The sequence below is a fragment of the Hevea brasiliensis genome, chromosome 1 (assembly GCF_030052815.1).
Source record: "Hevea brasiliensis isolate MT/VB/25A 57/8 chromosome 1, ASM3005281v1, whole genome shotgun sequence".
Lineage (NCBI taxonomy): Eukaryota > Viridiplantae > Streptophyta > Magnoliopsida > Malpighiales > Euphorbiaceae > Hevea > Hevea brasiliensis.
The window spans coordinates 95,831,254-95,901,056 of NC_079493.1; the positions used below are offsets into that span (position 1 = coordinate 95,831,254).

At 31.6% G+C, this 69,803-nt stretch overlaps 1 protein-coding gene, 1 non-coding gene and 3 pseudogenes across 2 annotated transcripts; 4 read left to right on the forward strand and 1 right to left on the reverse strand.

Annotated features, from left to right (window-relative positions):
* Positions 1 to 650: 650 nt before the first annotated feature.
* On the forward strand, positions 651 to 1,877 carry LOC131179154 (inactive chitinase-like protein 1; annotated as a pseudogene).
* A 30,345-nt stretch (positions 1,878 to 32,222) lies between these two features.
* On the forward strand, positions 32,223 to 33,509 carry LOC131179337 (endochitinase-like). The gene is made up of 3 exons (XM_058146032.1): positions 32,223 to 32,605; positions 32,809 to 32,959; positions 33,110 to 33,509. The coding sequence occupies exons 1-3, from the start codon at positions 32,254 to 32,256 to the stop codon at positions 33,507 to 33,509; spliced, it is 903 nt and encodes a 300-aa protein (XP_058002015.1). The 5' UTR covers positions 32,223 to 32,253.
* Positions 33,510 to 36,078: 2,569 nt separating this feature from the next.
* On the forward strand, positions 36,079 to 37,291 carry LOC131179338 (inactive chitinase-like protein 1; annotated as a pseudogene).
* A 2,380-nt stretch (positions 37,292 to 39,671) lies between these two features.
* Positions 39,672 to 43,083, forward strand: LOC110653028 (inactive chitinase-like protein 1; annotated as a pseudogene).
* Positions 43,084 to 55,185: 12,102 nt separating this feature from the next.
* LOC131169728 (small nucleolar RNA R71) lies at positions 55,186 to 55,292 on the reverse strand. The gene has a single exon (XR_009140627.1). It is a non-coding gene; the product is annotated as a small nucleolar RNA R71 (small nucleolar RNA).
* Positions 55,293 to 69,803: the final 14,511 nt, after the last annotated feature.

Genomic DNA, 69,803 nt, shown 5'->3' on the forward strand with positions numbered 1-69,803 from the left:
GTGATTAATTAAAGTAATTTTAAGTTACTTAAAGTCATTTAAGTTACATATTTTGTGATGCTTTGTAGCTTTTTCCCAACAAAGAGCATTTATAATTTCACCAACTTCTTCAACACATAGTTATGCACTCTTTTGAAAATGAGAAAAATATACATCATTTTCATTTTTCTATATTTAATACCAATACAGATTGTGGAGGAAACAGAGAAAACAGATTCTTCTTTATCTGATGAATCAATTTATGACAAGGAAAGCACATGGTGGACTTATAAAACATCACACGTTTTGAGCATTGCTCACTTATAGTTTATTTCATTATATAGCAGAACAAGGCAACGTCAAAAGGATGCGGATCTCTCACTGCCCATCTTCCAATTTTATAACCTTCACTCCATCATCCAGAGAAATATAATTATATCATATATGGAAATGAGGGCTTTGGCCTTCACGTTTTCTTAATTGTCTGCTGTTGGCGTTCCCCTTGCTTTGAACTTCAGCTGAATTAATAATTTAAAATATATTTTTTTATTAAAATAATCATATTAGAAATATTTTTATCAATTAACTAAACCATAAAATCACAGCTCTCTTCCTATATATACCCATCTTCTAATCATACAACCTTCACTCCATCATCCAGAATATAATTATTATATCACCAGAAAAATATTACAGATATGAGTCCTTTGGCCCACACAATTTCTTGTCTGCTCTTGATGTCCCTTTCGCTTGGAACTTCAGGAGACGTTGGTAGTATCATCTCAAAATCAACGTTTGAGGAGTTTCTTAAACATAGAAATGACGGTGCTTGCCCTGCCAATGGATTCTATACCTATGAGGCTTTTATCACAGCAGCCAACGATTTTCCTGCCTTCGGCAGCACCGGAGATGTTGATACGCGTAAAAGGGAGATTGCTCATTCTTTGGCCAGACATCTCATGAAACTACAGGTTATTGCTTTTTTTACCTTTTTATTTTATTTTTTAATTCTGAGGCTTGGTTTTGACTAAAACTCATAATTTTAAAAGTCGAACTTAAAATCTCACTGCTTTGAGGATGATTAAATATTATTGAGGTAAAATTTATTAATTTAATCAATTAACTTCAATTAATTTAAAGATTAATCACCTTAATTAGTATAGTGATGCATTGTAGGAGAGTGACCAACTGCACCCGATGGACCATATGCTTGGGGATATTGTTTTAAGGAGGAAATAAATAAACAGGATTACTGTTCTCCAAGTACCGATTATCCTTGTGCTCCTGGCAAGCAGTATTACGGTAGAGGTCCCATCCAGCTTATATGGTACGTTTTCTTTGGCAACACAAATTTGATGTTAAACACATAAATTTTATTATTATAATAAAAAAATTAAATTATTTATTTGCTTAAGTAATTTAGTCCATGTTTGACGTAAAATTCGTTATAATATTATATATATTATAAGCGATACAGGAATTATAATTATGGTCAGTGTGGGCGTGCCTTAGGATTAGATCTATTGAATAATCCAGACCTCGTGGCGACAGATGCAGCCATTTCCTTCAAGACAGCAATTTGGTTATGGATGACACCACAACCTCCAAAGCCCTCCTGCCACGATGTCATTACAGGACAATGGTCACCGTCCAACGATGATATTTCAGCCGGCAGACTTCCAGGTTATGGTGTAGTAACAAATATTATCAATGGTGGCCTTGAATGTGGTATTGGCCAAGATACTAGGGTTGAAGAGATACTGTGATATATTTGGAATTGGCTATGGTGACAATCTTGACTGCTACATTCAAAAGCCATTTGGAAATGGGCTTAGGGACTTGGTAGATGCAATATAATTAATTTACATGTTACACTATTTCCTTTGATGGATGCAAAGGAAGGAATAAATAAACATCTGCTTTTGACTTTTTTAATTTTATTAGATAATATGGATTATTACATCGCAACATCCGTATATGGAATGAAAAACTTATATATATAGATTATATAAAATACTAATTTATTCAGTTTTTAAATAATCCTATAAATTTGTCCATTCTCAATAATTCGTGAAAATTATGGGTGGTGCAACTTTTCACTTTTCAAATAAAATAAATACGATTAATTATTAAAAAAATGTAAAATTATTTTTTAATGCTATTATTTTAAATATATTTATTTTTAATATAAGTAGTAGCTATTTTATGTAATTGTGATTGAATAAATTAAGTTTGTTTAATTGTACATGAAATAACTTTTAAAATAATGCAAGTTTATACTAATTAACATATTCTGTAATTATTTTTCATGTCCGACGTTGGTTCATTAATTTCTTCGAAATTATTATTAATTAGTTTATTTTTAAAATTTAAAAAGAAAATAATATTTAGTTTGAAAATTTATTTAATTGAAAATAAAAGTCAATATTCTATACTAATTTGTATTCGGGATTTATTAATATAATGGATATTTTATGTTAATTTGTTATTACTCGTTTACTGTGAAAATCACTTGCAACTTTTTGTTTTATTCAATTGTGTTGTTGTATTTTAATATTAATTAATTATTTTTAACTAAAATTTATTATTTAACTATTTATGAAAGCAACTTCAAGTTATTAATTAAAGTAACTTTAAGTTACTTAAAGTCATTTATGTTTCTTGTTAAATTATATATGAATAGATAAGTTTTCTTTTATTAAAAAAAACTAAGCAACAAAATAAAAAGAAAGTGTTTGAAAGAGTTTAAAATAAGAAAAAAAAAATGTGTTTCTTGATGGAGCTTCATATTCAACCATTAGTATAGATTTGATTTGAATTACATGATAAAATTGTTAAGTTGTTTTTACCTTGGAGAGGAGAAGTTAATATAAAAAATTTGTTGCATCGATTTATGAGCCTTGCTTATCAATAAAGCCTTGAATCTCCGCAAAAAAGCAAGATATTCATGTCTCAACTTGATAATAATACTAGTTTGTTCTTTATATTTTAATTTTTTTTAAATTTATTATAGTTTCACCAACAAATTTTTTTCCAAGTTTGCAAGAAAATTAAGAATAATTACCAAAAAAACCTTCTACCTTTTAAATTTTTACAATTCTACGTCATATTATGAAATTTGCCAATTTAATTCTTAACTTTTCAACCCTTACCAATTCTATCCCGCCATTAAGAAAATTTTTATCTTAGTAATAGAGATGCTATGTAAGATGCCAAGTGAGTATGACCTAGTTATAGTTAATATATGAGAGAAAGACATATCTTTGAATGAAAGGAAAAAAATATATATTTAATTCAATGTATGTACCTTATATTAATATATATTTGACAAGTTGCATTTAAGTAGTCTTCTAGTGTTGACTGTTGACAGATGAAACAAAAATATAGAATTAAAATAATTGAAGTGATTAGGAACATGTAATTTTTAGTAAGAACATATTATTACATTATTCTAATATGAAAAGTATATCATATATTGAAGTTGCATTCTCACGTTCTACTTATATGTCATCTTTGTTATTGAAATAACTGTTTTCTTAATAGTGGAGTAGAATTGACCAAAGTTAAAAAATTAGGGTTTAATTGATAATTTTCATAATATTAGATAGAATTGCAAAATTTTAAAAATACAGAATTTTTTAGCAGTTATTCCAATTAATTAATTATTTTTAACTTAAATTTATTTATTTAACTATTTATGAAAGTAAATTCAAGTGATTAATTAAAGTAATTTTAAATTACTTAAAGTCATTTAAGTTACATATTTTGTGATGCTTTGTAGTTTTTCCCCAACAAAAAGCATTTACAATTTCACTAACTTCTTCAACACATAGTTATGCACTCTTTTGAAAGTGAGAAAAATATACATCATTTTCAGTTTTCTATATTTAATACCAATACAGATTGTGGAGGAAACGGAGAAAACAGATTCTTCTTCATCTGATGAATCAATTTATGACGAGGAAAGCAGATGGTGGACTTATAAACCATCACACGGTTTGAGCATTGCTCACTTAAAGTTTATTTCATTATATAGCAGAACAAGGCAGCGTCCAAAGTATGTGGATCTCTCACTACCTATCTTCCAATTATATAACCTTCACTCCATCATCCAGAAATATAATTATATCATATATAGAAATAAGGGCTTTGGCCTTCATGTTTTCTTAATTGTTTGCTCTTGACGTCCCCCTTGCTTGGAACTTCAGCTGAATTAATAATTTAAATTTTTTTTTAAATAATCATATTAGAAATATTTTTATCAATTAACTAAACCATAAAATCACAGCTCTCTTCCTATATATACCCATCTTCTAATCATATAACCTTCACTCCATCATCCAGAAATATAATTATTATATCACCAAAAAAAAAATTAGAGATATGAGGCCTTTGGCCTACATAATTTCTTGTCTCCTCTTGACGTCCCTTTGGCTTGGAACTTCATGAGACGTTGGTTCATCTCAAAATCAACGTTTGAGGAGTTTCTTAAACATAGAAATGATGGTGCTTGCCCTGCCAATGGATTCTATACCTATGAGGCTTTTATCACATCAGCCAACGATTTTCCTGCCTTTGGCAGCATCGGAGATGTTGATGCACCTAAAAGGGAGATTGCTGCATTCTTTGGCCAAACATCTCATGAAACTACAGGTTATTGCTTTTTTTACCTTTTTATTTTATTTTTTCATTCTGAGGCTTGGTTTTGACTAAAACTCATAATTTTAAAAGTTGAACTTAAAATCTCATTGCTCTGAGGATTATTAAATATTATTGAGCCAAAATTTATTAATTTATTTTGTCCAATGATTTCAAGGTTTTTCCGGGAGAGGCTTTAACAAGTCAATATCAATTAGTGATCTTGGATGTCAAGTTTAGGAACAATTCAAGTAAGGTTAGAAGAAATATTATAGCTCGAACAAAGTGGTGGGAGTTCAAAGGAGTAAAGCAAGTGAAGTTCAAAAATGAGCTTATCGAGTCTGAAGCATGAAAGCTGGATATGGAAGTCGATGGTATATGGATACAGATGCTATCAAAGATTAGAGAAGTAGCTAGAAAAGTACTTGGAGAGTTTAGAAGACATGGATCACTCACAAAAGAGAGATTGTAGTAGAATGAGAAAGTACAAAAGGCAACAAATAGAAAGAGAGAATGGTATAAGAAATTATCTAAGTGTAATAATAATAAGGTTTATGAACAGTACAAGATAACAAATAAAGAGGAAAAAAAAAAGACGGTTAGTCAAGTAAGAGCGCAGGTCTTTGAAAAGTTATATGAGAAACTTAGAACTAAATAAGGGGAGAAAAATATTTATATATTAGCAAGGAGGAGAAAAAAGAAAAGAAATGTCAAGATCTCAATCAAGTTAGGTGTATTAAAAGGGGCCAGAGATGCAACAATTTGGAGATGATAGAAACTATCCTCTTCACTCCTTTGATTTCATGATATGGGCTACTGTTTTAAGGGAAGAAAATGGTGAGCTAAACTAAAATGAAAAAGGGTTGTTGTTAGGAGGGAGACTTCACCAGCGATAGAGAAGAATTTGGTCAGAAATTGAATAAAATTCTGGTTAAAATTGAATGGAAATTGTAAGTATGCTTTAGAATCACAAATTGCTTATATAATACTCCTTTCATCGAGTGCTTGGTATTTTAATCCATGCATTATTCCTTTCATTTAATATTAATAGATGCAATACATCTATATATGGTTAAGAAAAATATATCAACTTGAAATCCCCATTGTAGCTGCAAGTCACTACTATATACATATGAAATCTAATAGAATTCATCCATGATGTGGATGATCTTTTCCCATTCCACTCCAAGTAGAAATTCAACTAACCATCTCATATGCGATTTCTATCTAATAAACTCCAAGTATTGATGTAATGAGCAAAATTGAAATGATTTTTTTTTTCATATGGAAACTGAATAATAGATAAGGTTGCACGCTATGGTAAAGTTACAAATTTTGAAAATAGAGGATATGGACTTAACACTGCTAGTGGTTGCCAAATCTGTGGGAATTAAAGTTGTTATTTTTTTTTTGATATACTTCCAACTTAATTGATCATCTTCTAATATTTCACTTAAATATTTAATTAAAGCATTATAACATCTACAACCTAATTGCTAAGCTCAAGTCTGAACCTTTTTAACACATTTGATTAACTAAGAAATTAAAGTCTGATTTTCCTAGCTACAAATGAGATAAGATAATGTAACATACACAACTCTATGGATTATACCAAAACAATTGAAGCTCGCTAGCATTGAAAAGACCAAGTAGAAAATTGGAGAGATTCAATCACATCACCTTATGAAAAAAAAAAAAAAAAACACATAAAAAGAAAGATCATAAATCTAATATTTTCATATGCATGTGGTGTCCATATCAAGAAATAACTCAAGCTACAACAATGACCCAACATCAAATTGGATTTTAAATCACCAAAAAATATGTAGGGAAATTAGAGATACTTAACATGGTTGACACAAACTTATAAAAGGGGCTGCTAGCACGTGAGTCATGCTTATTGGTAACGAAGCAGTTGCTTGGAACTTGCACCATGGAGTAAATGTCTTGATGACCAATTTGGTAGCAATCACACCGGGCATCTTTTCTAGAGTTATTAAAATCAAACCCTCCACAAATCTATCCTTTAAACCCTTGATTTTTATCATTATTTAATTACTGGTAGAAGTGTTAATTAAAGGAGGGTTGAATCAACTGAGGAAGGGACTTTTAGAGTGTGATCATTATTGAAAAGATAGGAAATGACTTCAAAAGTGGCTAGAGATGCTACGATTTGGAGATGATAGAAACTATCCTCTTCACTCCTTTGATTTCATGATATGGGCTACTGTTTTAAGGGAAGAAAATGGTGAGCTAAACTGAAATGAAAAAGGGTTGTTGTTAGGAGGGAGACTTCACCAGCGATAGAGAAGAATTTGGTTAGAAATTGAATAAAATTCTGGTTAAAATTGAATGGAAATTATAAGTATGCTTTAAAATCACAAATTGCTTATATAATGGAAATTATAAGTATGCTTTAGAATCAAAAATTGCTTACATAATACTCTTTTCTTCGAGTGCTAGGTATTTTAATCCATGCATTATTCCTTTCATTTAATATTAATAGATGCAACACATCTATATATGGTTAAGAAAAATATATCAACTTGAAATCCCCATTGTAGCTGCAAGTCACTACTATATACATATGAAATCTAATAGAATTCATCCAAGATGTGGATGATCTTTTCCCATTCCATTCGTAGTAGAAATTCAACTAACCATCTCATATGCGATCTCCATCCAATAAACTCCTAGTATTGATGTAATGAGCAAAATTGAAATGATTTTTTTTTTATATGGAAACTGAATAATAGATAAGGTTGTACGCTATGCTAAAGTTATAAATTTTGAAACTAGAGGATATGGACTTAACACTGCTAGTGGTTGCCAAATCTGTGGGAATCAAAGCTATAATTTTTTTTTTTCATACTTCCAACTTAATTGATCATCTTCTAATATTTCACTTAAATATTTAATTAAAGCATTATAACATCTACAACCTAATTGCTAAGCTCAAGTCTGAACCTTTTTAACACATTTGATTAACTGAGAAATTAAAGTCTGATTTTCCTAACTACAAATGAGATAAGATAATGTAACATACACAACTCTATGGATTATACCAAAACAATTGAAACTCGCTAGCATTGAAAAGACCAAGAAGAAAATTGGAGAGATTCAATCATATCACCTTATGAAAAATTAAAAAAAAAACACATAAAAATAAAGATCATAAATCTAATATTTACATATGCATGTGGTGTCTATATCAAGAAATAACTCAAGCTTCAACAATGACCCAACATCAAATTGGATTTTAAATCACCAAAAAATATGTAGGGAAATTAGAGAGACTTAAAATGGTTGACACAAACTAATAAAAGGGGCTGCTAGCACGTGAGTCATGCTTATTGGTAACGAAGTAGTTGCTTAGAACTTGCACCATGGAGTAAACATCTTGATGACCAATTTGGTAGCAATCACACCGGGCATCTTTTCTAGAGTTATTAAAATCCAACCCTCCACAAATCTATCCTTTAAACCCTCAATTTTTATTATTATTTAATTACTGGTAGAAGTGTTAATTAAAGGAGGGTTGAATCAACTGAGGAAGGGACTTTTGGAGTGTGATCATTATTGAAAAGATAGGAAATGACTTCGAAAGTGGCTAGAGATGCTACAATTTGGAGATGATAGAGACTATCCTCTTCACTCCTTTGATTTCATGATATGGGCTACTGTTTTAAGGGAAGAAAATGGTGAGCTAAACTGAAATGAAAAAGGGTTGTTGTTAGGAAAGAGACTTCACCAGCAATAGAGAAGAATTTGGTTAGAAATTGAATAAAATTCTACAACTCAACTCAACTCAACTCAACTCAACTAAGCCTTTATCCCAAAAATTTGGGGTCGGCTATATGGATTTGCTTTTTCCACTCTGAACGATTTTGGGTTAAATCCTCAGAAATGTTTAATGCTTCTAAGTCATGTTGTACTACTCTCCTCCAAGTTAATTTAGGTCTACCCCTTTTTTTCTTTCTATCCTCTAACCTAATGTGCTCTACTTGTCTAACTGGAGCCTCCGTATGTCTACGCTTCACATGACCAAACCACCTCAATCTTCCTTCTCTCAACTTATCTTCAATTGGCACCACTCCTACATTTTCTCTAATACTCTCATTACGGACTTTATCTAGTCTAGTATGGCCACTCATCCACCTTAACATTCTCATCTCTGCAACTCTTATCTTAGATGCATACGACTCTTTCAGTGCCCAACACTCACTACCATATAACATAGCCAGTCGTATGGTCATGCAGTAAAATTTTCCTTTTAATTTATTGGGAATCTTACGATCACATAAAACTCCCGTGGCACGTCTCCACTTCAACCATCCGGCTTTAATCCTATGACTAACATCCTCCTCACATCCCCCATCTACTTGAAGGACTGAGCCTACATATTTAAAGTGATTACTTTGGGACAGTACCACTCCATTCAAACTAACTCCTTCCTTATCACCAGTTTGGCCTTCACTGAACTTGCAATGCATGTATTCTGTCTTCGTTCTACTTAACTTAAAACCCTTTGACTCTAGAGTACTTCTCCAAAGTTCTAGCTTCCTATTGACTCCTTCTCGTGTCTCATCTATCAGAACAATATCATCCGCAAACATCATGCACCAAGGAATACTCTCTTGTATATATTTTGTCAGTTCATCTAAAACTAATGTAAAAAGGTAAGGGCTTATGGCTGATCCTTGGTGTAATCCAATTGAGATCGGAAAATCACTTGTGTCCCCTCCCACTGTGCGCACAATAGTAGTTGCTCCTTCATACATATCTTTCAATACTTGTATGTACCTAATAGATACCCTCTTTTGTTCTAACACATTCCATAAGACCTCTCTTGGAACACTATCATAAGCCTTCTCCAAATCAATAAAAACCATGTGTAGATCTTTCTTCACATCTCTATATTTCTCCATCAAGCTTCTAATGAGAAATATCGCTTCTATAGTTGAACGACCGAGCATGAAACCAAATTGATTGAGAGAGATAGAAGTATCATGACGTAGTCGATGCTCCACAACTCTCTCCCACAACTTCATAGTATGGCTCATGAGTTTAATTCCCCTATAGTTTGAGCAACTCTGTATGTCTCCCTTATTTTTAAAAATAGGTACTAAAATACTCTTCCTCCATTCATCAGGCATTTTCTTTGAGTTTAGAATCTTATTAAATAATTTAGTTAACCATGCCACTCCCATATCTCCCAAATACTTCCACACTTCAATTGGTATTTCATCGGGTCCACAGGCTTTACCCACTTTCATTCTCTTAAGTGCTTCCTTTACTTCTAAAGATCGAATCCTTCTGGTATAATTTACATTCTTTTCTATTGTTCTATAATCTATATTCACGCTATTACCATTTTGACTATTATTAAAGAGATCATTAAAATAATTTCTCCATCTTTCTTTAATGTCCTCATCTTTTACCAACACTTTTCCTTCTTTATCCTTAATGCACCTAACTTGATTGAGATCTTGACATTTCCTTTCTCTACTCCTTGCTAATCTATAAATATCTTTCTCCCCTTCTTTAGTTCCAAGTTTCTTATATAACTTTTCAAAGGCCTGTGCTCTTGCTTGACTAACTGCCTTTTTTGCTTCTTTCTTTGCTATCTTGTACTGTTCATATGCCTCATTATTATCACATTTAGGTAATTTCTTATACCATTCCCTTTTTCTCTTCACTGCCTTTTGTACTTCCTCATTCCACCACCATCTCTCTTTTGAGGGTGGTCCATGTCCTTTAGACTCTCTAAGTACTTTTCTAGCTACTTCTCTAATCTTTGATGCCATCTGTATTCACATATCATTGGCCTCCATATCTAGCTTCCATACTTCGGACTCGAGAAGCTCATTTTTGAACTTCACTTGCTTTACTCCTTTGAACTCCCACCACTTTGTTCGAGCTACACTATTTCTTCTAACCTTACTTGAATTGTTCCTAAACTTGACATCCAAGACCACCAACCTATGTTGACTTGTTAAAGCCTCTCCTGGAATGACCTTGCAATCCTTGCATAGAGCTCTATTTGTCTTCCTGGTTAAGAGGAAGTCGATTTGGCTTCTATGTTGCCCACTTTTGAAAGTCACTAAATGTGACTCTCTTTTTATAAAGTAGGTATTTGCTAGTATTAGGTCGTATGCCATAGCAAAATCCAGGATGCTTTTTCCCTCCTCATTTCGACTGCCAAAACCAAAACCTCCATGAACATTCTCATAACCTTGCCTATCACTTCCTACATGTCCATTCAAATCTCCACCAATGAAAACATTCTCTTCATTCGGTATGCTTTGCATTAAATCATCTATATCTTCCCAAAACCTTTGTTTACTCTCACTGTCTAGTCCTATTTGTGGGGCATAAGCACTAACTATATTTATTGTTTCTCCTTCTAGTACTAGCTTTACTAGTATAATTCTATCTCCTACTCTTTTCACAGCTACTACTGCGTCTTTCAATGTTCTGTCTATGATTATACCCACTCCGTTCTTATTTCTCTCCTTTCCGGTAAACCACAGTTTGTACCCTGAATTACCCACTTCCTTACTTTTCTCTCCTACCCATTTAGTCTCATGAATGCAAGCAATATTCACCCTTCTCCTTTCCAAGGTATCCACAAGCTCCATCAATTTTCCTGTAAGTGATCCAACATTCCAAGTACCAACCCTGATCCTCCTCCTATCCTGCTCCTTCCTAATTGGTCTCCTTCTATGATATCTTCTATTGTTTTCTATATCTATCTTGTGTTCTGTTCCACTATTTGTTCTACTATCTGTCCTATGGACTAACTTCTTTACCCACACCCGTCCATGATGTGGGAACCCTTGCTCACTTAACACCACACCCGGGCGCCGGCATGGCGCGTCGCTTTCGGTGAACGCCCTACACCCTTGCATATTTATCACTACACCAGGGCTCCGATGTAGCGCGTCGTTAGTAGAGGACGCCCCAACGTTTATATCATTTGAATCCATATCATAGGGTGTGACGAAATTTTTACGCTGGTTGTCACCTACCGCAACCCTCCTCCTTTATCCGGGCTTGGGACCGGCTAAGCGCAAACTACTTAGGCGGAGTTAAATTGAATAAAATTCTGGTTAAAATTAAATGGAAACTATAAGTATGCTTTAGAATCACAAATTGCTTATATAATGGAAATTATAAGTATGCTTTAGAATCACAAATTGCTTATATAAAACTCTTTTCATCGAGTGCTTGGTATTTTAATCCATGCATTATTCCTTTCATTTAATATTAATAGATGCAACACATCTATATATGGTTAAGAAAAATATATCAACTTGAAATCCCCATTGTAGCTGCAAGTCACTACTATATACATATGAAATCTAATAGAATTCATCTAAGATGTGGATGATCTTTTCCCATTCCATTCCAAGTAGAAATTTAACTAACCATCTCATATGCGATCTCCATCTAATAAACTCCAAGTATTGATGTAATGAGCAAAATTGAAATGATATTTTTTTTTTATATGGAAACTGAATAATAGATAAGGTTGTACGCTATGCTAAAGTTATAAATTTTGAAACTAGAGGATATGGACTTAACTTAACACTGCTAGTGGCTGCCAAATCTGTGGGAATCAAAGCTATAATTTTTTTTTTCATACTTCCAACTTAATTGATCATCTTCTAATATTTCACTTAAATATTTAATTAAAGCATTATAACATCTACAACCTAATTGCTAAGCTCAAGTCTGAACCTTTTTAACACATTTGATTAACTAAGAAATTAAAGTCTGATTTTCCTAGCCACAAATGAGATAAGATAATGTAACATACACAACTCTATGGATTATACCAAAACAATTGAAACTCGCTAGCATTGAAAAGACCAAGAAGAAAATTAGAGAGATTCAATCATATCACCTTATGAAAAATTAAAAAAAAAAAAAACACATAAAAATAAAGATCATAAATCTAATATTTACATATGCATGTGGTGTCCATATCAAGAAATAACTCAAGCTTCAACAATGATCCAACATCAAATTGGATTTTAAATCACCAAAAAATATGTAGGGAAATTAGAGATACTTAACATGGTTGACGCAAACTTATAAAAGGGGCTGCTAGCACGTGAGTCATGCTTATTGGTAACGAAGTAGTTGCTTGGAACTTGCACCATGGAGTAAACATCTTGATGACCAATTTGGTAGCAATCACACCGGGCATCTTTTCTAGAGTTATTAAAATCCAACCCTCCACAAATCTATCCTTTAAACCCTTGATTTTTATCATTATTTAATTACTGGTAGAAGTGTTAATTAAAGGAGGGTTGAATCAACTAAGGAAGGGACTTTTGGAGTGTGATCATTATTGAAAAGATAGGAAATGACGTGGAAAGTGGCCAGCGATGCCACGATTTGGAGATGATAGAAACTATCCTTTTCGCTCCTTTGATTTCATGATATGGGCTACTGGTTTAAGGGAAGAAAATGGTGAGCTAAACTGAAATGAAAAAGGGTTGTTGTTAGGAGGGAGACTTCACCAGCGATAGAGAAGAATTTGGTCAGAAATTGAATAAAATTCTGGTTAAAATTGAATGGAAATTATAAGTATGCTTTAGAATCACAAGTTGCTTATATAATACCCTTTTCATCGAGTACTTGGTATTTTAATCTATACATTATTCCTTTCATTTAATATTAATAGATTCAATACATCTATATATGGTTAAGAAAAATATATCAACTTGAAATCCCCAATGTAGCTGCAAGTCACTACTATATACATATGAAATCTAATAGAATTCATCCATGATGTGGATGATCTTTTCCCATTCCATTCCAAGTAGAAATTCAACTAACCATCTCATATGCAATCTCCATCCAATAAACTCTAAGTATTGATGTAATGAGCAAAATTGAAATGATTTTTTTTTGTTTTTATGGAAACTGAATAATAGATAAGGTTGCATGCCATGCTAAAGTTAGAAATTTTGAAACTAGAGGATATGGACTTAGCTTAACACTGCTAGTTGTTGCCAAATCTGTGGGAATCAAAGCTGTAATTTTTTTTGTCATACTTCCAACTTAATTGATCATCTTCTAATATTTCACTTAAATATTTAATTAAAGCATTATAACATCTACAACCTAATTACTAAGCTCAAGTCTGAACATTTTTAACACATTTGATTTACTAAGAAATTAAAGTTTGATTTTCCTAGCCAGAAATGAGATAAGATAATGTAACATACACAACTCTATGGATTATACCAAAACAATTGAAACTCGCTAGCATTGAAAAAACCAAGAAGAAAATTGGAGAGATTCACTCGTATTGCCTTATAAAAAAAAAAACACATAGAAAGAAAGATCATAAATCTAATATTTACATATCCATGTGGTATCCATATCAAGAAATAACTCAAGCTTCAACAATGACCCAACATCAAATTGGATTTTAAATCACCAAAAAATATGTAGGGAAATTAGAGATACTTACTATGGTTGACACAAACTTATAAAAGGGGTTGCTAGCACGTGAGTCATGCTTATTGGTAACGAAGCAGTTGCTTGGAACTTGCACCATGGAGTAAATGTCTTGATGACCATTTTGGTAGCAATCACACAGGGCATCTTTTCTAGAGTTATTAAAATCAAACCCTCCATAAATCTATCCTTTAAACCCTTGATTTTTATCATTATTTAATTACTGGTAGAAGTGTTTATTACAGGAGGGTTGAATCAACTGAGGAAGGGACTTTTGGAGTGTGATCATTATTGAAAACAAAAACACAGGGGAGCAAAGGCAGTCACATGGTTGCCTCCATTCCGCATTCATATCACATTTTTTTTTAGGTGAAAGTAATAGCAATGTGTCTAGATAATGGAAAGAGAAGGGCGAGATGAGTGTCTTCTCTCTCTCTCTCTCTCTCTCTCTCTCTCTCTCTCTCTCTCTCTCTCTCTCTCTATTTTTTTCCTCCTTGTGTCCTTGTTTGTTTAAAAGAAAACATTGCTCCTCCTTCTATTCTAGAATTTTCCCCATAGTTTTAGTACTTTCTTTCATTTTGAATTTTTTTTCAACCAATTAGTAAATTGCAGAACAATCCTTCCTTATCTCTTTTCTTTCTATTTTTTCTCATTTTCTTCTCGCTTGTTACTTTAAGATAATTCTATAAATTATTATTCTTCTTCTTCTTTTAATATTGGAGCCAAGGTGTTACAGGAGGCCCCTTGTAAACCTCTTGAGACTATGACTGCCATGATGACCAACACTATTTCTCTAGAAGAACAAATTGCCAAAATGGACAAACTTTTAGAGATGCTTGTGGACTTTGTTAAAGAGAATGACAATCATATTTTTTATTTAGTGAACAAGATGGATGGGTTAACTAAGAAGGGAGTCGCTAAAGAGCCTTAACCACAAGGTCATTAAGGGGCTACAAAGAGTTCTACTACTGTTGTTATAAATAGCTCACAACTTACTGCTAATGGTTTTACCCCTTCAAACCAACTGAAAGGACTTATCAAAGAGGCCATCAAAGACCAAGTTAATGGTATCACTTAGCCATCCTACTCATATTTTAAGCTTTACAGTCTAAGGATTGACCTCATGAAGATGCCTGCTAACTATCAACCTCTAAAGTTGATGGTAAAGGCAACTCGAGGAAACATATGGCCCACTTTGTGGAAACTTACAACAATGTTGGTAATGAAGGGGATCTCATGGTCAAGCAATTTTTTTGGTCGCTAAAAGGAAATGCTTTTGATTGGTATATCGACTTTGAACCACGCACTATTTATAGTTGGGAGCAGTTAGAACATAAAACCTCAATCATTTATATAGCACTCGCTGAATTGTCAGCATGATTGAATGCACAAACACTCATTAATGGCCAAAAGAACCTATGATTGATTACATTCATGCACTAAAGAAGGTATCAAAATGGAAACGGATATTAGAAATGGATTCTAACCGTTTCTACATAAAAACGGATTAAAAGCAAATTAGCAATGAGATATGATCAAAAACTTTTGTAAGTAAATTGAAACGGATTAGAAATGGAATTTAGAAATGAAAAATATTTCGTTTGTAGATAGGGCGGGAAAAAATGGCACAAGGAATGGAAACAGATTAGAAATGCCTTTGAAACAAAAATAAGAAACAAACACATATTCGTTAGAAACTTTGAAATGGAAGATTCTCCATTTCTAATTGCCCAGATTTGATTTCAGAATTTAGAAGTGGAAAAGATTTCCATTTCTATATTTGAAATGAAAGGATATCCATTTCCAAATTAGAGGGTGACATAGAATTGGTAATAACGAAGGATAAAACCGAATGTCATGTCCGTTTCAAAATATAGAAAATGACTTTTCATCTGTTTCAAAATATTGAAATAGAGTTTTTGTCCATTTCTATTTGAAGTAAAGGTCCCCTTCATTACAAATGGAATTTTGTCAGTTTTTATTTTTGAAACGAATTGTTGTCTATTTCTATATAGAAGTGGTGTTTATTATTGAAGATGGATAGAAATGGAATAGTTGTCTATTGCAAAATTTTGAAATGGAAGTGATTTTCATTTCCAAATAGCTTGGGTCTACCTACTTTAGAAATAAAATGTCTGTCTGTTTCTAAATTTGAAATGGACTTAAGTATTCATTTCCATTTTGCGATTATGTTCTTCTCCCTTTTTCTATTTTTAATCCCTAATTTATTCTCTCTCTCCCATCCTAATTCAGTTTACCTCTTCCACCTCCCTCAATTACTCTTGCTTTGTCTCTTTCTCTCTCCCCTACTCATAAACAATTTGAAAGTCCATTTCTCTATGCTCGCCTTTATTTATTTTAAGATTAGTCATGGTATCAGCATTGAGTAGTTGAGGAGAATGGGGTGGTTTTGAAGTCACAGGTAGCTTTAGCTCTCGTTAAGTAGACTAGAGTGATTTCCTTTAATTAGGTAAATATTGAACATTGTTTTTTCATTTTATTCATTAAATAACTTAGAACTTCAATATTCTATGTGATGCAATCATCGATTGAGGCAGAAAGAACCAATACTAGTTTTTTTTTTTTTTTTTTTTTTGTTGATTGGATCTCTGCAATTGCTAATTTACTGTTGTTCTCTAGTTTTTGAGCTTACTGTTTTCTGGCTTAAAATGTACTCGGTTTGATTGTATTTAGGCTAGGTTTTTGCACTTAACATGATTAGCCATAGGTTTGGGTTTTGTGGGATGGTATATTGACCATGATTTTAGGTTGGCTAATTATGTTAAGTTTTTTCATGGCATTTATTAATAAAATTCATTTGATTTTCATGGTTTTATTTTTTTTTTGGTTTCACAAAAACATTTGGGAAGAAAAAACTAGGGAAAAGGAACTATAAATTATTTTTTATCATGCTATATACATTGGTTGATATGGTGATGTTACTCATTACTACAACAAGAGTTATCATTACTAGAGCTATGATCCTATCCTCCTATAAGCATTATTAATGCATTATTGATGTTATAGCCAAAACAGATGCATTACTAATGGAGATTAGTACCTTAGCTTAATAGCACCTAGAAAAAAACTTAAAGAAGGAAGTACCATATATTTGGAAGGGTAGCTGCTATTAGGTGGAGTGAAGGACACAAATCTGCTAGTATCTTTTGCCAATAAAGGTTTTGTGGGGAAAATAAATAACCGCCAGTAAACTTGGCACAAACATTACATAAAAAATGTTTGCTTAAATAATTAGTACCTCCATGCACATTTAAAACTTTATATTCCAAAATTTAAAAGGAATATACAACTTGATCTCCTAAAATCAAACTCAGTGTTATGTATCATCTTTAGCCATTCTCCACTTGCAACAGACTAAGTTTCATTTGGGAAAGGTACCTTGAGAATTTTTATAATTCATAATAACTGCTTAACTCAAGAAAAGCTCATCTCAACTAACTGAGGTTCCATAATTCTTGCTGTTCTTAAGAACACAAGCCTCTATATGGTTGTATATAAGTTATCAAATTTTTATTGTAATTTCATCAACTAACTCTATTGTAGTGCATTGTTTATTAGTTTAATAAATGAAGTAATTTTACTAGGAGCATTATTTACAGCTTGTGGAGCAGTCCTCTCATCCATAGGAGGACTTCAATGAGCCTTCTATTGTAGATGAGGCGACATTATATTATCAGGTTTTTGTGGGTGAGAAGAAATGGCAAGTTTGTGGAGTTAGATCACAGGCATCCATTTTCTATCCCTAATCATTTGGTGCATCATCTTCTGCTACATCTCACATGCCAGCACTAGATATTTATGAGGAGCTATGTCAAATATGACAGGCAGTTATCATATGAGTGCCCACCATGTCAGTTGTATGGCATGAGACTCATTATTCAAACTCATTACCATCTCATACTAATCTATGAAAACAGACACAAATGACAATCGTTCTAAATAAATCATGTCCTATGATGTATCCTAGATTGTGAACCAAAATTTGTAATATTTGTGTAAGAATGTTCTATCACTCATATTCTTAACAACTTAAGAATAGAACATCTAACATGATATTAAAAGACCTTTTCAATTAAACATAAACAATTTATATTAATAGAGAATATTTGCCTTTATTAAAGAATAAACATTTACAAGATATAAATAAATGATATGCTCTAGAGCATATTACTAACATGTATTTCATCAAATACAAATATCCATGCATTGATTTATCATCTGTGAAGGTAATGAAGTAGAAAAAACCATTTCTTGCTATTTCTTTAAATGGGCCACATACATCATTATGTACTAGTTCCAAAATTTCTTCAGCTTTTAATCCTTGTCCAATAAAGGTGATCTTGTCATTTTACCCTAAAGCCATGATTCATAAATTGGAGTAGGTTTAGAACCTAATGTGGATAAAATCCTCATCTTTTCTAATTTTGTAATCCTATCTTCTATAATATGACCTAATCTTAAGTACCAAAGTTGTCTTAGACTTGATTTAGTTTCAATAATTGCATTAAACTCAATTTGATTGCTTAAATTTGTTTTGTTTTCATTATCTAAATAATAAATACTATCTTGCAAATAATCCATGCCAATAATTTTATTTCTAAAATAAATATTACAAACATCATCTATGAAATGAAATTCATATCCATTACTAGTCAAACTAGATACAGAAATGATGTTTTAAAAAGCATCAGGTACATATAATATATGATCCAAAAACAAAACATGTTCTTTTAGATACAATGATTTAGACCCTATGGCTAATACTGCAACAGTTGCTCCATTGCCAATTTGGAGTCTAACATCTGGTGCTTTCAAGCTTTCACTGCTTACTAGTTCCTGCATATTAAAACATATGTGAGAACTTGCACCAATATCTAAAACCCAAGATATAGATAAACTATGAGTGTCATCGAAATCTAAATAATAAGATATGGACATACCTTCTGAAGGCTTATTCTTTTTTCTTTTCAGAGATGCCAAATACACTGTGCAATTTCTTTTCCAATACCCGTCCTTTTGATAATGGAAATATTTTCCTTTGTCAGCAATAGCTTTAGCTTTCTTTTTCCTTTGGATTGCTTTTTAGTGATTCTGCCAGAAGGATAGGGACAGAAGTTTTCTTCTTTTTGTTGCTTTTCTTCTTCTTGAATTTTTCAAAAGAAGAAGCAACTAAAGCAACTTCTTTCCTTTTATTGCCAGGCATATTACCCTGTACAATAACTAACAAATTTAGCAGGGCAGCCAAGGTGCATTCTTACTTAGTCATATGAAAATTCGTGATAAAAGATCCAAAAGACTCTCGAAGGGATTGCAAGATCAAATCTATTTGCAATGTGAAGTCCATAGTAAAATCAAGTGCCTCAAGCTGCTCAATAAGCCTGATCATCTTCTGCACATGACCTCTCACATCCATCCCTTTACTCATTTTCATCCTAAATAGCTACTTAGATATCTCATATCTAGCATTCCTGCTAGGTTCACCATATAACTCTTATGAGGAATCCAGGAATTTAGATGCATATTGCATTTTCTCATGTTGCTTCTATAACTCATTGGTCATAGAAGCCAGCATGTAGCACCTGGCTCGCATGTCATGCTCCTTCCACCAATCTAAAGTGTCATGTTCCTCTGATGTAGCCCCTTCTAGTCAAGGACCAGGAGCTTTAGAATCTAGAATGTACCAAGAACTTTAGACTCTAGAACGTATCCTATATGCTCTAAATTTAAGACAATCTTTAGATTTCTCAACCAATCCGAGAAATTAGGCCCAGTTAGCCTATTATTATCAAGTATACTAATAAGAACAATGGATGGTTGTATTGTCATTTTATCATATTAAACTACAGAAAATAACAAAATTTCCAATTAGTATATTGTATCGTGTAACTAACCAAAATGATCATGGTTATTTAATCAAATTGGTTCTCTTACTAATTTGGTGAATGCTACACTTCTAAAGTAGGAAACAAAAATCCCAATCAGGATGAATTTCTAGTAAGTGATTGAATTCTTACAAATTGTTAATTATCCTCAAGTATATCTATTCTTGGATTCATAATAATTTATAAGTGAGTAACACTTTACTCTTCACATCTCATGTGAGGCTCAATCATAAATTTGCCTCCTAATGCTCAAAACCTCAGCTACATCCATTCTTGGTTTATCTTGCATTAGTTAAGCCCACTAAGTCAGTAAGCATGCAAATTTGAACCTTAATGATCTTAGGTACATCCATTCTTGACCATTAAAATATTTAAATACTCACAACATATCATATTTCAATAATTATTTTAAGAAAATCTGTTAAACCAAATACATCATTCCTATGTTACCATAGCCAACAATGAAAATGTTTAAAATTTCTCAAATAATTGCCTTAGTTGAGAGCCATGATACAATTTTCAAAATTACACCACTACTAACTTAATCATTGAATTGGAAGATATCTTGGCCAACTTAGTTACTATTTGGTCTCACTTTGCACATTATCTGGTTTCTATGCATATCTCATATACATTCATGAACATATATATCTCTTACATACATTCATCAACAATAATGCAAAAGGCATGATCATAGACTATTGTATGGGAATCCAATCCTAGCCGCAGGGATTATATTGAAAGCATCCTAGGTTACCATCTATCTATTTGAAGCTTGATTACAAATCTTTAACTCTTGAAGTCTTGTTTGTCTTGAACTCCTTTTCTTCTTGTAAATTCCATCAATGTCATACATTTAATATCCTTGACATACCAAGGTGAAATTACAAAAGAAAAAGCCCAATTAAATAAATTACAACCTTTATGCATGAAAATAAAATTAATTATTACATTCCCATAAGAATAAATAAGAAAACAATCACATTGGTTTCCTAAGTCCATGATCATCCTTCATGCATTTTACACATCCAACTCTTGAATATGAAATTTAATTCTAAATTTCTAATATTTAAAATTAAATTAATTAAATTAATTTTTTATGAATCCTATTCATAAACATGTTATATTTATGTTGGGACCTAAATTGAACACTTTAACCATCGAGAATAACAAGAAAAACCATAAAAACAATTTTAATCAAACATTTTCACAAAATGGCCGAATAGGGGTTAATCAAAATTTGATGATTTTTCTTGAATTTTTCTCTCTTCAACTTGCATCAAATGCACCTTTCTTGAGTCTCAAACATCATATAACATGAATTAAAGTTCCTAATGACAAATTAGGGTGACTTTGATACCAATTGAAAGAAAAATGCACCAAAGGATGCAAAAATAGCAAGTTAAAATTTTTAATCCCTAGGGTTTACAAACTTTTTATTCTATTGTAAAACCACATATTTCAGTCACAACATATTGTAACTCAATTGCTAACATGCCTAATTGACATTAGGAAATAAATGCCCTAAATTATCAAAATCAAGTTTAGGAAATTTTACCCCAAAGGTGCAGAATCAAATTCCAACACCTAATCCGAGTAGTGTAGATTACCAAGTATTGATTCTCTAGCTTGTCCACACAAACAAGATGACCAAAGCTTCCATTCAACACAAAAACTTCCTTTTTATGCTTCCTCTTGATTTGGTCAAGCTTTGCACAAAGGTGAAGTTTAGAGTTTTTAGGTTTTCTCTTTATGGAAGAATAGAGGAACTCTTTCACTACTTTTAATTCAAGAGTAATAACTTCTAATATCTCTTGAATCAAGCATGAAATGAAGAAGAAAGTTTGGCTTAGGAGTGAGAAATGGTTTAGCCAACATATGGAAGAAGAATAATAATTCTTTTTCCTTTTGTTTCTCTTAAATATTTTAATTTTCCTAATTATAATTAACTTCACAAGTGTCCATATTTAATTCCATAAAATAGCGTGCTTTCTAATCTTTATTAGTCCACTTGTCAAGTTAAGATAATTACAAACACAAACAAGATGACCAAAGGTTCCATTCAACACAAAAACTTCCTTTTTATGCTTCCTCTTGATTTGGTCAAGCTTTGCACAAAGGTGAAGTTTAGAGTTTTTTGGTTTTCTCTTTATGGAAGTATAGAGGAACTCTTTCACTACTTTTAATTCAAGAGTAATAACTTCTAATATCTCTTGAATCAAGCATGAAATGAAGAAGAAAGTTTGGCTTAGGAGTGAGAAATGGTTTAGCCAACATATGGAAGAAGAATAATAATTCTTTTTCCTTTTGTTTCTCTTAAATATTTTAATTTTCTTAATTATAATTAACTTCACAAGTGTCAATATTTAATTCCATAAAATAGCGTGCTTTCTAATCTTTATTAGTCCACTTGTCAAGTTAAGATAATTACAAAATTAAAATTTTAATTAATTAGTGTGTGGAAAAATACTAATTAATCTACACTTTCTCTCTCCTCTGACTAGTCAAAATTAAGTCAAATTAACCATAATTAATTTCTTACCTTATAAAAAATTAATCAACCTTATATTTAAACACTTAAAATATTAACTTGATTACTTTCATAAATGAATTTAGTTTCAAGTCATGCTATGGACTTCGCAATCTTATTGCAAACTAAAATATTAATTTGATTAATTAAATAAATCATTTAATTAATTAATGAAATTAATTTTGATTTGGTCTTATTTTTCTTATGCGTATGACTTATTAGGTTCATTACTAATTGGTAATGAAAATAATATTAACTCTTTAATATTATTGGAACTATTCCATACTTAAAGTGAAATTCCCTTTTCATTTTTAGTTCTCATAAATCATGGTTGACACCTAGCATAGTGTACCATGACTATCCAATTTGTTATGAATTAATTCTTAATTCATAAACCTTGATCATACATACCATGTACTAAAATCTCTTCGTTACAAAATCTTGATCCTAACTAGAGTCATGGTTTATGTTAAACTCTTAATGCTTAGAATCATATATACTTATTTTAATTTTAATTCTTGATTAATAAAACTTTTCAGTTAGAAACTTTTTTCTAAATAAGTCTATCTGTCATGATCAGGAACTTGACTTATCAAAAATAATTTAAATGGACATAAGATTTTATCCCTATTTACTTAGGGTGACAGATCCTATCTTAACTAAATACTTATCTCCTTATATAATTAGTCAGAGTTAACACACACTCGTACACCCATACCTAGTATGAGTATGCAAGTGGTGTCAAACTCAAACACCTATATACAAGATAATCGTGTTATCTCAGGTCAAGAGATTAATGCACTTTATGATTTATATGATAATGTATTGACAAGAATAAACTTTATGTACATATCATATTTATGTCACTGGTTCAACCTACTTATCCTATAAGTGCTCACTATGTTTGTCATATGGCATAAGACTTACCATTCCATCTCATTAGTATCCCATACTAATTCATGAAAATAAATAAATGTGACAATATATCCGGATAAATTATGCCCAATGAGGTATCATTGACTGTAAATCAAAATTTCTAATATTTGCACTACAACGTTTCGTTACTCATATTCTTAGCACCTTAAGAATGGAACGTCTAACAAGTTGTTAAAGGGCTTTTCAATTAAGTTTAAATAATTTAAATTAAAAGAAAAATTACATACCATTGAAAGAGAATAAATGTTTACAAAAGACAAATTTCATTATATGTCATAAGGCATACTACTAACACCTATAGCGATTTTGCTTTTTTTATATTGTAAGGGCAATTTCTTAAACACACTCTGAGCATAATGCACGTAGAAATGAATATAGATAGCTTTAGCATTTTCAAGTGCATGCAACTAAAAGAATTTTAAAAGGTAGCTATAGTTATGATAGCTTAAAACAGCCCATTACCCATTCCCAATAAAAGCTTTGAATTGAAGGTTTTTTTTTTTTTTTTTCAGGAATTGAATGCTGTATTATTAATGAATTAATTACAATTTTATATTTTCAATTTTTCATTATTTTATAAACACATATTTTTTTTATATAGTTTAAAAGAATATAATTACTATAATTAAAATAATAAATTTATTTTTTCCTAATATATCTTTTATTTATATTATTTCATTAAAAAATAAATAATTCATGATATTAAATTATTATTGAAGTTAATTAATTTACTTTTCAATGCATATTAAGTAGATGTATATTAGTAAAGCAATAAATGAGCTACTATTAAAATATAAAATATCTTACAACTTGAGATAGATGAGAAAGTAATGAGCCTATGTTTATGTGATGGAGAGAGTATTAAATATGGTAGCGTGCAATGGCCATTGTCCATGAATAAATGCTTTGATTTGAATGCTTTATTATTAATGAACTAGCTATGCTAGGTACAAATTTAATATAAATTAACTTTTCCATATTTAATTTAAATTTTAATATTTTATTTTTTTATCAAAATTATTTCTAATATTTTTATATAATTTGATTATTAAAATGTATACTATATAACTATAATACTTTCACTTTTATACATTATTTTTAATCTTTATATGTCTAATTTAGATTTTCAATAAAATTATATTCAAAAAAATTATATATTTTTTTATCACTTATATAATTTATTTTCTATGAAAAATTAAATTAGTTAATATATATATATTTACACCCTGTATGGTAAAGAGCCCAACAGAAAAATGCACCCAACTAGCATATCATTAAAATTGTATCACTCCATACTAGTGGTGTCTATATATATATATATATATATATATATATATATATATAATAAGGGGTGAGTTTGAACTTAATTATCAAAGGAGCGAATTGAAAATTTTTTAGCACAAAATGCGGTGAAAATGGATTGAAAAGATAAGACACTGTAGCGTGTAAATTTTTTTATTTAAAATTTATTAAATAAAATAATAAAAAAAAAATGAAAGCCAAAAGCTACCATGGGTAACATCAGGCTTTATTTTTTTACTATTTTTTTATTTTATAATTTTAAATAAAAAGTAAACATAATTTTAATAAATAACATTATAATAATTAATATTTTAGATGATAATATTTTTATTAGGAAAAAATATGTTTATTTAATAATAAATTTAATTTTAAATTAAATAAAAAATTACACTATAAAATATTATTAATTTTATATTAATACTTATTTTAAAAATTAATAAATTACTGATTATAATTAAACATTATTATTATTTTCAAATAAAAATAATTATACTGTATTATTTTCATTGAAATCAAATAATTATTATTTTGAAAGTTATAATTAGATTTACTTTGGTTATATTATTTATTAACATTTATGTGGTGTTAAATTTGTAATAAAATAAAAAAAATATACGTATTAAAAATATAATAGAAAAAAGAAAAAAATTTAAGATGTGGAAAGAAGTAATAAAAACTCAGCAATTATGAAAAAAAAAAAAAAAAAACATGTAGAAAGAGGCAAAATTGTAGAAACATCTCCCCAAAGTAAATTGTGTTTCTACTATTTGTAAGGAGATTTAGTTTTAATGTATTTATATTAATATGTTATTCTATTGTTTTATTTTTTTTTTATGAATAGGAAGTTTGTTAAAATTAATAAAAATATTAAAATTATTGAATAAATTAAATAAAATTAAATGAGCTAAAATTGAAAATATATAGTAAAAATATTTGAATAATTTGTCAATTGATAAATTCAATTATTTTTAATTAAATATAATTACTAAAATTGAAAATAATATTAAAAGTTTATGATTAAATTGATAAAATTAAAAGGCTTAATTAAAAATTAGGGAGGTCAACAAGTAGAGCGCACGCAAAAATTACCTTACCCAAATGTGATTAGTATTTTTACTATCCAAACTCCTCTAATACCCAATTATAATTTTCCTTCAATCACATGAATCAGTCTCAAATTTGATTATTATTACTGAAAAATATCCAAACTCATTTAATTTTATATATTTTAATTAACAATCTATATAAAAATAATATTTTATTAAAATTTATATTTTAAAAATTTAATAATTTTTCAAAATATTTAAATTTTATTTGTTTAAAATATAATATATAAAAATTTATAAATATTATTATAAAAAATATATTTTATATTTAATTAATTATTTATATAAATAGATTTGGATAATGGATGCTAAATAGGTAAAACCTAAATCCGATATGGGTATTATTCCTTAAATTTGAATACATCTCAAACCCAATTATATACTATCCAATCTCGTCTCATTATGGTTCAATTGGATCGAGTACCTACAAATACTAGACTTGTTGCCATTGAAATTGATAATTGATATAAAGGTTTGATTTTTTTTTTTTTATGTTTTAGCCTAAAATTAATTGAGCACATAATTAAAAAAAAATTAATATTAACCAAGTGCACCCATTAATTGAGACAAATAAAATTTTCAAACTTAATTTGTAACAACTCAAAAAAAAAAAAATCGAAACCAAAGAGCGCGCCCTTAAAACTCTCCCTCCTGTCACTCTCCTTCCCTCTCCCTTTTTCTTCCAGCGGGCAAGCCTCCAGCCACCATGGCCGGCCGGCGAGGCGTCCACCCCGGCGACCCTCCAGCAACGGCCAGAACCACCAGAAACGGCGGCAAGAGAGGGAGAAGAGAGAGAAAATGCGCACACAGTGGGCAGCGGCTTTCCGGCGTGATTCCAGCTTCATCCGACATCCGATCGAGAAGATTCAGGTGGCGTTGGAAAGCTTGTTCCGAGAGCTTTCTTTTGATACCAATTTTGCAGCAAATGGAGGTCGGATGAGTGAGATATGGAGGAGAGAAGTTTCGGGTTTTTCAAGCTTTTTCGTCAGATCTAGGACGATCCGACCATTGGATCGACGATCCGAGACCACCTATGGACTAAGGAAGAGGGGAGGAACATGATGATATGATCAGATCCGGAAAATATAGCCGGCAACCAGCGACCGGCCACCGTGCGCGGTGGTTTCGGCGGTGGCTCCGGTGGGCTTTGGAGATGATTTAACTTCCAGAAGCTTCCTCATAAATTTTTGAAATTTTTGAGACACAGATAAATTTCGGGTAAGATTATTTTCATTATTTCTCTGTCTGTGGAGCATAAATGCAGTGTTTCTTAAACAGGAAAAATTGGAGAAAAATTCTAAGAAAAATATATGATGAAAGTAAAATTATTTGGAGATATTCTATGGTGTTTATTAAATTTTTGAGTGATTGTAGAATATTTTTGAAAAATATAGATAGATTTTAGTTAGACTTTTAGCATATGGGTATATAAGATTATTTGAAATTATGATATTTAAATTTTATATGATTGGTTGAAGCTTGAGGATGGAGGTTTAAATATGTGAATATTGAATTGGGTTGAATTAAGAATACATTAGCTGTTGGAAACTTATGAAATTGAGTAATATTCTTGAATAAAATATTCATGGGTGATTAAAAAATTACAATTCATTTTGCAATAGTCTTATAATATTATTAAGGAATTTTAGAATTTTTAGAGCTTGTTTGAGTGGATTTTTACAAAATATCAATTATAGGGACTAAAACGTAATTTTTAAGATTTTGAGAATTGCTTGGTTTGGAGGGCCCAGGAGGGGCCATATAATAATGATGAGATATGAATTGAATTTAGCAGTGTTATTTGAGCCTTTTTGCAGGTTGGGTAGGTCCCAGGTATAGGGGAAACTCTGCCGGATTTCCTGCATGAATTAGGCTGTCTGTTGCCTCTTTAGAGTTTTATCTTAACTTAGTACTAATAAATTTATAATTTAATTATTAGGTGATCGAGATCAGCCATTTTTCTGCATCCAGCAGCCACAATAGTCATCGGTGTACTGTGAGTAAAATATTAATTTTAATTGTAATTTTGATAGTATTATATGTTCAAGTATGCCCATGCATCACTTATATGTATATATCTATATAGTTAAATTCTAGGCACGTTTTATGTTGCATTCACAACTGTTAAAGTGCCATGGATGTTGTTGTGGTAATTTGGAGCAGTGTGCGTGCGTTGGCATGCGTTTGATGTGGTGTTGGCTATGGATAGGACGGGTAGACACGGCTTGAGATCTTCGCTGGGACCCGGTCCTTCGGGGTAAACACGGCTTGAGTTCTTCGTTGAGACCCCGATTTGGTTTATTAAGTGAAAGTCCAACTTGAGTTCTTCGCTGGCACAGGTTGGATTTAAGAGAGCTGTATAGGGGATCAGCTTCCATATATTTATGATTTCACATTACTGGGTGTGTGAGTGCTCCAAATTACTTTTTTGCTGTTATGATGTGAAAATATTGCTAATGTTGCATTTCACTCTACATGGTGCATTAGCTTTAGATAGTTATAGAGATTATGGTTAAAATTGATATTTTACTCTCTGAGTCGCTCACTCCTGTTCAATATTTTTCCAGGCCACAGGAGGATATTTTTGAGGTTAACCTGTTTTTCTCCCTCGCAGGTCATTTATTAATGTTTGTATAATTCTGTTAACTTTTAGAATTTTCGCATGTGTCAGAAATATTCATTTGATTTGGGTTTGTAATATAATTACTATGTTGGACCTGTAAACTTATTATTATATGTATGTTTGATGGACTGGATAAGGGAGCTGAGCTTCCATTTATTTTTATGACATTTGAGTATGTGGATGGTGAGCTGAGCTCCCCAATTGATTATATATATTGTGTTTGCAGGTCGGGTGAGTCAAAAACTCCCCGTTGAAAGGTTTACTTTATAGCCGGACTCTGTCCGGTTGAATTCTTGAAATTGGGCCCAAATGGGCCTTAGAGTTGGGTTAAGGAATAGTTAGGCTTACTACGGGCCTCGGGGGTTTTAGGTTGGCCCAGGTCCTAGTGCCGGTCCGGCCCATAGGTTGGGTCGTGACATGATTCGATCATCGAATTGGTGAATAAGGTTGAAGATTAAGAGGGTAAGATTAAACTGGAATTGAACTTTAGTTTAACAGGTATATTATGAAATAAATATTAATTATTTATAAATTTAATAATAATATTTAATTACAATTAGTAATTTATTTTTTAAATAATTATTAAAACAAAATTAATAACTGTAATTTATTAATTTTTTTGAAATAATTATTAAAATAAAATTAATAACATTTTATATTGTAATTTTTTATTTAATTTATTTTTAAATTAAAAAATAATTTTTTATAATAAAAATATTATGATCTAAAATAATTACTATAATGTTATTTATTAAAATAATATTTACTTTTTATTTAAAATTTATTCAATAAAATAACTAAAAAACAAAACTAAAGCCAGACGCTGGTAGCGTCTCCTTAAAAAGAGTGAGATATCTATGTCTCATCCTGATCAATCTCGTTAATTTGTTTCGTATGTTAGATTTTGTAACTCAAAATCCCAGTTGGATTTGAAGAGATATCTTTTTCTAATTTAAGTGGGAGAAATATTTCTCAATAGGTAGATAATCTTTTCTTATATTATTTAGAACTATTATTTTTAATGTTAACATAAATTGAGTGGAATTCATAATTAGATCAGGAGTAGCTAACCTTATAAATAGGAGTATTGTAGATAATTTAATTTGGTTTTGCCCATGGAGAGGGGCTTTCGCTTATTGCAGAGAGTGGCTTTGTCAATTATCGAGGATTTGACTTTACTCATTGATGAGGGCCACCTACCCATAATGAAAAAAGAACGTTGAATTTAAGAGGAATGATTTTTTTTTTTCTATTTGTAAGAGGTTTTTGCCCATGTAGTTGAAGACACTCTTTTAGTGTAACAGTTAAAATAATAAATATATTGAATTATATAAAGAGGATATTTAGATAACTAACTAATATATTTACTATGAGCAATTTAATGTGAGGATTTTCTTGGGTATAATTGAGGTGATGGATAATATAAATTTAAACTTATAATGGATGATTTAGTTATTGATAGTAAAAGATGGCATTCCCGTGTACGTAATTCTATGTGGAGAGGGTGAATCATATGTAAATATTGTTTTTATGTGTTCATTTATTTGTAGTTTTATGCTTCTTCGATACACAACAATCAACAAATTGTTTTTTTTTTCTAATTTTTTATTCAATTGTTCATTGCAAGAAAATGTGACCTTAGTATAAAAAAGAATACATTTGAATAATACATATGTAATTAGAAAGAGATTAAGGCTTTCAGGTGTTAGAGATCTGGGGAATCTAAAATGTTTGAGATTCATAGAGTCCAATTATTTTTTAGGAGAATCTTTTCTTGATGAGTGATACAATACACACTAAAAATATCTGAATGCTTAATTCAATCAACCCAACATCTGAATGACCATAACCTAAACCATGGTTCAAACACATGAAAGATTATTAAGTAATTTGATTATAAAAGTGAGAGGGATGAAAGGAAAATGAAAAAGGGATAAAATGATAATTTTATTTTTGAAAGAGGTCAGAAGTGTAATTGTATCTTTTTTTTTTTCAATATGAAAAACCTTAGAGGAACTTTTCTAAAACAAATTAAAATTAAGTAATTTTATTATAGTAAATTAACATTTAGGGATGAAAATGAAATAACCTCTAAAATTTTGAGAAAATTGGTACAATTTACTCTGAGGCCCGTAGCAACTTTGCTATGTTTATATTGTAAGGCCAAATTTTTAATTTTTATCCAAATTTTTTTTTAATTTTTTGAAGAAAACATTTTTTTCAAAAAAAAAAAAAAAACTTTTCTGAGAAATACTTCCGGGGAATAATATTTAAAAAATCTTACAAAATAAAATATTTCAAAATTTTCCTTTTTTTAAAATATTTTTTTGACAAAATTTCAGAATAATTTTTTTAATGAATAAAAATATTTAAATAGTAATTGTAAACATCATTGACATTAAATTCAGAACGATCAGTTGGACAAAATTAAATTTCAAAACAATTCAGATTTGAAATATTATCATATTAGAAAGTAATTTGAAGCGACCCAATTTATTTGATCTGTAGAATCAGTAAATTATAGGTATTTTTAATTAATTATGTCATAAATTGATTTTAAAATTTTACTAAAATATTAGAGAATTTTTTTAAATTAAATTAAATTAATTAAGAAAAAAATTTGAATAAAAATTCATTTAATTATAAGAATTTATAATTATTAAAAAGATTAAATATATATAAATATACACACAATATCGTGCATACCACGAAGATTTTACTAGTTTTTTTTATAAATTAATAAATAAGTATTTATGGATTAATAAAAAAAAAATGTGATGGTTAACAGGGCGACTGCCTCCAAACAAAAGAAATTTTCTTAAATGTCCTATTATAGCTGTTACCATGTGGATTCATGTTGCTCCCTATAATTCAGCCAAATTTGTTCTTTTTTTAATATTCAATTTCAATTGTTTTGTATAACTAAACATAATTGTTGATTATGTAATTTTGATAATATATAATATTATAATATTTAAAAATAAATAAATAAATGCAAGAACACTTCTGGTGGCATGCCATGATCTGTAAGGGCTAAATACATAATTCGTCAGTTAACCAACATATTTAAGCAACATATTTAAGAATTAAGAGGCTCAAGCACTCTTCATGCTTTAAATGAAAACCATAATAAAAAGTGATTTATTTGAAATAATTAAAAGAAAATATTAAAATGTTATTAGAATGTTATTAGAATGTTGATGATGAACCTTAATTCATATGCTATAATTGCTTAAGTACATTAATAACAAAATATAAATGAATCATAAAAATTCTTTTATACACATTAATTGAATTTAATTTAAATAGAATTAATAATTAATTATTGAATTGAATTTAAAAATAAATTTATTTAATTAAATATTAGTTTAATTGAATCGAAATTAAAATAAAGTTATAATTAATAACTAAATTCAAATTGAAATATAATTAATGTTAAAAATATTTAACTTTCTTTAAATGGATTAAATTTGGTTAATTAATGGACAATTTTCTTATACAATACAAATATCATAATTTTTTTTTACCGAGGCAATAAAATTAAAAATAATGATATTATTTTCTAAAAGTAAAAAAGTATTCTTTTCATGAAAATTATTTTTTAAAATAATAATAATTTTATGATCATAATAGAAATACTTTTATCAATTCACTAAACAATAAAATCACAGCTCTCTATATATACCCATCTTCTAATTACAAAACCTTCACTCCATTATCCAGAAATATAATCATTATATATAACAAAAAAATACAGACATGAGGACTTTGGCCTTCACAGTTTCTTGTCTGCTGTTGGCGTCCCTTTTGCTTGGAACTTTAGCTGAGCAATGTAGAAGCCAAGCTGATGGTGCCTGCCCAGGAGGCTGCCAACGCCAATGTGGCGGTGGAGTTGGCTTCGGAGACATTGGTAGTATCATCTCAAAATCAACGTTTGAGGAGTTTCTCAAACATAGAAATGATGGTGCTTGCCCTGCCAATGGATTCTATACCTATGAGGCTTTTATCACAGCAGCCAACGATTTTCCTGCGTTCGGCAGCACCGGAGATGTTGATACGCGTAAAAGGGAGATTGCTGCATTCTTTGGCCTGACATCTCACGAAACTACAGGTTATTGCTTTTTTTACTTTTTATTTTATTTTTTCATTCTGAGGCTTTGTTTTGACTAAAACTCATAATTTTAAAAGTTGAACTTCAAGTCTCATTGCTTTGAGATGATTAAATATTATTGAGGTAAAATTTATTAATTTAATCAATTAACTTCAATTAATTTAAAGATTAATCACCTTAATTAGTATAGTGATGCATTGTAGGAGGGTGGCCAACTGCACCCGATGGACCATATGCTTGGGGATATTGTTTTAAGGAGGAAATAAATAAACAGGATTACTGTTCTCCAAGTACCGATTATCCTTGTGCTCCTGGCAAGCAGTATTACGGTAGAGGCCCCATCCAACTTACATGGTACGTTTTCTTTGGCAACACAAATTTGATGTTAAACACATAAATTTTATTATTATAATAAAAAAATTAAATTATTTATTTGCTTATCTAATTTAGTCCATGTGTGACGTAAAATTCGTTATAATATTATATATATTATGAACGATACAGGAATTATAATTATGGTCAGTGTGGGAGTGCCTTAGGATTAGACCTATTGAATAATCCGGACCTCGTGGCGACAGATGCAGTCATTTCCTTCAAGACAGCAATTTGGTTCTGGATGACACCACAGCCTCCAAAGCCCTCTTGCCACGACATCATTACAGGACAATGGTCACCGTCCAACGATGATATTTTAGCCGGCAGACTTCCAAGTTATGGTGTAGTAACAAATATTATCAATGGTGGCCTTGAATTTGGTATTGGCCAAGATACTAGGTTTGAAGATTGCATCGGATTCTACAAGAGATACTGTGAGATACTTGGAATTGGCTGTGGCGACAATCTTGGTTGCTGCATTCAAAAGCCATTTGGAATTGGGCTTAGGGACTTGGTAGATACAATATAATTAAATTACATGTTACACTATTTCCTTTGATGGATGCAAAGGAATAAATAAATAATTAACTAAATAACTAAATAAACATCTGCTTTTGACTTTTGTAATTTTATTAGATAATATGGATTATTACATCGCAACATCCGTATATGGAATGAAAAACTTATATATATAGATTATATAAAATACTAATTTATTCATTTTTTAAATAATTCTATAAATTTGTCCATTTTCAATAATTCGTGAAAATTATGGTGGTGCAACTTTTCACTTTTCAAATAAAATAAATACAATTAATTATTAAAAAAATGTAAAATTATTTTTTAATGCTATTATTTTAAAAATATTTATTTTTAATATAAGCAATAGCTATTTTATGTAATTGTGATTGAATAAATTAAGTTTGTTTAATTATACATGAAATAACTTTTAAAATAATACAAGTTTATACTAATTAACATATTCTGTAATTATTTTTCATGTCCGACGTTGGTTCATTAATTTCTTCGAAATTATTATTAATTAGTTTATTTTTAAATTTTAAAAAGAAAATAATATTTAGTTTGAAAATTTATTTAATTGAAAATAAAAGTCAATATTCTATACTAATTTGTATTCGGGATTTATTAATATAATGGATATTTTATGTTAATTTGTTATTACTCGTTTACTGTGAATATCACTTGCAACTTTTTGCTTTATTCAATTGTGTTGTTGTATTTTAAAATTAATTAATTATTTTTAACTAAAATTTATTATTTAACTATTTATGAAAGTAACCTCAAGTTATTAATTAAAGTAACTTTAAGTTACTTAAAGTCATTTATGTTTCTTGTTAAATTATATATAAAGAGGTTATGAAAAAATTATATATAAATAGATAAGTTTTCTTTTATTAAAAAAAACTAAGCAACAAAATAAAAAGAAAGTGTTTGAAAGAGTTTAAAATAAGAAAAAAAAATGTGTTTCTTGATGGAGCTTCATATTCAATCATTAATATAGAGTTGATTTGAATTACATGATAAAGTTGTCAAGTTGTTTTTACCTTGGAGAGGACAAGTTAATATAAAAAATTTGTTGCATCAATTTATGAGCATTGCTTATCAATAAAGCCTTGAATATATTTATGTCTCAACTTGATAATAATATTAGTTTGTTCTTTATATTTTAATTTTTATAAAATTTATTATAGTTTCACCAACAAAATTTTTTTCCAAGTTTTTATTCACTTGTACAGTGCAAGAAAATTAGGAATAATTACCAAAAAAACTTATACTTTTTAAATTTTAATAATTCTACCTCATACTATGAAAATTACCGATTTAATTCTGAACTTTTCAACTCTTACCAATTCTATCCTGCCACTAAGAAAACTTTTATCTCAGTAATAGAGACGATATGTAAGATGCCATGTGAGTATGACCCAATTATAGTTAATATAGAAGAGAAAGACATATCTTTGAATGAAAGGAAAAAAATATATTTAATTCAATAAAGTACCTTATATTAATATATATTTAACAAGTTGCTGTTAAATAGTCCTCTAGTGTTGACAGATGAAATAAAAATATAAGATTAGGATATTTGAAGTGATTAGAAACATGCATTTTTTGGTAAGAACATATTATTTCATTATTCTAATGCAAAAAGTATTGCATATTTTGAAGTTGCATTCTCACGTGGTGCTTATATGCCATCTTTATTAGTGAAATAACAGTTTTCTTAACGGTAAAATAGAATGGGTAAGAGTTAAAAAATTTAGAATTTAATTGATAATTTTTATAATATTGGATAGAATTATAAAATTTTAAAAATACAAAATTTTTTAGCAGTTATTCCAATTAATTAATTATTTCTAACTTAAATTTATTTATTTAACTATTTGTGAAAGTAACTTCAAGTGATTAATTAAAGTAATTTTAAGTTACTTAAAGTCATTTAAGTTACATATTTTGTGATGCGTTGTAGCTTTTTCCCAACAAAGAGCATTTATAATTTCACCAACTTCTTCAACACATAGTTATGCACTCTTTTGAAAATGAGAAAAATATACATCATTTTCATTTTTCTATATTTAATACCAATACAGATTGTGGAGGAAACAGAGAAAACAGATTCTTCTTTATCTGATGAATCAATTTATAACAAGGAAAGCACATGGTGGACTTATAAAACATCACACGTTTTGAGCATTGCTCACTTATAGTTTATTTCATTATATAGCAGAACAAGGCAACGTCAAAAGGATGCGGATCTCTTACTGCCCATCTTCCAATTTTATAACCTTCACTCCATCATCCAGAGAAATATAATTATATCATATATAGAAATGAGGGCTTTGGCCTTCACGTTTTATTAATTTTCTGCTGTTGGCGTCCCCTTTGCTTGGAACTTAGGCTGAATTAATAATTTAAAATATATTTTTTTATTAAAATAATCATATTAGAAATATTTTTATCAATTAACTAAACCATAAAATCACAGCTCTCTACCTATATATACCCATCTTCTAATCAGACAACCTTCACTCCATCATCCAGAAATATAATTATTACATCACCAAAAAAAAATTACAGATATGAGTCCTTTGGCCTACACAATTTCGTGTCTGCTCTTGATGTCCCTTTCGCTTGGAACTTCAGGAGACGTTGGTAGTATCATCTCAAAATCAACGTTTGAGGAGTTTCTCAAACATAGAAATGATGGTGCTTGCCCTGCCAATGGATTCTATACCTATGAGGCTTTTATCACAGCAGCCAACGATTTTCCTGCCTTCGGCAGCACCGGAGATGTTGATACGCGTAAAAGGGAGATTGCTGCATTCTTTGGCCAGACATCTCATGAAACTACAGGTTATTGCTTTTTAACCTTTTTATTTTATTTTTTCATTCTGAGGCTTGGTTTTGACTAAAACTCATAATTTTAAAAGTTGAACTTAAAGTCTCATTGCTTTGAGATGATTAAATATTATTGAGGTAAAATTTATTAATTTAATCAATTAACTTCAATTAATTTAAAGATTAATCACCTTAATTAGTACATTGATGCATTGTAGGAGGGTGGCCAACTGCACCCGATGGACCATATGCTTGGGGATATTGTTTTATGGAGGAAATAAATAAACAGGATTATTGTTCTCCAAGTACCGATTATCCTTGTGCTCCTGGCAAGCAGTATTACGGTAGAGGCCCCATCCAACTTACATGGTACGTTTTCTTTGGCAACACAAATTTGATGTTAAACACATAAATTTTATTATTATAATAAAAAAATTAAATTATTTTGCTTATCTAATTTAGTCCATGTCTGACGTAAAATTCATTATAATATTATATATATTATGAACGATACAGGAATTATAATTATGGTCAGTGTGGGGGTGCCTTAGGATTAGACCTATTGAATAATCCAGACCTCGTGGCGACAGATGCAGTCATTTCCTTCAAGACAGCAATTTGGTTCTGGATGACACCATAGCCTCCAAAGCCCTCTTGCCACGACGTCATTACAGGACAATGGTCACCGTCCAACGATGATATTTTAGCCGGCAGACTTCTAGGTTAACAAATATTATCAATGGTGGCCTTGAATGTGGTATTGGCCAAGATACTAGGGTTGAAGATCGCATCGGATTCTACAAGAGATACTGTGATATACTTGGAATTGGCTATGGCGACAATCTTGACTGCTACATTCAAAAGCCATTTGGAAATGGGCTTAGGGACTTGGTAGATGCAATATAATTAATTTACATGTTACACTATTTCCTTTGATGGATGCAAAGGAAGGAATAAATAAACATCTGCTTTTGACTTTTTTAATTTTATTAGATAGTATGGATTATTACATCGCAACATCCGTATATGGAATGAAAAACTTGTATATATAGATTATATAAAATACTAATTTATTCATTTTTTTAAATAATTCTATAAATTTGTCCATTCTCAATAATTCGTGAAAATTATGGGTGGTGCAACTTTTCACTTTTCAAATAAAATAAATACAATTAATTATTAAAAAATGTAAAATTATTTTTTAATGCTATTATTTTAAAAATATTTATTTTTAATGTAAGTAATAGCTATTTTATGTAATTGTGATTGAATAAATTAAGTTTGCTTAATTATACATGAAATAACTTTTAAAATAATACAATTTTATACTAATTAACATATTCTGTAATTATTTTTCATGTCCGACGTTGGTTCATTAATTTCTTCGAAATTATTATTAATTAGTTTATTTTTAAATTTTAAAAAGAAAATAATATTTAGTTTGAAAATTTATTTAATTGAAAATAAAAGTCAATATTCTATACTTACACAATTTGTATTCGTGATTTATTAATATAATGGATATTTTATGTTAATTTGTTATTACTCATTTACTATGAATATCACTTGCAAATTTTTTTTTTCAATTGTACCTTCTAAATTTTTATAATTCTACCTCATATTATGAAATTTACTAATTTAATTCTGAACTTTTCAACCCTTACCAATTCTATCCCGATATTAAGAAAATTTTTATCTTAGTAATGGAGATGCTATGTAAAATGCCAAGTGAGTATGACCTAGTTATAGTTAATATAGAAGAGAAAGACATATATTTGAATGAAAGGAAAAAAAAATATATTTAATTCAAAGTGCTTACCTTATATTAATATATATTTGATAAGTTGCACTTAAATAGTCTTCTAGTGTTGACAGATGAAACAAAAATATAGGATTAAAATACTTGAAGTGATTAAGAACATGTATTTTTAATTTTGGGTAAGAACATATTATTTCATTATTCTAATATGAAAAGTATAGCATATATTGAAGTTGCATTCTCACGTGCTACTTATATGCCATCTTTATTATTGAAATAACAGTTTTCTTAATGGTGGAGTAGAATTGACTAGAGTTAAAAAATTAGAGTTTAATTGATAATTTTCATAATATTAGGTAGAACTGCAAAATTTTAAAAATACAGAATTTTTTATCAGTTATTCCAATTAATTAATTAATTGGCACTGAAAAAGTCGTATGCGTCTAAGATAAGAGTTGCAGAGATGAGAATGTTAAGGTGGATGAGTGTCCATACTAGATTAGATAAAGTCCGTAATGGGAATATTAGAGAAAAGGTAGGAATGGTGCCAATTGAAGATAAGTTGAGAGAAGGGAGATTGAGGTGGTTTAGTCATGTGAAGCGTAGACATACGGAGGCTCCAGTTAGACAAGTAGAGCACATTAGGTTAGAGGATAGAAAGAAAAAAAGGGGTAGACCTAAATTGACTTGGAGGAGAGTGATATAACATGACCTAGAAGTATTACACATTTCTGAGGATTTAACCCAAAATTGTTTAGAGTGGAGAAAGCGAATCCATATAGCTGACCCCAAATTTTTTGAATAAAGGCTTAGTTGAGTTGAGTTGAGTTGTATTCCAATTAATTAATTATTTTTAACTTAAATTTATTTATTTAAATATTTATGAAAGTAACTTCAAGTGATTAATTAAAGTAATTTTAAATTGCTTAAAGTCATTTAAGTTACATATTTTGTGATGCTTTGTAGCTTTTTCCCAACAAAGAGCATTTATAATTTCACTAACTTCTTCAACACAAAGTTATGCACTCTTTTGAAAGTGAGAAAAATATACATAATTTTTAGTTTTCTCTATTTAATACCAATACAGATTGTGGAGGAAACGGAGAAAACAGATTCTTCTTCATCTGATGAATCAATTTATGACGAGGAAAGCAGATGGTGGACTTATAAACCATCACACGTTTTGAGCATTGCTCACTTAAAGTTTATTCATTATATAGCAGAACAAGGCAGCGTCCAAAGTATGGGGATCTCTCACTACCTATCTTCCAATTATAACCTTCACTCCATCATCCAGAGAAATATAATTATATCATATATAGAAATAAGGGCTTTGGCCTTCACGTTTTCTTAATTGTCTGCTGTTGACGTCCCCCTTGCTTGGAACTTCAGCCGAATTAATAATTTAATTTTTTTTTTGCTAAAAATAATCATATTAGAAATATTTTTATCAATTAACTAAACCATAAAATCACAGCTCTCTTTCTATATATACCCATCTTCTAATCATATAACCTTCACTCCATCATCCAGAAATATAATTATTATATCACCAAAAAAAAAAAAATTACAGATATGAGGCCTTTGGCCTACATAATTTCTTGTCTGCTCTTGCCGTCCCTTTGGCTTGGAACTTCATGAGACGTTGGTAGTATCATCTCAAAATCAACGTTTGAGGAGTTTCTTAAACATAGAAATGATGGTGCTTGCCCTGCCAATGGATTCTATACCTATGAGGCTTTTATCACAGCAGCCAACGATTTTCCTGCCTTTGGCAGCATCGGAGATGTTGATGCACGTAAAAGGGAGATTGCTGCATTCTTTGGCCAAACATCTCATGAAACTACAGGTTATTGCTTTTTTTACCTTTTTATTTTATTTTTTCATTCTGAGGCTTGGTTTTGACTAAAACTCATAATTTTAAAAGTTGAACTTAAAATCTCACTGCTCTAAGGATGATTAAATATTATTGAGGCAAAATTTATTAATTTATTTTGTCCAATGATTGCAAGGTTATTCTGGGAGAGGCTTTAATAAGTCAATATCGGTTAATGGTCTTGGATGTCAAGTTTAGGAACAATTCAAATAAGGCTAGAAGAAATATTATAGCTCGTACAAAGTGGTAGGATTTCAAAGGAGTAAAGCAAGTGAAGTTCAAAAATGAGCTTACCGAGTTTGAAGCATGGAAGCTGGATATGGAAGTCGATGATATGTGGATACAGATGCCATCAAAGATTAGAGAAGTAGCTAGAAAAGTACTTGGAGAGTCTAGAGGACATGGGCCACCCACAAAAGAGAGATGGTGGTAGAATGAGAAAGTACAAAAGGTAGCAAAGAGAAAGAGGGAATGGTATAAGAAATTAACTAAGTGTGATAATAATGTGGCTTATGAACAATATAAGATAGCAAAGAAAGAGAAAAAAAAGACGGTTAGTCAAGTAAGAGCGCAGACCTTTGAAAAGTTATATGAGAAACTTAGAACTAAAGAAGGGGAGAAAGATATTTATATATTAGCAAGGAGGAGAGAAAAGAAATGACAAGATCTCAATCAAGTTAGGTGTATTAAGGATAAAGAAGAAAAAATGTTAGTGAAAGATGAGGACATTAAAGAAAGAAGGAGAAATTATTTTGATGATCTCTTTAATAATAGTCAAAGTGGTAATAGCGTAAATATAAACTACAGAGCAATAGAAAAGAATGTGAATTATACTAGAAGGATTAGATCTTCAGAAGTAAGGGAATTACTCAAGAGAATGAAGGTAGGTAAAGCCTGTGGACCTGATGGAATACTAATTGAAGTGTGGAAGTGTTTGGGAGATATGGAAGTGGCATGGTTAACTAAATTGTTTTATAAGATTCTAAACTCACAAAAAATACCTGATGAATGGAGGAGGAGTATTTTAGTACCTATTTTTAAAAATAAGGGAGACATACAGAGTTGCTCAAACTATAGGGGAATTAAACTCATAAGCCATACTATGAAGTTGTGGGAGAGAGCTGTGGAACATCAACTACGTCATGATACTTCTATCTCTCCCAATCAATTTGGCTTCATACCCGGTTGTTCAACTATGGAAGTGATCTTTCTCATTAGAAGCTTGATGAAGAAATATAGAGATGGGAAGAAAGATCTACATGTGGTTTTTATCGATTTGGAGAAGGCTTATGATAGTGTCCAAGAGATGTCTTATGGAGAGTGTTAGAACAAAAGAGGGTATCTATTAGGTACATACAAATGTTGAAAGATATGTATGAAGGAGCAGCTACTATTATGCGCATAGTAGGAGGAGACACAAGAGATTTTTTAATCTCAGTTGGATTACACCAAGGTTCAACTGTGAGCCCTTATCTTTTTACATTAGTTCTAGATGAATTGACAAAACATATACAAGAGAGTATCCCTTAGTGCATGATATTTACGAATGATATAGTTATGATAAATGAGACGCGAGAAGGAGTCAATAGAAAGCTAGAGGTTTGGAGAAGTACTCTGGAGTCAAAGGGCTTTAAGTTAAGTAAAATAAAGACAGAATGCATGCATTGCAAGTTTAGTAAAAGCCGAACTTGTGATAGGGAAGGAGTTAGTTTGGATGGAATGGTATTTACTCAAAGTAATCACTTTAAATATCTCGGCTCAATCCTTCCAGTAGATGGGGGATGTGAGGAGGTTGTTAGTCATAGCATTAAAACCAGATGGTTGAAGTTGAGATGGGTCACGGGAGTTTTATGTGATTGCAAGATTCCCAATAAGTTAAAAGGAAAATTTTACCGTATAGCCATACAACTGGCCATGTTATATGGTAGTAAGTGTTGGGCAATAAAGGAGCCGTATGTGTCTTAGATGAGAGTTGCAGAGATGAAAATGTTAAGGTAGATGAGTAACCACACTAGACTAGATAAAGTCAATAATGAGAGTATTAGAGAAAAGGTAAGAGTGGTGCCAATTAAAGATAAGTTGAGAGAAGGGAGATTGAGGTGGTTTGGTCATGTGAAGCGTAGACATACGGAGGCTCCAGTTAGACAAGTTGAGCATATTGGGTTAGAGGATAGAAAGAAAAGAAGGGGTAGACCTAAACTGACTTGGAGGAGAGTAGTACAATATGACCTAAAAGCATTACACATTTCTGAGGATTTAACCCAAAATCGTTTAGAGTAGAGAAAGAAAATCCATATAGCTGACCCAAATAAATTTTTGGGATAAAAGCTTAGTTGAGTTGAGTTGAATAACTTAATTAAATTAATTTAAAGATTAATCACCTTAATTAGTATAGTATGTAATTAACAGAGAAATTTGTGTTGGTGATGCATTGTAGGAGGGTGGCCATCTGCACTAGATGGACCACATGCTTGGGGATATTGCTATAAGGAGGAAATAAATAAAGAGGATTGTTGTTCTCTAAGTACCAATTATCCTTGTGCTCCTAGCAAGCAGTATTACGGTAGAGGTTCCGTCCAACTTACATGGTACGTTTTCTTTGGCAACACAAATTTGATGTTAAACATATAGATTTTATTATTATAATAAAAAAATTAAATTAATTACGTGCTTATGTAATTTAGTCCATGTCTGACGTAAAATTCTTTATAATATTATGTATATTATAAATGATACAGGAATTATAATTATGATCAATGTGGGCAAACCTTAGAATTAAACCTATTGAATGATCCAAATCTTGTGGCGACAGATGCAGTCATTTCCTTCAAAACAACAATTTGGTTTTGGATGACACCACAATCTCCAAAGCCTTCCTGCCACGACGTTATGACGGGACAATGGTCAGCCTCCAACGATGATATTTCAGCCGGAAGACTTCTAGGTTATGGTGTGATAACAAATATTATCAATGGTGGCCTTGAATGTGGTATAGGCCATGATACTAGGGTTGAAGATCGCATCGGATTCTACAAGAGATACTGTGATATATTTGGAATTGACTATGGCGGCAATGTTGACTGCTACGATCAAAGGCCATTTGGAAATTGACTTTGAAACTTAGTAGATGAAATATAATTAATTTTCACGTTATACAGGAAGAAATAAATAAATGAAGAAATAAAAGAAACATCTGCCTTTGATTTTTAAATAAAAATTACATCCGGCTTAGATGACAAGTTTGGGTAGTCTTCACAAATGCCATATTACCGTTTTAAATAAAAATTTGCACACATTTAAAGTGTTTTTTTTTTTTTTAATGTGTTATTCCTCACTTTTCAAATAAATAAGTACAATTAATTATTAAAAAATGCAAAATTATTTTTTATGCTTATTGTTTAAAAATATGTAATTTTAATATAAATAATAGTTATTTTATGTAATTATGATTGAATACTTAAATTTATTTAATTATATACAAACAATTTTTTAAAATAATGCAAGTTTGTACTAATTAGTATTAACATATTCTATAAATATTTTTTCATGTCCGACATAGGCCTGTTAATTTCTTTAAAATCTTTATTAATTAGTTTATTTTTAAATTTTAAAAGGAAAATAATGATTAATAAAAAGAAATTTTAATTGAAAATGATGATCAATCTTGTATACTTGTGCATTTTGTATTCAAGATTATTAATATAAAGGATATTTTCACGTTAACTTGTTATTACTTATTTATTGTGAATATCACTTGCAACATTTTTTTATTCAATTGCTTTTTTTTTTTTTTTTTTTACAAATTTTTATCCAATTATTCAGCGCAAGAAAATGTAACCTTAGAATAAAAAAAGATACATTTAAATAATGCTGTAGGAATGAAAAATTTAAAATTCCAATTGCAAATTGCCACGTAAATTTTAATTAACGATTTTTAAATTAAATTAATTTGTTTAGATAAGTCTATTTAAATATTGTCATATATTTGGTAAATAGATAATTAAAATATGTCATGTCAATTATTCAAATATTTCCTACTTTGGACTGCACCTGAAGACTGCCTACGTACCTCATATAGAGTATCATGTCCACGTAATTCTTAACATTCTACCAAAATCAAACAGAATTTCTCCTAAAAATTAGACTTTTCTCCTCATTAAAAATAGGCAATTTCAAATAATAATAATAATAACACCATAACCCTTGATATACCAACAATAACCAATTCAGTTATTCATCAACCGACTTGAGCATCTAAGATTAGAAGGTTTTCATTTCTCATTGAAAGAAAAACACATCAAAGGGTGTAAAATTAGCAATTTAATATTTTTCAACTCTAGGATTTCATGCAACACTAAAATTATTTATACTGTCGCAAAACCACATATTTTAGTTACAACAAATTGTAACTCAATTGTTAACATGCGTAATTGCCATTAGGAAACAAAAGCCCTAAAATTAATAAGATAAAGTTTAAGGAATTTACCCCTTAGGCGCAAAATCAAATCCAAAAATTTAATCTGAGTAGTGTAGATCACCAAGTGTTGATCCTCTAGCTAATCCATGCAAACAAGGTGACCAAAGCTTCCTTTCAACTCAAAAAACTCCATTTTATGCTTCCTCTTGATTTGGCCAAGTTTTGCACAAAGGTGGAGTTTAGAGTTTTTAGGTTTTCTCTTTATGTAAGTGCAGAGAAATAATTTCTCAACCTTCAATTGAAGAGTTACAACTTTCAATGTCTCTTGAATCAAGCACAAAAGGAAGAAGAAAATTTTTGCTTGGGAGAGAGAAGTGGTTCGGCCAAAGGAAGAAGGAGAGAAAATTATCCTTTTTCTCTTTTCTTTCTCTTAAATATTTAATTTCCCTAATTATAATTAACTTTACAAGTGTCCATATTTAATTCCATAAGAAAATATGTTTTCTAATCTTTATTAGTCCACTTGTCAAGCTAAGATAATTAAGAAATTAAAATTTTAATTAATTAGTATATGAAAAAACCACCACTTTCTCTCTCCTTTGACTCGAGTCAAATTAATCAAATTAATTTCTTTTTCTTACCTTATGAAAAAATAATCAAGTTTATATTTAAATATTTTAAATATTAACTTGATTACTTCCATGAATTAATTTAGTTTCGAGTTATGCTAGGCATTTTACAATCTAATTGCTAACTAAAAATATTAATTTGATTAATTAAGTAAACCATTTAATGAATTAATCAAATTAATTTTGCTTTAGTCATATTGTTTTTATATGTGTGACTTACTAGGTTCATTATTAATTGGCAATGAGAATAATATTAACTCTTTAATATTATTGAAACTATTCCATACTTAAAATAAAATTTCCTTTCTCATAAATCACGGTTGACACCTAGCATAACGTACTATGATTATCCAATTAGTTATGAATTAATCCTTAACTCATTAACCTTGATCATACATATCATGTACTAAAATCTCTCCATTACAAAATCCTGATTCTAACTAGAGTCATGGTTTAGGACAAACTCTTATCACTCAAAATCATATGTCCTCATTTTAATTCTAATTCTTGATTAATAGGACTTTACAATTAGAAACTCTTTTCTAACTAAGTCTATCTGTTCTGGCCAAAAACTTGACTTATCAAGAATAATTTAAATGGACATAGAATTTTATCCCTATTTACTTAGGATAATGGATCCCATCTTGACTAAATACCTATTTCCATATATAACTAGTTGGAGCCAACATATGCCCGTATACTCATATTTAGTACAAGCATGAAAGCAGTATCAAACTCAAACCACTTACATATAAGATAACTGTATTATCTCAGGTCAAGAGATTATATGCACTATTATGATCTAGATGATTATGTATTGACATGAGTAAACTCCATGTACATATCATCTCATGTCATTGGTTTGACCTACTTATCTTATAAGCTCCCATTTTGTTTGTTATATGGCATAAGACTCACCATTACATATCATTAGTATCTTATAATAATCAATGGGAACAAACAAAATGACAGTCTATATAGACAAATCTTATCCTTTGAAGTATCCAAAATTGTAAATCATAATTTATAGTACTTGTACTAGAATGTTCCGTCACTGATATTCTTAATACCTTAAGAATGAAATATCTAACAAGTTACTAAAAGATATTTTCAATTAAATTTAAACCATTTAAAGTTAAAAGAAAATGATACATGCCATTAAGGGGAATAAACATTTACAAGACACAATTTCAAGATATGCTTTAGGACATACTACTAACACTTATTTCATAACTCAATTTGTAATTTTAATCACATATAAACGAAACATAAATTATGTAAACTAAGAACAATAGAAACAGGATTAATTCTTATTTAGAGATGACAGAGACACTGAGAAATGAAATTCATAGGCCTCATTTTTCACATATAAGACTCAATTACATAACGCAACCAATAAATAAGTTAATAAGTGCATTCATACCCAATTACAAAATTCAAACAAACACTCTAACAATACTTTGTCTTTAAATTTTAATGCAAATTAACACTAAATTGCAACCTTTTTCATTCTAAATCCATATTCTCAAATATAAGATTGATTGAAACCAAACCACTTTATTGATGAAATTTAGGAAATGCAATTTACCCACTTCAATTTCACTATCATAGAAACTTATAGAGGGTTTTGTTGTGAGGAAGAGAGGTTGTTAGAGATATGAAATGACTTGGAAAGTGGCCAGATATACTATGATTTGGAGATGATAGAAACTATCCTCTTCACTCCTTTGATTTCATGATATGGGTTACTGGTTTAAGGGAAGAAAATGGTGAGCTAAACTGAAATGAAAAAGGGTTGTTGTTAGGAGGGAGACTTCACCAGCGATAGAGAAGAATTTGGTTAGAAATTGAATAAAATTCCGGTTAAAATTGAATGGAAATTATAAGTATGCTTTAGAATCACAAATTGCTTATATAATACCCTTTTCATTGAGTGCTTGGTATTTTAATCCATGCATTATTCCTTTCATTTAATATTAATAGATTCAATACATCTATATATGGTTAAGAAAAATATATCAACTTGAAATCCGCAATGTAGCTGCAAGTCACTACTATATACATATGAAATCTAATATAATTCATCCATGATGTGGATGATCTTTTCCCATTCCATTCCAAGTAGAAATTCAACAAACCATCTCATATGTGATCCCCATCCAATAAACTCTAAGTATTTGATGTAATGAACAAAATTGAAATGATTTATTATTTTTTTTATTTATTTTTTTATTTTTGTTTTTCTTACGGAAACAGAATAATAGATAAGGTTGCACACTATGCTAAAGTTATAAATTTTGAAACTAGAGGATATGGACTTAGCTTAACACTACTAGTGGTTGCCAAATCTGTGGGAATCAAAGTTGTAATTTTTTTTTTTCATACTTCCAACTTAATTGATCATCTTCTAATATTTCACTTAAATATTTAATTAAAGCATTATAACATCTACAACCTAATTGCTAAGTGCAAGTCTGAACCTTTTTAACATATTTGATTAACTAAGAAATTAAAGTCTGGTTTTCCTAGCTACAAATGAGATAAGATAATGTAACATACACAACTCTATGGATTATACCAAAACAATTGAAACTAGCTAGCATTGAAAAGACCAAGAAGAAAATTGGAGAGATTCACTCATATCACCTTATGAAAAATAAAAAAAAAAACACATAAAAAGAAAAATCATAAATCTAATATTTACATATCCATGTGGTGTCCATAGCAAGAAATAACTCAAGCTTCAATAATGACCCAACATCAAATTGGATTTTAAATCACTAAAAAATATTTACGGAAATTATAGATACTTAACATGGTTGACACAAACTTATAAAAGAGGTTGCTAGCACATAAGTCATGCTTATTGGTAATGAAGCAATTGCTTGGAACTTGCACCATGGAGTAAAGGTCTTGATGACCAATTTGGTAGCAATCACACCGGGCATCTTTTCTAGAGTTATAAAAATCAAACCCTTCACAAATCTATCCTTTAAACCCTTGATTTTTATTATTATTTAATTACTGGTAGAAGTGTTAATTAAAGGAGGGTTGAATCAACTGAGGAAGGGACTTTTGGAGTGTGATTATTATTGAAAAGATAGGAAATGACTTGGAAAGTGGCCAGAGATGCTACGATTTGGAGATGATAGAAACTATCCTCTTCACTCCTTTGATTTCATGATATGGGCTACTGTTCTAAGGGAAGAAAATGGTGAGCTAAACTGAAATAAAAAAGGGTTGTTGTTAGGAGGGAGACTTCACCAGTGATAGAGAAGAATTTGGTCAGAAATTGAATAAAATTATGGTTAAAATTGAATGGAAATTATAAGTATGCTTTAGAATCACAAATTGCTTATATAATACTCCTTTCATCGAGTGCTTGGTATTTTAATCCATGCATTATTCCTTTCATTTAATATTAATAGATGCAATACATCTATATATGGTTAAGAATAATATATCAACTTGAAATCCTCATTGTAGCTGCAAGTCACTACTATATACATATGAAATCTAATAGAATTCATCCATGATGTGGATGATCTTTTTCCATTCCATTCCAAGTAGAAATTCAACTAACCATCTCATATGCAATCTCCATCCAATAAACTCCAAGTATTGATGTAATGAGCAAAATTGAAATGATTTTTTTTATATGTAAACTGAATAATAGATAAGGTTGCACGCTAAGCTAAAGTTATAAATTTTGAAACTAGAGGATATGGACTTAACTTAATACTGCTAGTGGTTGCCAAATCTGTGGGAATCAAAGCTGTGATTTTTTTTTCATACTTCCAACTTAATTGATCATCTTGTAATATTTCACTTAAATATTTAATTAAAGCATTATAACATCTACAACCTAATTGCTAAGCTCAAGTCTAAACATTTTTAACACATTTGATTAACTAAGAAATTAAAGTCTGATTTTCCTAGCTACAAATGAGATAAGATAATGTAACATACACAACTCTATGGATTATACCAAAACAATTGAAACTCGCTAGCATTGAAAAGACCAAGAAGAAAATTGGAGAGATTCAATCATATCACCTTATGAAAAAAAAATCAAAAACACGTAAAAAGAAAAATCATAAATCTAATATTTACATATGCATGTAGTGTCCATCTCATGAAATAACTCAAGCTTCAACAATTACCCAACATCAAATTGGATTTTAAATCACCAAAAAATATATAGGGAAATTAGAGATACTTAACATGGTTGACACAAACTTATAAAAGGGGCTGCTAGCACGTGAGTCATGCTTATTGGTAACGAAGCAATTGCTTGGAACTTGCACCATGGAGTAAATGTCTTGATGACCAATTTGGTAGCAATCACACAGGGCATCTTTTCTAGAGTTATTAAAATCAAACCCTCCACAAATCTATCCTTTAAACCCTTGAATCAACTGAGGAAGGGACTTTTGGAGTGTGATCATTATTGAAAAGATAGGAAATGACTTGGAAAGTGGCCAGAGATGCTACGATTTTGAGATGATAGAAACTATCCTCTTCACTCCTTTGATGTCATGATATGGGCTACTGTTTTAAGGGAAGAAAATGGTGAGCTAAACTAAAATGAAAAAGGGTTTTTGTTAGGAGGGAGACTTCACCAGCGATAGAGAAGAATTTGGTCAGAAATTAAATAAAATTCTAGTTAAAATTGAATGGAAATTATAAATATGTTTTAGAATCACAAATTGCTTGTATAATGGAAATTATAAGTATGCTTTAGAATCGCAAATTGCTTATATAATACTCTTTTCATCGAGTGCTTGGTATTTTAATCCATGCATTATTCCGTTCATTTAATATTAATAGACGCAATACATCTATATATGGTTAAGAAAAATATATCAACTTGAAATCCCCATTGTAGCTGCAAGTCACTACTATATACATATGAAATCTGATAGAATTCATCCAAGATGTGCATGATCTTTTCCCATTCCATTCCAAGTAGAAATTCAACAAACCATCTCATATGCGATCTCCATCCAATAAACTCCAAGTATTGACGTAATGAGCAAAATTGAAATGATTTTTTTTATATATAGAAACTGAATAATAGATAAGGTTGCACACTATGCTAAAGTTATAAATTTTGAAACTAGAGGATATGGACTTAACTTAACACTGCTAGTGGTTGCCAAATCTGTGGGAATCAAAGCTGTAATTTTTTTTTTCATACTTCCAAATTAGTTGATCATCTTCTAATATTTCACTTAAATATTTAATTAAAGCATTATAACATCTACAACCTAATTGTTAAGCTCAAGTCTGAACCTTTTTAACACATTTGATTAACTAAGAAATTAAAGTCTGATTTTCCTAGCTACAAATGAGATAAGATAATGTAACATACACAACTCTATGGATTATACCAAAACAATTGAAACTCGCTAGCATTGAAAAGACCAAGAAGAAAATTGGAGAGATTCAATCATATCACCTTATGAAAAAAAGAAAAACACATAAAAAGAAAGATCATAAATATAATTTTTACATATGCATGTCCATATCAAGAAGTAACTCAAGCTTCAATAATGACCCAACATCAAATTGGATTTTAAATCACCAAAAAATATGTAGGGAAATTAGAGATACTTCACACGGTTGACACAAACTTATAGAAGGGGCTGCTAGCACGTGAGTCATGCTTATTGGTAATGAAGTAGTTGCTTGGAACTTGCACCATGGAGTAAATGTCTTGATGACCAATTTGGTAGCAATCACACCGGGCATCTTTTCTAGAATTATTAAAATCAAACCCTCCACAAATCTATCCTTTAAACCCTTGATTTTTATCATTATTTAATTACTGGTAGAAGTGTTAATTAAAGGAGGGTTGAATCAACTGAGGAAGGGACTTTTGGAGTGTGATCATTATTGAAAAGATAGGAAATGACCTGGAAAGTGGCCAGAGATGCCACAATTTGAAGATGATAGAAACTATCCTCTTCACTCCTTTGATTTCATGATATGGGCTACTGGTTTAAGGGAAAAAAATGGTGAGCTAAACTGAAATGAGAAAGGGTTGTTGTTAGGGGGGAGACTTCACCAGCGATAGGGAAGAATTTGGTCAGAAATTGAATAAAATTCTGGTTAAAATTGAATGGAAATTATAAGTATGCTTTAGAATCACAAATTGCTTATATAATACCCTTTTCATCGAGTGATTGGTATTTTAATCTATGCATTATTCCTTTCATTTAATATTAATAGATTCAATACATCTATATATGGTTAAGAAAAATATATCAACTTAAAATCTCCAATGTAGCTGCAAGTCACTACTATATACATATGAAATAATAGAATTCATCCATGATGTGGATGATCTTTTCCCATTCCATTCCAAGTAGAAATTCAACTAACCATCTCATATGCGATCTCCATCCAATAAACTCTACGTATTGATGTAATGAGCAAAATTGAATTTTTTTTTTTTTTTTTTTTTTTTTTATGGAAACAGAATAATAGATAAGGTTGCACGCTATGCTAAAGTTATAAATTTTGAAACTAGAGGATATGGACTTAGCTTAACACTGCTAGTGGTTGCCAAATCTGTGGGAATCAAAGCTGTAATTTTTTTTTTTCATACTTCCAACTTAATTGATCATCTTCTAATATTTGACTTAAATATTTAATTAAAGCATTATAGCATCTACAACCTAATTCCAAAGCTCAAGTCTGAACTTTTTTAACACATTTGATTTACTAAGAAATTAAAGTCTGATTTTCCTAGCTAGAAATGAGATAAGATAATGCAACATACACAACTCTATGGATTATACCAAAACAATTAAAACTCGCTAGCATTGAAAAGACCAAGAAGAAAATTGGAGAGATTCACTCATATCACCTTATAAAAAAAAAACACATAAAAAGAAAGATCATAAATCTAATATTTACATATCCATGTGGTATCCATATCAAGAAATAACTCAAGCTTCAACAATGACCCAACATCAAATTGGATTTTAAATCACCAAAAAATATGTAGGGAAATTAGAGATACTTACTATGGTTGACACAAACTTATAAAAGGGGTTGCTAGCACGTGAGTCATGCTTATTGGTAACGAAGTAGTTGCTTGGAACTTGCACCATGGAGTAAACGTCTTGATGACTATTTTGGTAGCAATCACACAGGGCATCTTTTTTAGAGTTATTAAAATCAAACCCTCCACAAATCTATCCTTTAAACCCTTGATTTTTATTATTATTTAATTACTAGTAGAAGTGTTAATTAAAGGAGGGTTGAATCAACTGAGGAAGGGACTTTTGGAGTGTGATCATTATTGAAAACAAAAAGACAAGGAAGCAAAGGCAGTCACATGGTTGCCTCCATTCCACATTCATATCACATTTTTTTTTTAGGTGAAAGTAATAACAATGCATCTGGATAATGGAGAGAGAAGGGCGAGATGAGTGTCTTCTCTCTCTCTCTCTCTCTCTCTCTCTCTCTCTATTTTTTTTCCTCCTTGTGTCCTTGTTTGTTTAAAAGAAAACATTGCTCCTCCTTCTATTCTAGAATTTTCCCCATAGTTCTAATACTTTCTTTCATTTTGAAATTTTTTTCAACCAATTAGTAAATTGCAGAACAATCCTTTCTTATCTCTTTTCTTTCAATTTGTTCTCATTTTCTTCTCGCTTCTTACTTTAAGATAATTTTATAAATTATTATTCTTCTTCTTCTTTTAATATTGGAGCCAAGGTGTTACAGGAGGCTCCTTGTAAACCTTTTGAGATTATGACTGCCATGATGACCAACACTGTTTCTCTAGAAGAACAAATTGCCAAAATGGGAAAACTTTTAGAGATGCTTGTGGACTTTATTAAAGAGAATGACAATCAAATTTTTTATTTAAGGAACAAGATGGATGGGTTAATGATACACTTGAATTGTATAGATGTTTTTTAGCACATTCGTATTCTAAATCATAGCATTTAGGCAAGTATTTTCATGCATAGTAGTTGATTTCATTAGTTTTCATAAATTCTGTTGCCAAGCCCTTAATTCCATGTTTTCTGCATTATTTCAGGTGTTTGGGTGAAGCCCCAAAGGATGGAAGTGCAAAGGAAAGCTTGGAGAGGTAAAAAGACAAAGAATTACTGCTGATACAAAATACACGGGGCATGTAAACCAAGCCCCAGACTCGTGTGACTCTCTACCAGAAGAAAGTCAAGAGAATCGATGAGAAACACAAGTACACGGATCGTGTAAGTAGACCCGTGTAATCTGTAGAGACCCGTGTAAGTCTCTGTCGAGCGCATGCTTAAAGAACCTTATGGGAACAACGGTACACGGCCCGTGTAATCAAGCCTGTGTAATTAGCACAGACCCATGTAACTTTCTGTGCCAAAATAAGACCACGCGATTCTCCTCCAGCAAGTTACACAGCCCTACTTTGTGGGACCCGTGTAGTGACACACGAGCCGTGTACTATGCTACAGCCTGTTTTCTGACTCGAATTCCCCTCTTATTTTCTAATTTGGACGAGACTCCTAAAGCCGTTCGGACACAAAATGACCTAACCCTAGTGCAACCAATATAAATAGAAAAGAAAACATCAGGAAGGGAGGTCGGACACTATCATCGAGACTGCTGCTGAAGGTTGTTGCTGTCGGGCTCTACATCAGTACCAAAAGAAGTTTCGCAGCTGAAGCTCCACAAGATTAAAGCTGCAAACTCTCTTTGGTTCCTTCGTTTCATCTCTTTAGACAGATTTTTACTATTTATTTCTTTTGCATAACTCTCTTTTTATTGTTTTTACTTTTTATCATGACATTTGCTGAACTCACCATGAGTGAGTAGTTTTCTTATTCTGGATTTGGGAGAGTAGCTCTTGTAATTATTATTATGGATGAACACTGAGTTTTATTTATTGATTTGAGATTCGTTTCTTGATTTAATTTTTTGCCATCTTAATGCATGCTATGTTTTGGTACCCTCTTAGTTATGATTATAGATGTTAATTAAAGGACTGAAAGGTGAAGATTAACATTAGAAAATCAAGATTTTGAACCTAGGAATTCTGACCTAGACATAGGCTGATACCTTTGTGGAACCTAAAAATTGGTCAAAGGTCTTAAAGGATTTTAATTAATTTGATCACCACGAAAGTAGAGTTCGAGTTAATTAGAATACACCCTAGATGCCTTGAGAGAGGATTTAGGATAGCTTAGAACTGATTTCCATCAAGGAAAAGGATCCTCAATTCAGTAAATAAACGAGATAACATCCCTAGTATGATTCAAGTGTGAAATCTTAATTCCATAATTGCTTCAAATAAATCATTTCGTTTTAAGTTTACCATTTTAGTGTTTAAAGTTAACAAACTTCATTCTCTAAGTATTCAATAGCCTAGACAGTCAAGATTTCTATGTGGATTGGTACTTGCTAAACAAAATTCCTCATGGAAATGATACTCTACTTATCACTTTTTTACTTGTTAGCAATACGTACACTTGTGGTGATTGCAAAATAGCGAAATAAGTTTTTGGCGCCGTTGCCGGGGAATTTTTGGTTTTAGTAATATCAAGCGATAGGCGATTTAGCTTATTTAGGCAATTATATTTATTATTTAATTTTATTTTACTGGTTGTATTTCTTTTCTTTTCTCTCAGGTACCTGATCTGGTATATGACCAGAACAAAGCCAGAAGAAATTTTAGACTATGATCCAGAAATAGATAGAACTCTGAAAGCCATCAGGAGGGAAAGGAAACATCAAGAGCACGGTCAAGGAGATCTTGAAATCCCAACCATGGCCGATAATAATGACAAACCAAGACTCTTGAGATATTACGGAGCTCCATCTGTCCAAGGATTTTTGCCCAGTGTCACTAGACCCACAGTGGAAGCCAATAACTTTGAATTAAAACCAGCATGGCTCCAAATGATTCAACAAACCCAGTTTGCAGGTTCACCAATAGAAGACCCACACTATCACCTCTAGTGCTTTCTTGCCCTATGTGATACATTTAAGATAAATGGAGTGTCTAATCAAGTAATAAGACTCAGAGCATTCCCATTCTCCCTTCGGAACAGAGCAAGGAAGTGGTTACTTTCTCAACTGGCTGGAACATTCACTACCTAGGAAAACCTCTCTCAAGCTTTTCTAGCAAAGCATTTCCCACCTGCAAAGACCGCAAAGCTAAGGCTTGAGCTCAACACCTTCAGACAAAAGGAAGGAGAGTCACTCTATGACGCATGGGAAAGATATAAAGACTTGCAGAGGGAATGTCCACACCATGGCATAGAAGATTGGCTATTGGTGCAAAATTTATATAATGGATTACTAGCCTCTACAAGGAACACAGTTGATTCAGCTGCAGAGGGTGATCTAATGGAGAAAACAATGCCACAAGCACTTGAACTTCTAGAAAGGGTTGCATACCATAATTATGAGTGGTCAAGTGAAATAGGAAATGCAAGAAGAACTGCAGGGGTCCTGGAAGTAGATGCCCTAAGCATGATAAATGCCTAGTTTTATCAGCTCACAAAGAAACTAGAAAGAATGCAAGCCAACATAGTTGGTACAAATAGTCAACATGAGGACAACTATGAAGGAGGATACATGAATTCAAATTACAGCAATTTCAATGAACCTATAGAACAGATGAACTATGTGAATAATGGAGGAAACTTCAACCAGAGGCAGCCAAACAATCCGTATTCAAATACTTACAACCCTAGATGGAGAAACCACCCAAATTTCTCATGGTCCAATTAGCAGAACTAGCCAATAAACAAGCAACAAGGGTACAAACCTCTAACACCCCCTAGATTTCAGAACAGAGGTTAGAACTTTGCATAGCCATCACTACCTCTCCAACCTCAACAACCTGAACCAAAAATGACCATGGAAACCATGATGGAAGGATTCCTAGTAGCTCAACAATAACAAACTGAATTGATTAAATAGCTGACTTCCAGAATGGACCAACTTACTACCCATAACAAGATGCTAGAGAATCAAATCACTAAGCAAGCAAGTTCTTCAAGTAAGGCTGCTGGCAAACTACACAGTCAACCAAAAATGAACCCAAGGGAGCATTGCAAAGTAGTTGCACTGAGGAGTGGGAGAACTCTAATACAACCAGAGGTAGAATTGACAAAGGAAACCATAGAAAATTCTAAAGACCAAGCAGAGAAAAAGGAGGAAGAAGCTAAGAAAGATCAGGAAGAGGAAGCAAGGAAGACAAAGAAATTACTAGAACCATATCAGCCTCCCCTACTTTTTCCTCAGAGATTTCAGAAAAGCCAAACTGGACAAGTAGTTTGGGAAGTTTTTGGAAGTTTTACAGAAACTTTACATTAAAATCCCCTTCACTGAAGCACTTTCTCAGATGTCATCTTATGCCAAATTTCTGAAGGAAATTCTACCAAAGAAAAGGAAGCTAGAAGACTATGGAACAGTAGCTCTAATAGAGGAATGCAATGCCATTCTGCAAAACAAACTACCTCCAAAGTTGAAGGATCCAGGAAGCTTCTTCATACACTATATCATTGGTAACAAGAAAGTAGATAAGGCCCTCTACGATCTTGGGGCAAGCGTCAGTCTAATGCCTCTATCAATATGTAAAAAGCTAGAGATTGGGGAACTGAAACCCACAACAATCTCATTGCAATTAGCTGATCGATCCATTAAATATCCTGTAAGGATACTTGAGAACATCCCTATCAAAGTGGGCAAATTCTTCATTCTAGTGGATTTTGTTATCCTTGAGATGGAAAAAGATGTCCAAATTCCTATCATCTTGGGAAGACCATTCTTGGCAACCGTCGGAGCCATCATAGATGTTAAAAATGGACGATTAACCCTCAAGGTAGGAGAAGAGGAAGTGGAGTTCAACTTGTTCGACACAATGAAAAACAAATTTGAGCTTGATGAATGCTTCAAGGTTGACATAAATGACGAACAAGTTAAAGAGGAATTTCATAAGACACATCCTAAAGATCCTCTTGAAGCATGTATTGTGCACAGCCACACAGTGGATGATGAAAATACAGAAATAGCAGCATGTGCACAACAGTTGGCAGCTCCTCCACCCCTACCCTTAGCTAAGGCTTCCAAGATAGAGAAATTGAAGGAAGAACAAACCAAAAGTAAGCTGCAAGAAAACTCCAAAAAGGTAGAGCTTAAACCTCTCCCATCTTCACTAAGGTATGCATTCCTGGACTCAAAGTCTAATTATCCTATTATAATCAATGCTAGCTTATCTAAGTTAGAAGAGAAAAAATTGTTAAGAGAACTTAGGATCCATAGCAAAGCATTAGGGTATAAAATAGGAGACCTGAAGGGGATCAACCCTTGAATTTACATGCATAGGATACCCATAGAAGAAAACAGTAAACCCACAATCGAACATCAAAGAAGACTAAACCCAAACATGAAAGAAGTAGTCAAGAAAGAAATTTTAAAACTATTAAATACAGGTATCATATACCCAATTTCTGATAGTAAATGGGTTAGTCCAGTACATGTAGTTCCTAAAAAAGGTGGGATAACTGTTATCCAAAATACAAGCAATGAACTAATCTCTACTAGAGTAGTCACTGGTTGGCGAATGTGCATTGATTATAGGAAATTGAACATTGCCACAAGAAAAGACCATTTTCCCCTCCCCTTCATTGAACAAATGTTAGAAAGATTAGCGAAACACTCTTATTTCTGTTACCTAGATGGGTATTCAGGATTCTTTCAAATTCCTTTTCACCCAGAAGACTAAGAAAAGACAACATTCACTTGTCCCTATGGAACATTTGCATATAGGAGAATGCCTTTTGGTCTTTGTAATGCCCCTGTTACCTTTCAAAGATGCGTGATGGCTATCTTTTATAATTATATTGAAGATATCATGGAAGTTTTTATGGATAATTTTTCTGTCTATGGAACTACTTTTGATGATTGCCTAGCTAATTTATCTAAGGTGTTATAAAGATATGAAGAATCAAACCTAGTCCTAAATTGGGGAAAATGCCATTTCATAGTAAGGGAAGGCATAGTTCTGGGACATTTGATATCAGAAAGAGGAATTGAAATTGATAAGGCAAAAATTGAGATCATTGAAAATATGCAACCCCTAACATCAGTCAAGGGAGTGCGAAGCTTTTTGGGACATGCAGGATTCTACAGAAGATTCATCAAAGACTTTTCCAAAATAGCTAAGCCACTTACTAACTTGTTAAGTCAAGATGTTCCCTTTGATTTTAATGAAAATTGCCTTGTCTCCTTTAACAGAATCAAAGAGGCCCTGATATCAGCACCAATAATGCAACCACCGAATTGGGAGCTACCATTCAAGGTAATGCGCAACGCGAGTGACTTTGCAGTTGGAGCAGTGCTCAAGCAAAGAAAAGCTAAAAAGCTCTATGCTATTTATTATGCTAGCAAGACATTCGATGATGCACAAATCAATTATGCTACCACAAGAAGGAATTCCTAGCAGTGGTATTTGCAACAGATCTTACCTCATCGGGTCAAAAGTCATTGTATTCACAGATCATGCTGCAATCTAATACCTTATGAACAAAAAGGAAGCAAAACCAAGAATGATTCGATGGATTCTACTCCTGCAAGAATTTCACCTTGAAATCAAGGACAAAAAGGGATCCAAAAATGTAGTAGCTGACCATCTTTCCAGACTAAAATTGGAGTACACAGAGGACTTCGAAGATTTGCCAATTGATGATTCATTTCCTAATGAGCAATTACTTGCATTCTCCAAAGCTTTATGGTACACTGACTTTGTTAATTTTCTTGTATGCAGGGTACTTCCTCCAAACATGACTTATCAATAAAGGAAGAAATTCCTACATGATGTGAGATATTACTTATGGGAGGAACCCCTACTGTACAAGAAATGTAATGATGGGCTGTTAAGAAGGTGCATACCAGAGGAAGATATGGAAAGTATCATTTATCATTGCCATTCATCACCATATGGAGGACATTTAGGCACTTCAAAGACCGCAGCCAAGATTTTACAAGCAGGGTTTTACTGGCCACATTTATTTAAGGATGTAAGATACTTTGTGCTAGCTTATGATCAATGCTAAAGAATAGGTAACAGTTCAAGAAGGAATGAAATGCCACTACATGGTATACTTGAGATAGAATTGTTTGATGTATGGGGAATAGACTTCATGGGCCCATTCCCCTCTTCCCGTGGAAACAAGTATATTCTGGTTAGAGTTGATTATGTGTCAAAATGGGTAGAAGCTATTACAACACCAACCAACGATGCTAGAGTGGTCACCAACTTCCTTAAGAAGAACATCTTCACAAGATTTGGCACACCACGAGCGATAATCAGTGATGGAGGAGGCCACTTCTGCAACCAACAATTTGAAACACTACTGAAAAAGTATGGAGTAACTCACAAGGTGGCCACATCTTATCATCCTCAAACCAACAGTCAAGTAGAAATATCAAACAGGGAACTGAAGCAGATTCTAGAGAAAACTATAAACAGATCTAAGAAGGATTGGTGCATGAAGCTAGATGATGCACTATGGGTATACCGCACTATATATAAAACCCCAATTGGCACAACACACTTCCGACTGGTTTATGGAAAATCATGCCATCTCCCTGTTGAACTTGAGCATAAAGCCTACTGGGCAATTCAGGTTCTAAACTTTGACCTCAAAGCTGCTGGTGAGAAAAAGCTCTTACAACTAAATGAGTTGGAAGAAATCCGACAAGATGTATACGAAAATGCCAAAATCTTTAAGTATAAAACCAAAAGATGGCATGACAGGCGTATAGCAAGGAAAGAGATAAAAGTAGGAGACCTTGTCCTCTTATTCAACTCTAGATTAAAACTCTTTCCAGGGAAGCTGAAATTAAGATGGTCCGGACCTTTCAAAGTCACCCAAGTCTTCCCACATGGAGCAGTAGAGGTATGGAGCAAAACCTCAAGCGCATTCAAGGTCAATGGGCAGAGCCTGAAGCCTTACTTTCAGGGGGAACCCATAGAAACGGGAGTAAATTGCACTCTCAATCCTCCTGCTGACAGACCATAAACAAGCAAAGTCTAGCTAAATACTATAAACAAGCACTTTTTGGGAGGCAACCCAAAATTTTTCTTAACTTTTCTTCTTTCCTTTTTCTTCAATATTGAATTTTTGTTTCGTACTCATTAGCATTTCATTTTGTAGGATTTTTGAAAAGGGGAATAGAGATCAAGAGAGGAAGGGAATCACCAAGTCAAAACCACAAAAGGGAAAATTAAACAAAACCGGGGAAGTAACTCTATTGTTAATCTTTGCAACCATTTCATGTGTTATGATGATAAAATTTTTCATCTGCCAAAGATTTGAAAAATTAGAAAATTACACGGGTCGTGTACCGATAGTACATTCCCTGCATAACTTTCTGAAAGTCCATAAATTTCATGCAGTCTCGACCCTTTGGGAGATAGAAATTTACACGGGTCCATATCCCAAATTACACAGACTGTGTAATGTCTCTAGCAGAATAACTGAGAGACAGAAGGTTACACGTGGCTCCTTGAATTTTACATGGGCCGAGTAACATATCCAGTAAAGTAACTCGAGAGACAGGAAGTTACACGGGTCCCATAGCTGATTTACATGGGTCATGTACTACGACAGATTTCGAAAATTTTAGGCAGAAATTTACACGGCTCTACATCTCGAGACCCGTGTAGTTATACACGACCCGTGTATTTCATCATAGACGTGACTCTTAGGGCGCGAAACATGCGAAACGAAGAGTCCTAACGGCTATTTAAATACACCCCTAGCATTAAAACCCTTCATAAACACAAAACCCTTCCTCTACTCCCTTCCTAGCCTATAAAAATCTCTAAAATCTCATCTCCCTTCACTAAAATCATACTCTCCTCCTTCCCAAAAACACACCCGTGGCTCCTGTGAAGAGATCTACAAGGAGGATAGGCTCTTCTTCAAGACAAAGAGGAGAATCCTCACCTTCTCGACCCTAGCCTCTAACCAAATGCCCAAGAACGAGGTTAGCCACTCCCCAACCATCTCAACAAGCCCCTCCCCCACCATAACCATAGCCACAACCCGCTCCACAACCCAAAATCTCTATTCCTTAAGGATTTCGAGATGATGCCCACAAAGCAATGTGCACCCGACTTCATGCCCGAAAAATATCCTCCACCAAATACATAGATTTTCCACTTTTAGAGCAAATCGGGTTGCAAGAAGAAATCAATGGGCTACTTGATAGCATTGGGTGGACAAGGTTCGCCCAACTACAATTTTTGGCTTACAAAGACACAACGCTGGAATTTTTAGGTAGCTTCAAGGCCAACTTATGGCCCACCAACAGGGAAGACAGGGGCAGAATTGAGTTTCGCCTACTTAGTGTAGATCGGGTAATGAATATGGACGAGTTCAATGCCATTTTCGGCTTTGACAATATCGGCCACCAAGAAATCCCAAGGAACCGCATGCTGTACAACAACATCAACTTTTGGGATTTCATTGCACCAAACACAGAGCCCTACAACTCCAGCAAATCCAAATCAACAGGCATTACTAGTCCAGCATTGCGATACATGCATCGGTTCGCTGCCCACACCATCATGGGCCGTGGCGATAGCCTTGGCATTGTCAATGCCAGTGAGCTATTTTTCCTATGGTGCATGGTCACCGGGCAACGATGTAGCACTGGCTTTTTCTTGTGCAACCATCTTCGAAGCCTTTGCCATTAGCCTACCGGGCACATAATGCTTGGAGGCCTTGTCACCACCATTGCCCTCCACTTCAGCTTTATTCCAGGACATCGCAAACTGCGCTTTGTTACTAGAACATCGAGAATTGATCAAACTATCTGCATATCCGTGGGATATGTAAGAAGGTGGGCAACAAATGCTACTTGGTGGATGCCGAAGGAAACACCATCCCTCAGATTCCCCTCCTATTTTCTTATTCGAATGAGACTCCTAAAGCCTTTCGAACTCAAAATGACCTAACCCTAGAGCAACTAATATAAATAGAAAAGAAAACATCAGGAACGGAGGTTAGACACTGTTATCGGGACTGCTACTGAAGGTTGCTGTTGTCGGGCTCTACATCAGTACCAAAAGAAGTTTCCCAGTTGAAGCTCTCCAAGATCAAAGCTGCAAACTCTTTTTGGTTCCTTCGTTTCATCTCCTTAGACAGATTTTTACTATTTATTTCTTTTGCATAACTCTCTTTTTATTGTTTTTACTTTTTATCATGACATTTGTTGAACTCACCATGAGTGAGTAGTTTTCTTATTCTGGATTTAGGAGAGTAGCTCTTGTAATTATTATTATGGATGAACACTGAGTTTTATTTATTGGATTTGAGATTTGTTTCTTAATTTAATTTCTTGCGATCTTAATGCATGCTATGTGTTGGTACCCACTTAGTTATAATTGTAGATGTTAATTGAAGGACTGAAAGGTGAAGATTAACATTAGAAAATCAAGATCTTGAACCTAGGAATTCTGAACTAGACATAGGCTGATACCTTTATGGAACCTAAAAATTGGTCAAAGGTCTTAAAGGATTTTAATTAATTTGATCACCACGAAAGTAGGGTTCGAGTTAATTAGAATACACTCTAGATGCCTTGAGAGGGGATTTAGGATAGCTTAGGACTGATTTCCATCAAGGAAAACGATCCTCAATTCAGTAAATAAACGAGATAACATCCCTAGTATGATTAAAGTGTGAAATCTTAATTCTATAATTACTTCAAATAAATCATTTCATTTTAAGTTTACCACTTTAGTGTTTAAAGTTAACAAACTTCATTCCCTAAGCATTTGATAGCCTAGATAGTCAAGATTTCTGTGTAGATTGGTACTTGCTAAACAAAATTCCTTATGGGAATGATACTCTACTTATCACTTTATAACTTGTTAGTGATACGTGCACTTGCGGTGATTGCAAAATAGTGAAACAGTTAACTAAGAAGGGAGTCACTAAAGAGCCTTAACCACAGGGTCATTAAGGGGCTACAAAGAGTTCTACTACTATTATTATAAAGAGCTCGCAAGTTGTTGCTAATTGTTTTACCCCTTTAAACCAACTAAAAGGACTTATCAAAGAGGCCATCAAAAACTAAGTTAATGGTATCACTTAACCATCCTACTCATATTTTAAGCTTTACAGTCTAAGGATTGACCTCATGAAGATGCCTACTAAAGTTGACAGTAAAGGCAACTCGAGGCAACATATGGCCCACTTTGTGGAAACTTACAACAATATTGGTAATGAAGGGGATCTCATGGTCAAGCAATTTTTTTGGTCGCTAAAAGAAAATGCTTTTGATTGGTATATCGACTTTGAACCAAGCACTATTGATAGTTGGGAGCAACTAGAACATAAAACCTAAATCATTTATACAACACTCACTAAATTGTCAGCATGATTGAATGCACAAACACTCATTAATGGCCAAAAGAACCTATGATTGATTACATTCATGCACTAAAGAAGGTATCAAAATGGAAACAGATATTATAAATGGATTATAACCTTTTCTACATAGAACAGATTAAAAGCAGATTAGCAATGAGATATGCTCAAAGACTTTTGTAAGTAAATTGAAACAGATTAGAAATGGAATTTAGAAATGAAAAATATTTCATTTGTAAATAGAGTGGGAAAAAATGGCACAAAGAATGGAAATAGATTAGAAACGCCTTTGAAACAGAAATAAGAAACAAACACATATTCGTTAGAAACTTTGAAATGGAAGATTCTCCATTTCTAATTGCCCAGATTTGATTTCAGAATTTAGAAATGGAAAAGACTTCCATTTCTATATTTGAAATGAAAGGATTTCCATTTCCAAATTAGAGGGTGACATAGAATTAATAATAACGAAGGATAAAACCAAATGTCATATCCGTTTCAAAATATAGAATGGAGTTTTCATCTGTTTCAAAATATTGAAATAGAGTTTTTGTCCATTTCTGTTTGAGGTAAAGGTCCCCTTCATTACAAATGGAATTTTGTTAGTTTTTATTTTTGAAACGAATTATTGTCTATTTCTATATAGAAGTGGAGTTTATTATTGAAGATGGATAGAAATGGAATAGTTGTCTATTGCAAAATTTTGAAATGGATGTGATTTTCATTTCCAAATAGCTTGGGTCTACCTACTTTAGAAATAAAGTGTCTGTCTATTTCTAAATTTGAAATGGACTTAAGTATTCATTTCCATTTTGCGATTATGTTCTTCTCCCTTTTTCTATTTTTAATCCTTAATTCATTCTCTCTCTCCCATCCTAATTCAGTTTACCTCTTCCACCTCCCTCAGTCACTCTTGCTCTGTCTCTTTCTCTCTCCGTCACTCGTAAATAATTTGAAAGTCCCTTTCTTTATGCTCATCTTTATTTATTTTAAGATTACTCATGGTATTAGCATTTAGTAGTTGAGGAGAGTGGGGTGGTTTTGAAGTCACAGGTAGCTTTAGCTCTCGTTAAGTAGACTAGAGTGATTTCCTTTAATTAGGTAAATATTGAACATTGTTTTTTCATTTTATTCATTAAATAACTTAGAACTTCAATATTCTATGTGATGCAATCATCGATTGAGGCAAAAAGAACCAATACTAGGCTTTTTTTTTTTTTATTGATTGGATCTCTACAATTGCTAATGTACTGTTGTTCTCTGGTTTTTGAGCTTAATGTTTTCTGGTTTAAAATGCACTTGGTTTGATTGTATTTAGGCTAGGTTTTTGCACTTAACATGATTAGCCATAGGTTTGGGTTTTGTGGGATGGTCTATTTATTAGTAGTATGCCCTAGAGCATATCATTTAGTATGTATCTTGTACATGTTTTTATTAATAAAAGGCATTTCCACTTTTTTGTTTACATAATATATTTATGTGTAATAGAAAAGGTCCATTGATATTTTGTTAAAAATTCTATTCTTAAGTTGTTAAGAATATGAGTGACAGTATTTCTAGTACAAAGTATCATAAATAGGTTCACAATCGAGGATACTTCATGATAAGGACATGAATTATACAAAAAGATTGTATTCATGTTTGTTCCCAAGTTATTTATATGAGATATAAATAAGATGGAATGGTGAGTCTCATGCCATATAACAAACATGATAGACACTTATACATGATAAGTAGGTCGAACCAATGACAGTTATGAGAAGCACATGGAGTTTACTCTTGTCAATGCATTGTCATAAATTATATCAGTGCATATAATCTTTAGACCTTAGATAGCATAGTTATCTTGTATATAGGTGGTTTGAGTTTGATACTGCTTTCATACTTGTACTATGTATGGGTATATGGGCATGTGTTGGCTCCTACTAGTTATATATGGAGGTAGGTGTTGATCAAGATGGAATCTGTTCCTCTAAGTAAATAGAGAAAAAAATTCTATGTTCATTTAATTGTTCTTGATGTTTTAAGTTCCTGGCCAGGATAGATAGATTTAATCAGAAAAGAGTTTCTGATGAGAAAATCTTTTTAATCAAGAACTGGAATTAAAAGAGAACATAATATTCATAGCAAATGGAGTTTGACATAAACCATTACTCCAGCTTGAGTTGGGATTTTGTAACAGAGAGATTTTAGTGCATGGTAACATATGATTATAGGTTTTATTTAAGGTAAACTTTATTACTAATTGGGTAGCCATGGCATGCTATGCTAGGTGTTAACCATGGCCTATGAGGTGCATAAAATGATTTAGAGAAATCATTTATGGTAAGAAAGAGTTCTGATGATATTAAGAGTTGATATCATATCTCATTGCCAATTAGTGATGAGCCTAGTAAGTCACACACATACACAAGTAATTACCTAATTAAATATGATTTAATTAATTAATTAAAGAGTTTAATTGATTAATTAAATAGGTTTGGTTTACAATTAGATTGCAAGGTCCCTAGCATGACTTGAAACCAAATCTAGATTATTGGATGTACAGTATAAGTTAAATTTATATTTAAAGTGTTTAAATATGAATTTAATTAACGAGAAATTAATTAATAACTATTAATTAATTAATTTATATTTGATATAAATTGATTAGAAGAAGAGAAATAATTATTTTGGATTGAGAAATCAAAATTAAGACACAGGGGCATTTTGGTCATTTCGCAGGGTGACATGTGACACCATGAGATGGTGACACATGGCACTATACATAAGCTTGCCAAATGTTTTTTTAATCATGTAAGATAATTAAAATTAAGATTAAATATAGGTTTGACACTTGGCACAATGTGATTGGGTCAATTAAACCTAAAACAAATCAGAGGGTGACATGTGGCAAGGGTTTAATGTGTTGACCTAGCTATATAAGTGACATTATGAAAAGAAAATAACACAACCAGCAGCCTCTTTCTTTGGTGCCGCCACCCAAGAAGGTTTCTCTCTTCTTCATCTTCTGCTCTCATCTATTCCAAGAGATTAACAAATAATCTCTTGAATTAAAAATACTAGAAATTGTTTCTAGTATTCTGTTTATATCTTAAATCTCTTAAAAGGCAGAACTTGATTTTCTAAATAATAGAAAAAGATTTAGGAGTTGTTTAAGGGCTGCCATAGGTGTTCTTGGTGTGGACAAGCTAGAGGGACAACATCTGGTGTCCTGAAGATGCATCTCAAAGGCGCAAATATACTGCAGTGCATCAAGAGGTTAGTGTGTTTGTTCTTGATTTAATCTAGGGTTCTAAAATTAATCTGATTAATATTAAAATCTTAAATGGCAAATACAGATCCAAAAACATATTAAAAGAGTTTTAATATATTGTTTATCATTGAAATCAAATAGATAAAAATAAATCTTGCATGATGCATGTGACCCTAGGTGAAAATTTTTGAATTCAATTGTATAAACTTGTATTTTTCACGCTTTCGCTCCTTCACTATTGACCATGATTTTAGGTTGGCTAATTATGTTAAGTTTTTTCCTGGCATTTATTAATAAAATTCATTTGATTTTCATGGTTATATTTTTTTTTTGGTTTCACAAAAACATTTGGGAAGAAAAAACTAGGGAAAAGGAACTATAAATTATTTCTTATCATGCTATATACATTGGTTGATATGGTGATGTTACTCATTACTACAATAAGAGTTATCATTACTGGAGCTATGATCCTATCCTCCTATGAGCATTATTGATGCATTATTGATGGTATAGCCAAAACAGATGCATTACTAATGGAGATTAGTACCTTAGCTTAATAGCACCTAGAAAAAAACTTAAAGAAATAAGTACCATATATTTGGAAGTGTAGCTGCTATTAGGTGGAGTGAAGGACACAGATCTACTAGTATCTTTTGCCAATAAAGGTTTTGTGGAGAAAATAAATAACCGCTAGTAAACTTGGCACAAACATTACATAAAAAATGTATATTTAAATAATTAGTACCTCCATGCACATTTAAAACTTTATATTCCATAATTTAAAAGGAATATACAACTTGATCTCCTAAAATCAAACTCAGTGTTATGTATCATCTTTAGTCATTCTCCACTTGCAACAGACTAAGTTTCATTTTGGAAAGGTACCTTGAGAATTTTTATAATTCATAATAACTGCTTAACTCATGAAAGGCTCATCTCAACTAACTGAGGTTCCATAATTCTTGTTGTTCTTAAGAACACAAGCCTCTATATGGTTGTATATAAGTTATCAAATTTTTATAGTTATTTTTTCAACTAACTCTATTATAGTGCATTGTTTATTAGTTTAATAAATGAAGTAATTTTACTAGGAGCATTATTTACAGCTTGTGGAGCAGTCCTCTCATCCATAAGAGGACTTCAATGAGCCTACTATTGTAGATGAGGCGGCATTATATTATCAGGTTTTTGTGGGTGAGAAGAAATGGCGAGCTTGTGTAGTTAGATCATAGGCATCCATTTTCTATCCCTAATCATCTGGTGCATCATCTTTTGCTACATCTCACATGCCAGTACTAGCTATTCATGAGGAGCTATGTCAAATATGACAGGCAGTTATCATATGAGTGCCCACCATGTCTGTTGTATGGCATGAGACTCATTATTCAAACTCATTACCATCTCATACTAATCTAAGAAAACAGACACAAATGACAATCCTTCTAGATAAATCATGTCTTATGATGTATCCTAGATTGTGAACCAAAATTTATAATACTTATGTAAGAATGTTCTGTCACTCATATTCTTAATAACTTAAGAATAGAACATCTAACAAGATATTAAAGGACATTTTCAATTAAACATAAACAATTTATATTAATAGAGAATATTTGCCTTTATTGAAGAATAAACATTTACAATATATAAATAAATGATATGCTCTAGAGCATATTACCAACATGTATTTCATCAAATACAAATATCCATACATTGATTTATCATCTGTGGAGGTAATGAAGTAGAAAAAACCATTTCTTGCCATTTCTTTAAATGGGCCACATACATCATTATGTACTAGTACCAAAATTTCTTCAGCTCTTAATCCTTGTCCAATAAAAGTGATTTTGTCATTTTATCCTAAAGCCATGATTCATAAATTGGAGTAGGTTTAGAACCTAATGTGGATAAAATCCTGATCTTTTCTAATTTTGTAATCCTATCTTCTACAATATGACCTAATCTTAAGCGCCAAAGTTGTCTTAGGCTTGATTTAGTTTCAATAATTGCATTAAACTCAATTTGATTGCTTAAATATGCTTTGCTTTCATTATCTAAATAATAAAGACTATCTTGCAAATAACCCATGCCAACAATTTTATTTCTAAATAAAATATTACAAACATCTTCTATGAAATTAAATTCATATCCATTGCTAGTCAAACTAGATATAGAAATGATGTTTTGAAAAGCATTAGGTACATACAATATATGATCCAAAAACAAAACATGTTCTTTTAGATACAATGACTTAGACCCTATGGCTAATACTGTAATAGTTGCTTCATTGCCAATTTGGAGTTTAACATCCGGTGCTTTCAAGCTTTCACTGCTTACTAGTTCCTGCATATCAAAACATATGTGAGAACTTGCACCAATATCTAAAACCCAAGCTGTAGATAAACTATGAGTGTCATCAAAATCTAAATAATAAAATATGGACATACCTTCTAAAGGCTTATCCTTTTTTCTCTTCAGAGACGCCAAATACCTTGGGCAATTTCTTTTCCAATACCCATCCTATTGATAATGGAAACATTTTCCTTTGTCAGCAATAGGTTTAGCTTTCTTTTTCTTTTGGATTGCTTTTTAGTGATTCTGCCAGAAGGATAGGGATAGAAGTTTTCTTCTTTTTGTTGCTTTTCTTCTTCTTGGATTTTTCAGAAGAAGAGGCAACTAAAGCAACTTCTTTCCTTTTTTTGCCAGGCATATTACCCTGTGCAATAACTAATAAATTTAGCAGGCCAGCCAAGGTGCATTCTTACTTAGTCATATGAAAATTCGTGATAAAAGATCCAAAAGACTCTCGAAAGGATTGCAAGATAAAATCTATTTGCAATGTGAAGTCTATAGTAAAATCAAGTGCCTCAAGTTGCTCAATAAGCCTGATCATCTTATGCACATGACCTCTCATATCCATCCCTTTACTCATTTTCATCCTGAATAGCTACTTAGATATCTCATATCTAGCATTCCTGCTACGCTCACCATACAACTCTTGTGGGAAATCCAGGAATTTAGATGCAAATTGCATTTTCTCATGTTGCTTCTATAACTCATTAGTCATAGAAGCCAGCATGTAGCACCTGGCTCACATGTCATGCTCCTTCCACCAATCTAAA

Coding starts and splice junctions, on each gene's coding strand:
- LOC131179337 (XM_058146032.1), top strand. CDS start 32,254: ATGAGGACTTTGGCCTTCACAGTTTCTTGTCTGCTGTTGGCGTCCCTT. Junction 32,606..32,808: donor GACATCTCACGAAACTACAG/GTTATTGCTTTT, acceptor GATGCATTGTAG/GAGGGTGGCCAACTGCACCC. Junction 32,960..33,109: donor GGCCCCATCCAACTTACATG/GTACGTTTTCTT, acceptor TGAACGATACAG/GAATTATAATTATGGTCAGT.